We start from the raw sequence: 72,089 nt of genomic DNA, 5'->3' as shown, positions 1-72,089 counted from the left end.
TCTTCAAACGTTCCGGATTAGGGTTTTCGAATAATGGTTTCAATTTTAAGCACTCTTTTACTATTTTATTTACTCCGTTTCTTCGACATTCTATTCTAAATCATCAAGTCTGATAATTCATCATAAAAATTTCAAAAAATGTCGAGCGTTACTCGATTTTTTGTACGTGCTTCAAACGTCCCAGATTAGGGTTTCCGGATTAGGGGTTCGATGATAAGCACTCTTTAACTATTTTATGCATTCCGTTTCTTCGAAATTCTATTTTAAATCATTATGCCTCATCATTCTCCAAAAAAAATTTGAAAAACGTCGATCGTAACAAAGTTTAATTATCACGTGCATCAAACGTCTTGGATTAGGATTTCGATTTTAATCACTCTTTTCACGTTTTATACAATGTTTCTACGACATTCTATTCTAAGACATCAAGCCTGATCATTCCTTCCAAAAATTTTGAAAAACTTTCAGTTTTACTCGTCTTTTTAGCACGTGCTTCAAACGTCCCGGATTAGGGTTCCAAATTAGGTTTTCGATTTTAAGCACTCTTTTACTATTTTATACCCTATGCTTCTTCTACATTCTACTCTAAATGGTCAAGCCTAATCATTCCCCACAAGAATTTTGAAAAACATCTATTGTTACTCGGTTTTTTTTGTACGTGCTTCAAACGTCCTAAGTTCGGGTTTGGATTTTAAGCAATCGTAGGTGATTCTAGATTATATCAGTCGGGTAGGCTGGACTGGGGTTCTGAGAATATTTAACTGATTTATACAATCTGTTTCTTCGAAATTATATTCTAAATCATCAAGTCCAATCATTCCCCACAAAAATTTCTTAAAATGTCGCCTTTTACTCGGTTTTTGTATCATGTACTTCAAACGTTTTGGATTAGGGTTTCCAAATTATGGTTTCAATTTTAAGCACTCCTTTACTACTTTGTACACTCCGTTTCTTCGACACTCTATTCTAATTCATCAAGTTTTATAATTCATCATAAAAATTTCAAAAAACGTCGAGCGTTACTCGATTTTTTCGTACGTGCTTCAAACGTCCCATATTAGGGTTTCCGGATTAGGGGTTCGATGATAAGAACTCTTTTACTATTTTATGCATTCCGTTTCTTCAAAATTCTATTTTAAATCATTATGCCTCATCATTCTCCAAAAAAAATTTGAAAAACGTCGACCGTAACAAAGTTTAATTATCACGTGCATCAAACGTCTTGGATTAGGATTTCGATTTTAATCACTCTTTTCACGTTTTATACAATGTTTCTACGATATTCTATTCTAAGACATCAAGCCTGATCATTCCTTCCAAAAATTTTGAAAAACTTTCAGTTTTACTCGTCTTTTTAGCACGTGCTTCAAACGTCCCGGATTAGGGTTCCAAATTAGGTTTTCGATTTTAAGCACTCTTTTACTATTTTATACCCTATGCTTCTTCTACATTCTACTCTAAATGGTCAAGCCTAATCATTCCCCACAAGAATTTTGAAAAACATCTATTGTTAATCGGTTTTTTTTTTTGCACGTGCTTCAAACGAACCAAGTTCTGGTTTGGATTTTAAGCAATCGTAGTGGATTCTACATTATATTAGTCGGGTAGGCTGGACTAGGGTTCTGAGAATATTTAACTGATTTATACGCTCAGTTTCTTCGAAATTCTATTCTAAATCATCAAGTCCAATCATTCCCCCAAAAATTTCTTAAAATGTCGCCTATTACTCGGTTTTTGTATCACGTACTTCAAACGTTTCGGATTAGGGTTTTCGAATAATGGTTTCAATTTTAAGCACTCCTTTACTACTTTTTGCATTCCGTTTCTTCAACATTCTATTCTAATTCATCAAGTCTGATAATTCATCATAAAAATTTCAAAAAATGTCGAGCGTTACTCGATTTTTTCGTACGTGCTTCAAACGTCCTAGATTAGGGTTTCCTGATTAGGGGTTCGATGATAAGCACTCATTTACTATTTTATGCATTCCGTTTCTTCGAAATTCTATTTTAAATCATTATGCCTGATCATTCTCCAAAAAAAATTTGAAAAACGTCGACCGTCACAAAGTTTAATTATCACGTGCATCAAACGTCTTGGATTAGGATTTCGATTTTAATCACTCTTTTCACGTTTTATACAATGTTTCTACGACATTCTATTCTAAGACATCAAGCCTGATCATTCCTTCCAAAAATTTTGAAAAACTTTTAGTTTTACTCGTGTTTTTAGCACGTGCTTCAAACGTCCCGGATTAGGGTTCCAAATTAGGTTTTCGATTTTAAGCACTCTTTTACTGTTTTATATTCTATGCTTCTTCGACATTCTATTCTAAATGGTCAAGCCTAATCATTCCCCACAAGAATTTTGAAAAACATCTATTGTTACTCGGTTTTTTTTGCACGTGCTTCAAACGTCCCAAGTTCGGGTTTGGATTTTAAGCAATCGTAGTGGATTCTAGATTATATCAGTCGGGTAGGCTGGACTGGGGTTCTGAGAATATTTAACTGATTTATACGCTCAGTTTCTTCGAAATTCTATTCTAAATCATCAAGTCCAATCATTCCCCCAAAAATTTATTAAAATGTCGCCTATTACTCGGTTTTTGTATCACGTTCTTCAAACGTTCCGGATTAGGGTTTTCGAATAATGGTTTCAATTTTAAGCACTCTTTTACTATTTTATTTACTCCGTTTCTTCGACATTCTATTCTAAATCATCAAGTCTGATAATTCATCATAAAAATTTCAAAAAATGTCGAGCGTTACTCGATTTTTTCGTACGTGCTTCAAACGTCCCAGATTAGGGTTTCCGGATTAGGGGTTCGATGATAAGCACTCTTTAACTATTTTATGCATTCCGTTTCTTCGAAATTCTATTTTAAATCATTATGCCTCATCATTCTCCAAAAAAAATTTGAAAAACGTCGATCGTAACAAAGTTTAATTATCACGTGCATCAAACGTCTTGGATTAGGATTTCGATTTTAATCACTCTTTTCACGTTTTATACAATGTTTCTACGACATTCTATTCTAAGACATCAAGCCTGATCATTCCTTCCAAAAATTTTGAAAAACTTTCAGTTTTACTCGTCTTTTTAGCACGTGCTTCAAACGTCCCGGATTAGGGTTCCAAATTAGGTTTTCGATTTTAAGCAATCTTTTACTATTTTATACCCTATGCTTCTTCTACATTCTACTCTAAATGGTCAAGCCTAATCATTCCCCACAAGAATTTTGAAAAACATCTATTGTTACTAGGTTTTTTTTGTACGTGCTTCAAACGTCCTAAGTTCGGGTTTGGATTTTAAGCAATCGTAGGTGATTCTAGATTATATCAGTCGGGTAGGCTGGACTGGGGTTCTGAGAATATTTAACTGATTTATACAATCTGTTTCTTCGAAATTATATTCTAAATCATCAAGTCCAATCATTCCCCACAAAAATTTCTTAAAATGTCGCCTTTTACTCGGTTTTTGTATCATGTACTTCAAACGTTTTGGATTAGGGTTTCCAAATTATGGTTTCAATTTTAAGCACTCCTTTACTACTTTGTACACTCCGTTTCTTCGACACTCTATTCTAATTCATCAAGTTTTATAATTCATCATAAAAATTTCAAAAAACGTCGAGCGTTACTCGATTTTTTCGTACGTGCTTCAAACGTCCCATATTAGGGTTTCCGGATTAGGGGTTCGATGATAAGAACTCTTTTACTATTTTATGCATTCCGTTTCTTCGAAATTCTATTTTAAATCATTATGCCTCATCATTCTCCAAAAAAAATTTGAAAAACGTCGACCGTAACAAAGTTTAATTATCACGTGCATCAAACGTCTTGGATTAGGATTTCGATTTTAATCACTCTTTTCACGTTTTATACAATGTTTCTACGACATTCTATTCTAAGACATCAAGCCTGATCATTCCTTCCAAAAATTTTGAAAAACTTTTAGTTTTACTCGTCTTTTTAGCACGTGCTTCAAACGTCCCGGATTAGGGTTCCAAATTAGGTTTTCGATTTTAAGCACTCTTTTACTATTTTATACCCTATGCTTCTTCTACATTCTACTCTAAATGGTCAAGCCTAATCATTCCCCACAAGAATTTTGAAAAACATCTATTGTTAATCGGTTTTTTTTTTTGCACGTGCTTCAAACGAACCAAGTTCTGGTTTGGATTTTAAGCAATCGTAGTGGATTCTACATTATATTAGTCGGGTAGGCTGGACTAGGGTTCTGAGAATATTTAACTGATTTATACGCTCAGTTTCTTCGAAATTCTATTCTAAATCATCAAGTCCAATCATTCCCCCAAAAATTTCTTAAAATGTCGCCTATTACTCGGTTTTTGTATCACGTACTTCAAACGTTTCGGATTAGGGTTTTCGAATAATGGTTTCAATTTTAAGCACTCCTTTACTACTTTTTGCATTCCGTTTCTTCAACATTCTATTCTAATTCATCAAGTCTGATAATTCATCATAAAAATTTCAAAAAATGTCGAGCGTTACTCGATTTTTTCGTACGTGCTTCAAACGTCCTAGATTAGGGTTTCCTGATTAGGGGTTCGATGATAAGCACTCTTTTACTATTTTATGCATTCCGTTTCTTCGAAATTCTATTTTAAATCATTATGCCTGATCATTCTCCAAAAAAAATTTGAAAAACGTCGACCGTAACAAAGTTTAATTATCACGTGCATCAAACGTCTTGGATTAGGATTTCGATTTTAATCACTCTTTTCACGTTTTATACAATGTTTCTACGACATTCTATTCTAAGACATCAAGCCTGATCATTCCTTCCAAAAATTTTGAAAAACTTTCAGTTTTACTCGTGTTTTTAGCACGTGCTTCAAACGTCCCGGATTAGGGTTCCAAATTAGGTTTTCGATTTTAAGCACTCTTTTACTGTTTTATATTCTATGCTTCTTCGACATTCTATTCTAAATGGTCAAGCATAATCATTCCCCACAAGAATTTTGAAAAACATCTATTGTTACTCGGTTTTTTTTGCACGTGCTTCAAACGTCCCAAGTTCGGGTTTGGATTTTAAGCAATCGTAGTGGATTCTAGATTATATCAGTCGGGTAGGCTGGACTGGGGTTCTGAGAATATTTAACTGATTTATACGCTCAGTTTCTTCGAAATTCTATTCTAAATCATCAAGTCCAATCATTCCCCCAAAAATTTCTTAAAATGTCGCCTATTACTCGGTTTTTGTATCACGTTCTTCAAACGTTCCGGATTAGGGTTTTCGAATAATGGTTTCAATTTTAAGCACTCTTTTACTATTTTATTTACTCCGTTTCTTCGACATTCTATTCTAAATCATCAAGTCTGATAATTCATCATAAAAATTTCAAAAAATGTCGAGCGTTACTCGATTTTTTGTACGTGCTTCAAACGTCCCAGATTAGGGTTTCCGGATTAGGGGTTCGATGATAAGCACTCTTTAACTATTTTATGCATTCCGTTTCTTCGAAATTCTATTTTAAATCATTATGCCTCATCATTCTCCAAAAAAAATTTGAAAAACGTCGATCGTAACAAAGTTTAATTATCACGTGCATCAAACGTCTTGGATTAGGATTTCGATTTTAATCACTCTTTTCACGTTTTATACAATGTTTCTACGACATTCTATTCTAAGACATCAAGCCTGATCATTCCTTCCAAAAATTTTGAAAAACTTTCAGTTTTATTGTCTTTTTAGCACGTGCTTCAAATGTCCCGGATTAGGGTTCCAAATTAGGTTTTCGATTTTAAGCAATCTTTTACTATTTTATACCCTATGCTTCTTCTACATTCTACTCTAAATGGTCAAGCCTAATCATTCCCCACAAGAATTTTGAAAAACATCTATTGTTACTAGGTTTTTTTTGTACGTGCTTCAAACGTCCTAAGTTCGGGTTTGGATTTTAAGCAATCGTAGGTGATTCTAGATTATATCAGTCGGGTAGGCTGGACTGGGGTTCTGAGAATATTTAACTGATTTATACAATCTGTTTCTTCGAAATTATATTCTAAATCATCAAGTCCAATCATTCCCCACAAAAATTTCTTAAAATGTCGCCTTTTACTCGGTTTTTGTATCATGTACTTCAAACGTTTTGGATTAGGGCTTCCAAATTATGGTTTCAATTTTAAGCACTCCTTTACTACTTTGTACACTCCGTTTCTTCGACACTCTATTCTAATTCATCAAGTTTTATAATTCATCATAAAAATTTCAAAAAACGTCGAGCGTTACTCGATTTTTTCGTACGTGCTTCAAACGTCCCATATTAGGGTTTCCGGATTAGGGGTTCGATGATAAGAACTCTTTTACTATTTTATGCATTCCGTTTCTTCGAAATTCTATTTTAAATCATTATGCCTCATCATTCTCCAAAAAAAATTTGAAAAACGTCGACCGTAACAAAGTTTAATTATCACGTGCATCAAACGTCTTGGATTAGGATTTCGATTTTAATCACTCTTTTCACGTTTTATACAATGTTTCTACGACATTCTATTCTAAGACATCAAGCCTGATCATTCCTTCCAAAAATTTTGAAAAACTTTTAGTTTTACTCGTCTTTTTAGCACGTGCTTCAAACGTCCCGGATTAGGGTTCCAAATTAGGTTTTCGATTTTAAGCACTCTTTTACTATTTTATACCCTATGCTTCTTCTACATTCTACTCTAAATGGTCAAGCCTAATCATTCCCCACAAGAATTTTGAAAAACATCTATTGTTAATCGGTTTTTTTTTTTGCACGTGCTTCAAACGAACCAAGTTCTGGTTTGGATTTTAAGCAATCGTAGTGGATTCTACATTATATTAGTCGGGTAGGCTGGACTAGGGTTCTGAGAATATTTAACTGATTTATACGCTCAGTTTCTTCGAAATTCTATTCTAAATCATCAAGTCCAATCATTCCCCCAAAAATTTCTTAAAATGTCGCCTATTACTCGGTTTTTGTATCACGTACTTCAAACGTTTCGGATTAGGGTTTTCGAATAATGGTTTCAATTTTAAGCACTCCTTTACTACTTTTTGCATTCCGTTTCTTCAACATTCTATTCTAATTCATCAAGTCTGATAATTCATCATAAAAATTTCAAAAAATGTCGAGCGTTACTCGATTTTTTCGTACGTGCTTCAAACGTCCTAGATTAGGGTTTCCTGATTAGGGGTTCGATGATAAGCACTCTTTTACTATTTTATGCATTCCGTTTCTTCGAAATTCTATTTTAAATCATTATGCCTGATCATTCTCCAAAAAAAATTTGAAAAACGTCGACCGTAACAAAGTTTAATTATCACGTGCATCAAACGTCTTGGATTAGGATTTCGATTTTAATCACTCTTTTCACGTTTTATACAATGTTTCTACGACATTCTATTCTAAGACATCAAGCCTGATCATTCCTTCCAAAAATTTTGAAAAACTTTCAGTTTTACTCGTGTTTTTAGCACGTGCTTCAAACGTCCCGGATTAGGGTTCCAAATTAGGTTTTCGATTTTAAGCACTCTTTTACTGTTTTATATTCTATGCTTCTTCGACATTCTATTCTAAATGGTCAAGCATAATCATTCCCCACAAGAATTTTGAAAAACATCTATTGTTACTCGGTTTTTTTTGCACGTGCTTCAAACGTCCCAAGTTCGGGTTTGGATTTTAAGCAATCGTAGTGGATTCTAGATTATATCAGTCGGGTAGGCTGGACTGGGGTTCTGAGAATATTTAACTGATTTATACGCTCAGTTTCTTCGAAATTCTATTCTAAATCATCAAGTCCAATCATTCCCCCAAAAATTTCTTAAAATGTCGCCTATTACTCGGTTTTTGTATCACGTTCTTCAAACGTTCCGGATTAGGGTTTTCGAATAATGGTTTCAATTTTAAGCACTCTTTTACTATTTTATTTACTCCGTTTCTTCGACATTCTATTCTAAATCATCAAGTCTGATAATTCATCATAAAAATTTCAAAAAATGTCGAGCGTTACTCGATTTTTTGTACGTGCTTCAAACGTCCCAGATTAGGGTTTCCGGATTAGGGGTTCGATGATAAGCACTCTTTAACTATTTTATGCATTCCGTTTCTTCGAAATTCTATTTTAAATCATTATGCCTCATCATTCTCCAAAAAAAATTTGAAAAACGTCGATCGTAACAAAGTTTAATTATCACGTGCATCAAACGTCTTGGATTAGGATTTCGATTTTAATCACTCTTTTCACGTTTTATACAATGTTTCTACGACATTCTATTCTAAGACATCAAGCCTGATCATTCCTTCCAAAAATTTTGAAAAACTTTCAGTTTTATTGTCTTTTTAGCACGTGCTTCAAACGTCCCGGATTAGGGTTCCAAATTAGGTTTTCGATTTTAAGCAATCTTTTACTATTTTATACCCTATGCTTCTTCTACATTCTACTCTAAATGGTCAAGCCTAATCATTCCCCACAAGAATTTTGAAAAACATCTATTGTTACTAGGTTTTTTTTGTACGTGCTTCAAACGTCCTAAGTTCGGGTTTGGATTTTAAGCAATCGTAGGTGATTCTAGATTATATCAGTCGGGTAGGCTGGACTGGGGTTCTGAGAATATTTAACTGATTTATACAATCTGTTTCTTCGAAATTATATTCTAAATCATCAAGTCCAATCATTCCCCACAAAAATTTCTTAAAATGTCGCCTTTTACTCGGTTTTTGTATCATGTACTTCAAACGTTTTGGATTAGGGCTTCCAAATTATGGTTTCAATTTTAAGCACTCCTTTACTACTTTGTACACTCCGTTTCTTCGACACTCTATTCTAATTCATCAAGTTTTATAATTCATCATAAAAATTTCAAAAAACGTCGAGCGTTACTCGATTTTTTCGTACGTGCTTAAAACGTCCCATATTAGGGTTTCCGGATTAGGGGTTCGATGATAAGAACTCTTTTACTATTTTATGCATTCCGTTTCTTCGAAATTCTATTTTAAATCATTATGCCTCATCATTCTCCAAAAAAAATTTGAAAAACGTCGACCGTAACAAAGTTTAATTATCACGTGCATCAAACGTCTTGGATTAGGATTTCGATTTTAATCACTCTTTTCACGTTTTATACAATGTTTCTACGACATTCTATTCTAAGACATCAAGCCTGATCATTCCTTCCAAAAATTTTGAAAAACTTTCAGTTTTACTCGTCTTTTTAGCACGTGCTTCAAACGTCCCAGATTAGGGTTCCAAATTAGGTTTTCGATTTTAAGCACTCTTTTACTATTTTATACCCTATGCTTCTTCTACATTCTACTCTAAATGGTCAAGCCTAATCATTCCCCACAAGAATTTTGAAAAACATCTATTGTTAATCGGTTTTTTTTTTTTTTTTGCACGTGCTTCAAACGAACCAAGTTCTGGTTTGGATTTTAAGCAATCGTAGTGGATTCTACATTATATTAGTCGGGTAGGCTGGACTAGGGTTCTGAGAATATTTAACTGATTTATACGCTCAGTTTCTTCGAAATTCTATTCTAAATCATCAAGTCCAATCATTCCCCCAAAAATTTCTTAAAATGTCGCCTATTACTCGGTTTTTGTATCACGTACTTCAAACGTTTCGGATTAGGGTTTTCGAATAATGGTTTCAATTTTAAGCACTCCTTTACTACTTTTTGCATTCCGTTTCTTCAACATTCTATTCTAATTCATCAAGTCTGATAATTCATCATAAAAATTTCAAAAAATGTCGAGCGTTACTCGATTTTTTCGTACGTGCTTCAAACGTCCTAGATTAGGGTTTCCTGATTAGGGGTTCGATGATAAGCACTCTTTTACTATTTTATGCATTCCGTTTCTTCGAAATTCTATTTTAAATCATTATGCCTGATCATTCTCCAAAAAAAATTTGAAAAACGTCGACCGTAACAAAGTTTAATTATCACGTGCATCAAACGTCTTGGATTAGGATTTCGATTTTAATCACTCTTTTCACGTTTTATACAATGTTTCTACGACATTCCATTCTAAGACATCAAGCCTGATCATTCCTTCCAAAAATTTTGAAAAACTTTTAGTTTTACTCGTGTTTTTAGCACGTGCTTCAAACGTCCCGGATTAGGGTTCCAAATTAGGTTTTCGATTTTAAGCACTCTTTTACTGTTTTATATTCTATGCTTCTTCGACATTCTATTCTAAATGGTCAAGCCTTATCATTCCCCACAAGAATTTTGAAAAACATCTATTGTTACTCGGTTTTTTTTGCACGTGCTTCAAACGTCCCAAGTTCTGGTTTGGATTTTAAGCAATCGTAGTGGATTCTAGATTATATCAGTCGGGTAGGCTGGACTGGGGTTCTGAGAATATTTAACTGATTTATACGCTCAGTTTCTTCGAAATTCTATTCTAAATCATCAAGTCCAATCATTCCCCCAAAAATTTCTTAAAATGTCGCCTATTACTCGGTTTTTGTATCACGTACTTCAAACGTTCCGGATTAGGGTTTTCGAATAATGGTTTCAATTATAAGCACTCTTTTACTATTTTATTTACTCCGTTTCTTCGACATTCTATTCTAAATCATCAAGTCTGATAATTCATCATAAGAATTTCAAAAAATGTTGAGCGTTACTCGATTTTTTCGTACGTGCTTCAAACGTCCCAGATTAGGGTTTCCAGATTAGGGGTTCGATGATAAGCACTCTTTAACTATTTTATGCATTCCGTTTCTTCGAAATTCTATTTTAAATCATTATGCCTCATCATTCTCCAAAAAAAATTTGAAAAACGTCGACCGTAACAAAGTTTAATTATCACGTGCATCAAACGTCTTGGATTAGGATTTCGATTTTAATCACTCTTTTCACGTTTTATACAATGTTTCTACGACATTCTATTCTAAGACATCAAGCCTCATCATTCCTTCCAAAAATTTTGAAAAACTTTCAGTTTTACTCGTGTTTTTAGCACGTGCTTCAAACGTCCCGGATTAGGGTTCCAAATTAGGTTTTCGATTTTAAGCACTTTTTTACTGTTTTATATTCTATGCTTCTTCGACATTCTATTCTAAATGGTCAAGCCTAATCATTCCCCACAAGAATTTTGAAAAACATCTATTGTTACTCGGTTTTTTTTTTTTTTGCACGTGTTTCAAACGTCCCAAGTTCTGGTTTGGATTTTAAGCAATCGTAGTGGATTCTACATTTTATCAGTCGGGTAGGCTGGACTAGGGTTCTGAGAATATTTAACTGATTTATACGCTCAATTTCTTCGAAATTCTATTCTAAATCATCAAGTCCAATCATTCCCCCAAAAATTTCTTAAAATGTCGCCTATTACTCGGTTTTTGTATCACGTACTTCAAACGTTCCGGATTAGGGTTTTCGAATAATGGTTTCAATTTTAAGCACTCTTTTACTATTTTATTTACTCCGTTTCTTCGACATTCTATTCTAAATCATCAAGTCTGATAATTCATCATAAAAATTTCAAAAAATGTCGAGCGTTACTCGATTTTTTCGTACGTGCTTCAAACGTCCAAGATTAGGGTTTCCGGATTAGGGGTTCGATGATAACCACTCTTTTACTATTTTATGCATTCCATTTCTTCGAAATTCTATTTTAAATCATTATGCCTGATCATACTCCAAAAAAAATTTGAAAAACGTCGATCGTAAAAAAGTTTAATTATCACGTGCATCAAACGTCTTGGATTAGGATTTCGATTTTAATCACTCTTTTCACGTTTTATACAATGTTTCTACTACATTCTATTCTAAGACATCAAGCCTGATCATTCCTTCCAAAAATTTTGAAAAACTTTCAGTTTTACTCGTGTTTTTAGCACGTGCTTCAAACGTCCCGGATTAGGGTTCCAAATTAGGTTTTTGATTTTAAGCACTCTTTTACTGTTTTATATTCTATGCTTCTTCGACATTCTATTCTAAATGGTCAAGCCTAATCATTCCCCACAAGAATTTTGAAAAACATCTATTGTTACTCGGTTTTTTTTGCACGTGCTTCAAACGTCCCAAGTTCGGGTTTGGATTTTAAGCAATCGTAGTGGATTCTAGATTATATCAGTCGGGTAGGCTGGACTGGGGTTCTGAGAATATTTAACTGATTTATACGCTCAGTTTCTTCGAAATTCTATTCTAAATCATCAAGTCCAATCATTCCCCCAAAAATTTCTTAAAATGTCTCCTGTTACTCGGTTTTTGTATCACGTACTTCAAACGTTCCGGATTAGGGTTTTCGAATAATGGTTTCAATTTTAAGCACTCTTTTACTATTTTATTTACTCCGTTTCTTCAACATTCTATTCTAATTCATCAAGTCTGATAATTCATCATAAAAATTTCAAAAAATGTCGAGCGTTACTCGATTTTTTCGTACGTGCTTCAAACGTCCCAGATTAGGGTTTCCAGATTAGGAGTTCGATGATAAGCACTCTTTTACTATTTTATGCATTCCGTTTCTTCGAAATTCTATTTTAAATCATTATGCCTGATCATTCTCAAAAAAAAATTAGAAAAACGTCGATCGTCACAAAGTTTAATTATCACGTGCATCAAACGTCTTGGATTAGGATTTCGATTTTAATCACTCTTTTCACGTTTTATACAATGTTTCTACGACATTCTATTCTAAGACATCAAGCCTGATCATTCCTTCCAAAAATTTTGAAAAACTTTCAGTTTTACTCGTCTTTTTAGCACGTGCTTCAAACGTCCCGGAGTAGGGTTCCAAATTAGGTTTTCGATTTTAAGCACTCTTTTACTGTTTTATATTCTATGCTTCTTCGACATTCTATTCTAAATGGTCAAGCCTAATCATTCCCCACAAGAATTTTGAAAAACATCTATTGTTACTCGGTTTTTTTTTTGCACGTGCTTCAAACGTCCCAAGTTCTGGTTTGGATTTTAAGCAATCGTAGTGGATTCTAGATTATATCAGTCGGGTAGGCTGGACTAGGGTTCTGAGAATATTTAACTGATTTATACACTCAGTTTCTTCGAAATTCTATTCTAAATCATCAAGTCCAATCATTCCCCCAAAAATTTCTTAAAATGTCATCTATTACTCTGTTTTTGTATCACGTACTTCAAACGTTCCGGATTAGGGTTTTCGAATAATGGTTTCAATTTTAAGCACTCTTTTACTATTTTATTTACTCCGTTTCTTCGACATTCTATTCGAAATCATCAAGTCTTATAATTCATCATAAAAATTTCTAAAAATGTCGAGCGTTACTCGATTTTTTCGTACATGCTTCAAACGTCCCAGATTAGGGTTTCCGGATTAGGGGTTCGATGATAAGCACTCTTTAACTATTTTATGCATTCCGTTTCTTCGAAATTCTATTTTAAATCATTATGCCTCATCATTCTCCAAAAAAAATTTGAAAAACGTCGATCGTAACAAAGTTTAATTATCACGTGCATCAAACGTCTTGGATTAGGATTTCGATTTTAATCACTCTTTTCACGTTTTATACAATGTTTCTACGACATTCTATTCTAAGACATCAAGCCTGATCATTCCTTTCAAAAATTTTGAAAAACTTTCAGTTTTACTCGTCTTTTTAGCACGTGCTTCAAACGTCCCGGATTAGGGTTCTAAATTAGGTTTTCGATTTTAAGCACTCTTTTACTATTTTATACCCTATGCTTCTTCGACATTCTATTCTAAATGGTCAAGCCTAATCATTCCCCATAAGAATTTTGAAAAACATCTATTGTTACTCGGTTTTTTTTTTTGCACGTGCTTCAAACGTCCCAAGTTCTGGTTTGGATTTTAAGCAATCGTAGTGGTTTCAACATTATATGAGTCGGGTAGGCTGGACTAGGGTTCTGAGAATATTTAACTGATTTATACGCTCAGTTTCTTCGAAATTCTATTCTAAATCATCAAGTCCAATCATTCCCCCAAAAATTTCTTAAAATGTCGCCTATTACTCGGTTTTTGTATCACGTACTTCAAACGTTCCGGATTAGGGTTTTCGAATAATTGTTTCAATTTTAAGCACTCTTTTACTATTTTATTTACTCCGTTTCTTCAACATTCTATTCTAATTCATCAAGTCTGATAATTCATCATAAAAATTTCAAAAACTGTCGAGCGTTACTCGATTTTTTCGTACGTGCTTCAAACGTCCTAGATTGGGTTTCCAGATTAGGGGTTCGATGATAAGCACTCTTTTACTATTTTATGCATTCCGTTTCTTCGAAATTCTATTTTAAATCATTATGCCTGATCATTCTCCAAAAAAAATTTGAAAAACGTCGACCGTAACAAAGTTTAATTATCACGTGCATCAGACGTCTTGGATTAGGATTTCGATTTTAATCATTCTTTTCACGCTTTATACAATGTTTCTACGACATTCTATTCTAAGACATCAAGCCTGATCATTCCTTCCAAAAATTTTGAAAAACTTTCAGTTTTACTCGTGTTTTTAGCACGTGCTTCAAACGTCCCAGATTAGGGTTCCAAATTAGGTTTTTGATTTTAAGCACTCTTTTACTGTTTTATATTCTATGCTTCTTCGACATTCTATTCTAAATGGTCAAGCCTAATCATTCCCCACAAGAATTTTGAAAAACATCTATTGTTACTCGGTTTTTTTTGCACGTGCTTCAAACGTCCCAAGTTCGGGTTTGGATTTTAAGCAATCGTAGTGGATTCTAGATTATATCAGTCGGGTAGGCTGGACTGGGGTTCTGAGAATATTTAACTGATTTATACGCTCAGTTTCTTCGAAATTCTATTCTAAATCATCAAGTCCCATCATTCCCCCAAAAATTTCTTAAAATGTCTCCTATTACTTGGTTTTTGTATCACGTACTTCAAACGTTCCGGATTAGGGTTTTCGAATAATGGTTTCAATTTTAAGCACTCTTTTACAACTTTATGCATTCCGTTTCTTCAACATTCTATTCTAATTCATCAAGTCTGATAATTCATCATAAAAATTTCAAAAAATGTCGAGCGTTACTCGATTTTTTCGTACGTGCATCAAACGTCCTAGATTAGGGTTTTCAGATTTGGGGTTCGATGATAAGCACTCTTTTACTATTTTATGCATTCCGTTTCTTCGAAATTCTATTTTAAATCATTATGCCTCCTCATTCTCCAAAAAAAATTTGAAAAACGTCGATCGTAAAAAAGTTTAATTATCACGTGCATCAAACGTCTTGGATTAGGATTTCGATTTTAATCACTCTTTTCATGTTTTATACAATGTTTCTACGACATTCTATTCTAAGACATCAAGCCTGATCATTCCTTCCAAAAATTTTGAAAAACTTTCAGTTTTACTCGTGTTTTTAGCACGTGCTTCAAACGTCCTGGATTAGGGTTCCAAATTAGGTTTTCGATTTTAAGCACTCTTTTACTGTTTTATATTCTATGCTTCTTCGACATTCTATTCTAAATGGTCAAGCCTAATCATTCCCCACAAGAATTTTGAAAAACATCTATTGTTACTCGGTTTTTTTTGCACGTGCTTCAAACGTCCCAAGTTCGGGTTTGGATTTTAAGCAATCGTAGTGGATTCTAGATTATATCAGTCGGGTAGGCTGGACTGGGGTTCTGAGAATATTTAACTGATTTATACGCTCAGTTTCTTCGAAATTCTATTCTAAATCATCAAGTCCAATCATTCCCCCAAAAATATATTAAAATGTCTCCTGTTACTCGGTTTTTGTATCACGTACTTCAAACGTTCCGGATTAGGGTTTTCGAATAATGGTTTCAATTTTAAGCACTCTTTTACTATTTTATTTACTCCGTTTCTTCAACATTCTATTCTAATTCATCAAGTCTGATAATTCATCATAAAAATTTCAAAAACTGTCGAGCGTTACTCGATTTTTTCGTACGTGCTTCAAACGTCCTAGATTGGGTTTCCAGATTAGGGGTTCGATGATAAGCACTCTTTTACTATTTTATGCATTCCGTTTCTTCGAAATTCTATTTTAAATCATTATGCCTGATCATTCTCCAAAAAAAATTTGAAAAACGTCGACCGTAACAAAGTTTAATTATCACGTGCATCAAACGTCTTGGATTAGGATTTCGATTTTAATCATTCTTTTCACGTTTTATACAATGTTTCTACGACATTCTATTCTAAGACATCAAGCCTGATCATTCCTTCCAAAAATTTTGAAAAACTTTTAGTTTTACTCGTGTTTTTAGCACGTGCTTCAAACGTCCCGGATTAGGGTTCCAAATTAGGTTTTCGATTTTAAGCACTCTTTTACTGTTTTATATTCTATGCTTCTTCGACATTCTATTCTAAATGGTCAAGCTTAATCATTCCCCACAAGAATTTTGAAAAACATATATTGTTACTCGGTTTTTTTTTTTTTGCACGTGCTTCAAACGTCCCAAGTTCTGGTTTGGATTTTAAGCAATCGTAGTGGATTCTAGATTATATCTGTCGGGTAGGCTGGACTGGGGTTCTGAGAATATTTAACTGATTTATACGCTCAGTTTCTTCGAAATTCTATTCTAAATCATCAAGTCCAATCATTCCCCCAAAAATTTCTTAAAATGTCTCCTATTACTTACTTGGTTTTATATCACGTACTTCAAACGTTCCGGATTAGGGTTTTCGAATAATGGTGTCAATTTTAGGCACTCCTTTACTACTTTATGCATTCCGTTTCTTCAACATTCTATTCTAATTCATCAAGTCTGATAATTCATCATAAAAATTTCAAAAAATGTCGAGCGTTACTCGATTTTTTCGTACGTGCTTCAAACGTCCAAGATTAGGGTTTCCAGATTTGGGGTTCGATGATAAGCACTCTTTTACTATTTTATGCATTCTGTTTCTTCGAAATTCTATTTTAAATCATTATGCCTCATCATTCTCCAATAAAAATTTGAAAAACGTCGATCGTAAAAAAGTTTAATTATCACGTGCATCAAACGTCTTGGATTAGGATTTCGATTTTAATCATTCTTTTCATGTTTTATACAATGTTTCTACGACATTCTATTCTAAGACATCAAGCCTGATCATTCCTTCCAAAAATTTTGAAAAACTTTCAGTTTTACTCGTGTTTTTAGCACGTCCTTCAAACGTCCCGGATTAGGGTTCCAAATTAGGTTTTCGATTTTAAGCACTCTTTTACTGTTTTATATTCTATGCTTCTTCGACATTCTATTCTAAATGGTCAAGCCTAATCATTCCCCACAAGAATTTTGAAAAACATCTATTGTTACTCGGTTTTTTATGCACGTGCTTCAAACGTCCCAAGTTCGGGTTTGGATTTTAAGCAATCGTAGTGGATTCTAGATTATATCAGTCGGGTAGGCTGGACTGGGGTTCTGAGAATATTTAACTGATTTATACGCTCAGTTTCTTCGAAATTCTATTCTAAATCATCAAGTCCAATCATTCCCCCAAAAATTTCTTAAAATGTCGCCTATTACTTGGTTTTTGTATCACGTACTTCAAACGTTCCGGATTAGGGTTTTCGAATAATGGTTTCAATTTTAAGCACTCCTTTACTACTTTATGCATTCCGTTTCTTCAACATTCTATTCTAATTCATCAAGTCTGATAATTCATCATAAAAATTTCAAAAACTGTCGAGCGTTACTCGATTTTTTCGTACGTGCTTCAATCGTCCTAGATTGGGTTTCCAGATTAGGGGTTCGATGATAAGCAGTCTTTTACTATTTTATGCATTCCGTTTCTTCGAAATTCTATTTTAAATCATTATGCCTGATCATTCTCCAAAAAAAATTTGAAAGACGTCGACCATAACAAAGTTTAATTATCACGTGCATCAAACGTCTTGGATTAGGATTTCGATTTTAATCACTCTTTTCACGTTTTATACAATGTTTCTACGACATTCTATTCTAAGACATCAAGCCTGATCATTCCTTCCAAAAATTTTGAAAAACTTTTAGTTTTACTCGTGTTTTTAGCACGTGCTTCAAACGTCCCGGATTAGGGTTCCAAATTAGGTTTTCGATTTTAAGCACTCTTTTACTGTTTTATATTCTATGCTTCTTCGACATTCTATTCTAAATGGTCAAGCCTTATCATTCCCCACAAGAATTTTGAAAAACATCTATTGTTACTCGGTTTTTTTTGCACGTGCTTCAAACGTCCCAAGTTCTGGTTTGGATTTTAAGCAATCGTAGTGGATTCTAGATTATATCAGTCGGGTAGGCTGGACTGGGGTTCTGAGAATATTTAACTGATTTATACGCTCAGTTTCTTCGAAATTCTATTCTAAATCATCAAGTCCAATCATTCCCCCAAAAATTTCTTAAAATGTCGCCTATTACTCGGTTTTTGTATCACGTACTTCAAACGTTCCGGATTAGGGTTTTCGAATAATGGTTTCAATTTTAAGCACTCTTTTACTATTTTATTTACTCCGTTTCTTCAACATTCTATTCTAATTCATCAAGTCTGATAATTCATCATAAAAATTTCAAAAAATGTCGAGCGTTACTCGATTTTTTCGTACGTGCTTCAAACGTCCCAGATTAGGGTTTCCAGATTAGGAGTTCGATGATAAGCACTCTTTTACTATTTTATGCATTCCGTTTCTTCGAAATTCTATTTTAAATCATTATGCCTGATCATTCTCCAAAAAAAATTAGAAAAACGTCGATCGTCACAAAGTTTAATTATCACGTGCATCAAACGTCTTGGATTAGGATTTCGATTTTAATCACTCTTTTCACGTTTTATACAATGTTTCTACTACATTCTATTCTAAGACATCAAGCCTGATCATTCCTTCCAAAAATTTTGAAAAACTTTCAGTTTTACTCGTGTTTTTAGCACGTGCTTCAAACGTCCCGGATTAGGGTTCCAAATTAGGTTTTTGATTTTAAGCACTCTTTTACTGTTTTATATTCTATGCTTCTTCGACATTCTATTCTAAATGGTCAAGCCTAATCATTCCCCACAAGAATTTTGAAAAACATCTATTGTTACTCGGTTTTTTTTGCACGTGCTTCAAACGTCCCAAGTTCGGGTTTGGATTTTAAGCAATCGTAGTGGATTCTAGATTATATCAGTCGGGTAGGCTGGACTGGGGTTCTGAGAATATTTAACTGATTTATACGCTCAGTTTCTTCGAAATTCTATTCTAAATCATCAAGTCCAATCATTCCCCCAAAAATTTCTTAAAAGGTCTCCTGTTACTCGGTTTTTGTATCACGTACTTCAAACGTTCCGGATTAGGGTTTTCGAATAATGGTTTCAATTTTAAGCACTCTTTTACTATTTTATTTACTCCGTTTCTTCAACATTCTATTCTAATTCATCAAGTCTGATAATTCATCATAAAAATTTCAAAAAATGTCGAGCGTTACTCGATTTTTTCGTACGTGCTTCAAACGTCCCAGATTAGGGTTTCCAGATTAGGAGTTCGATGATAAGCACTCTTTTACTATTTTATGCATTCCGTTTCTTCGAAATTCTATTTTAAATCATTGTGCCTGATCATTCTCCAAAAAAATTTTGAAAAACGTCGATCGTAACAAAGTTTAATTATCACGTGCATCAAACGTCTTGGATTAGGATTTCGATTTTAATCACTCTTTTCACGTTTTATACAATGTTTCTACGACATTCTATTCTAAGACATCAAGCCTGATCATTCCTTCCAAAAATTTTAAAAAACTTTCAGTTTTACTCGTGTTTTTAGCACGTGCTTCAAACGTCCCGGATTTGGGTTCCAAATTAGGTTTTCGATTTTAAGCACTCTTTTACTGTTTTATATTCTATGCTTCTTCGACATTCTTTTCTAAATTGTCAAGCCTAATCATTCCCCAAAAGAATTTTGAAAAACATCTATTGTTACTCGGTTTTTTTTGCACGTGCTTCAAACGTCCCAAGTTCAGGTTTGGATTTTAAGCAATCGTAGTGGATTCTAGATTATATCAGTCGGGTAGGCTGGACTGGGGTTCTGAGAATATTTAACTGATTTATACTCTCAGTTTCTTCGAAATTCTATTCTAAATCATCAAGTCCAATCATTCCCCCAAAAATTTCTTAAAATGACGCCTATTACTTGGTTTTTGTATCACGTACTTCAAACGTTCCGAATTAGGGTTTTCGAATAATGGTTTCAATTTTAAGCACTCCTTTACTACTTTATGCATTCCATTTCTTCGACATTCTATAATAATTCATCAAGTCTGATAATTCATCATAAGAATTTCAAAAAATGTCGAGCGTTACTCGATTTTTTCGTACGTGCTTCAAACGTCCTAGATTAGGGTTTCCAGATTAGGGGTTCGATGATAAAAACTCTTTTACTATTTTATGCATTCCGTTTCTTCGAAATTCTATTTTATATCATTATGCCTGATCATTCTCCAAAAAAAAATTGAAAAACGTCGCCCGTAACAAAGTTTAATTATCACGTGCATCAAACGTCTTGGATTAGGATTTCGATTTTAATCACTCTTTTCCCGTTTTATACAATGTTTCTACGACATTCTATTCTAAGACATCAAGCCTGATCATTCCTTCCAAAAATTTTGAAAAACTTTCAGTTTTACTCGTGTTTTTAGCACGTGCTTCAAACGTCCCGGATTAGGGTTCCAAATTAGGTTTTCGATTTTAAGCACTCTTTTACTGTTTTATATTCTATGCTTCTTCGACATTCTATTCTAAATGGTCAAGCCTAATCATTCCCCACAAGAATTTTGAAAAACATCTATTGTTACTCGGTTTTTTTTGCACGTGCTTCAAACGTCCCAAGTTCGGGTTTGGATTTTAAGCAATCGTAGTGGATTCTGGATTATATTAGTCGGGTAGGCTGGACTAGGGTTCTGAGAATATTTAACTGATTTATACGCTCAGTTTCTTCGAAATTCTATTCTAAATCATCAAGTCCAAACATTCCCCCAAAAATTTCTTAAAATGTCGCCTATTACTCGGTTTTTGTATCACGTACTTCAAACGTTCCGGATTAGGGTTTTTGAATAATGGTTTCAATTTTAAGCACACTTTTACTATTTTATTTACTCCGTTCCTTCGACATTCTATTCTAAATCATCAAGTCTGATAATTCATCATAAAAATTTCAAAAAATGTCGAGCGTTACTCGATTTTTTCGTACGTGCTTCAAACGTCCCAGATTAGGGTTTCCGGATTAGGGGTTCGATGATAAGCACTCTTTTACTATTTTATGCATTCCGTTTCTTCGAAATTCTATTTTAAATCATTATGCCTGATCATTCTCCACAAAAAATCTGAAAAACGTCGACCGTTACAAAGTTTAATTAGCACGTGCTTCAAAAGTCTTGGATTGGGCTTTCGATTTTAAGCACTCTTTTCACGTTTTATACAATGTTTCTACGACATTCTATTCTAATACATCAAGCCTGATTATTCCTTCCAAAAATTTTGAAAAACTTTCAGTTTTACTCGGGTTTTTAGCACGTGCTTCAAACGTCCCGGATTAAGGTTTCCAAATTAGGTTCTCAATTTTAAGCACTCTTTTACTGTTTTATACCCTATGCTTCTTCGCCATTCTATTCTAAATGGTCAAGGCTAATCATTCTCCACAAGAATTTTGAAAAACATTTATTGTTACTCGGTTTTTTTTGCACGTGCTTCAAACGTCCCATGTTCGGGTTTGGATTGTAAGCAATTGTAGTGGATTCTAGATTATATCAGTCGGGAAGGCTGGACTGGGGTTCTGAGAATATTTAACCGATTTATACACTAAGTTTCTTCGAAATTCTATTCTAAATCATCTAGTCCTATCATTCCCCACAAAAGTTTCTTAAAATGTCGCCTATTACTTGGTTTTTGTATCACGTACTTCAAACAGTTCGGATTAGGGTTTCCAGGTTTCAATTTTAAGCACTCCTTTACTACTTTATGCATTCCGTTTCTTCAACATTCTATTCTAATTCATCAAGTCTGATAATTCATCATAAATATTTCAAAAAACGTTGAGCGTTACTCGGTTTTTTCGTACGTGCTTCAAACGTCCTAGATTAGGGTTTCCGGATTAGGGGTTCAATGATAAGCACTCTTTTACTATTTTACGCATTCCGTTTCTTCGAAATTCTATTTTAAATCATTATGCCTGATCATTCTCCACAAAAAATTTGAAAAACGTCGACCGTTACAAAGTTTAATTAGCACGTGCTTCAAACGTCTTGGATTGGGCTTTCGATTTTAAGCACTCTTTTCTCGTTTTATACAATGTTTCTACGACATTCTATTCTAAGACATCAACCCTGATCATTCCTTCCAAAAATTTTGAAAAACTTTCAGTTTTACTCGGGTTTTTAGCACGTGGTTCCAACGTCCCAGATTAGGGTTTCCAAATGAGGTTTTCGATTTTAAGCACTCTTTTACTGTTTTATACCCTATGCTTCGTCGACATTCTATTCTAAATGGTCAGGCCTAATCATTCCCCACAAAAATTTTGAAAAACATCTATTGTTACTCGGTTTTTTTTTTTGCACGTGCTTCAAACGTCTCAAGTTCGGGTTTGGATTTTAAGCAATCGTAGTGAATTCTAGATTATATCAGTCGGGTAGGCTGGACTGGGGTTCTGAGAATATTTAACTGATTAATACACTCCGTTTCTTCGAAATTCTATTCTAAATCATCAAGCCCAATCATACCATACAAAAATTTCTTAAAATGTCGCCTATTACTCGGTTTTTGTATCACGTAATTCAAACGTTCCAGATTAGGGTTTCCAAATAATGGTTTCAATTTTAACCACTCTTTTACTACTTTATACACTCCGTTTCTTTGATATTCTATTCTAAATCAACAAGAATGATAACTCATCACAAAAATTTCAAAAAACGTCGAGCGTTACTCGGTTTTTTCGTACGTGCTTCATACGTCCCAGATTAGGGTTTCCGGATTAGGGGTTCAATGATAAACACTCTTTTACTATTTTATGCATTCCGTTTCTTCAAATTCTATTTTAAATCATTATGCCTGATCATTCTCCACAAAAAATTTGAAAAACATCGACCGTTACAAAGTTTAATTAGCACGTGTTTCAAACCTCTTGGATTAGGCTTTCAAATTTAAGCACTCTTTTCACGTTTTATACAATGTTTCCACGACATTCTATTCTAAGACATCAAGCCTGATCATTCCTTCCAAAAATTTTGAAAAACTTTCAGTTTTACTCGGGTTTTTAGCACGTGCTTCAAACGTCCCAGATTAGGGTTTCCAAATTAGTTTTTCGATTTTAAGCACTCTTTTATTGTTTTATACCCTATGCTTCTTCGACATTCTATTCTAAATGGTCAGGCCAAATCATTCCCCACAAAAATTTTGAAAAACATCTATTGTTACTCGGTTTTTTTTGCACGTGCTTCAAACGTCTCAAGTTCGGATTTGGATTTTAAGCAATCGTAGTGGATTCTAGATTATATAAGTCGGGTAGGCTGGACTGGTGTTCTGAGAATATTTAACTGATTTATACACTCAGTTTCTTCGAAATTCTATTCTAAATCATCAAGTCCAATCATTCCCCACAAAAATTTCTTAAAATGTCGCCTATTACTCGGTTTTTGTATCACGTACTTCAAACGTTCCAGATTAGGGTTTCCAAATAATGGTTTCAATTTTAAGCACTCTTTTACTACTTTATACACTTCGTTTCTTCGACATTCTATTCTAAATCAACAAGAATGATAACTCATCACAAAAATTTCAAAAAACGTCGAGCGTTACTCGGTTTTTTCGTACGTGCTTCATACGTCCCAGATTAGGGTTTCCGAATTAGGGGTTCAATGATAAACACTCTTTTACTATTTTATGCATTCCGTTTCTTCGAAATTCTATTTTAAATCATTATGCCTGATCATTCTCCACAAAAAATTTGAAAAACATCGACCGTTACAAAGTTTAATTAGCACGTGTTTCAAACCTCTTGGATTAGGCTTTCGAATTTAAGCACTCTTTTCACGTTTTATACAATGTTTCCACGACATTCTATTCTAAGACATCAAGCCTGATCATTCCTTCCAAAAATTTTGAAAAACTTTCAGTTTTACTTGGGTTTTTAGCACGTGCTTCCAACGTCCCAGATTAGGGTTAACAAATTAGGTTTTCGTTTTTAAGCACTCTTTTACTGTTTTATACCCTATGCTTCATCGACATTGTAACGACCCGAAATTTTCTACTTAATTTAAGGTCGCTACTGTATACATACCATAAACATTGAATGCGGAAGACTTCTTTTAAATTCCATAAAACATAACCTTTAACTTAAAAGCACAGCCATGGACTTACGTGTTTCGAAAACATCTTTAAAACGACACAACAAAAGACCCGAAATAAAATAAATAAGCTTTTAAGTTTAAAACATCATATTCTATCCTAAGTCTAAGAAAATAAATACCACTATCCTATGCATGTGCCATGATCTCGAGTTGCGATGCCGTCGTCAGCCGTACAGGAATGCCTTGCCTTAACCTGAAAAATGTAGTAGCACATAGCCTGAGTATTTAAAGAAATACTTAGTAAGTGACCCCACTATTGGGGTTAAATGCAACAATCACATGCAATGAAATGATGGGACCTATCTTTCGTTTCGTTTCGTTTTCTCTATGGTGTAATCCTAACAGGTAATCGTGGACGTGTACCATATACTCTACACGCAGCCCATACGTGCGAGTATGAGCTCACCAGCTAGTTCGCACACCGCTGGGCCACTGTCCCTAGCCGGTGGGCATGCTCTGGGGGCCCACCGGGACCCGTTAAAACTAAAACCGTCATGGCAGCGCTATGCAGGGCATAACGATCGTTGTCCTGCCATTTGGATGTACGCGTCCGTACCCTCGTGATGGGATAGGGGTATCCCCCCAAATGCATGATCACACAATATGCATGAGGTCCCACTAGTCCTACAGTCATCATTTAATGAACATAACCCTCTGTCACGTTTTCATGCTTACATGTCATTCTCATTCTCATTTCGTTACATATCATACATATTCCTAGCGGGGTTATGTATCATGCAATTTACCATATTTCATGTCATACAATTCATTCAATTACATTTCAATACTCATACAACAAGCCATAATCGTTTAAGGGCCACACATCGTCACATGCATTCATATCGCAGCATAAATAACATACATTCACGTTCACATGATTTTGTACTTAAGCACAATAATCTAGCATACAATGTATCATATCATAACCGAGTCAATAACGTAAACACTTCATAGTCATATCATTCTCTGACTTACCACAGTCTTAACGTTCTTATACCTATCACAGACATATCATTATGTGACGTACCTTAGTCATATCGTCACAAGAATGTACCCTAATGCTATCGTTCTTTCAATCTATCACAAACCTATCCCTTTCTACCCATAAGCTAACCGTATTCCTTCATCAATCTCTCATATCCATAGCACTCCGGTATGTAACCTAACTCTAACGTTTCATGAACGTATCTTACTCCTATCGTTACATTTCGTTTTGTGCATCCTTCTCGTACCCTATCTCAAACCTATCCTTGAGCACATCGTATCATAATCATTATCATACAAACCACATATTATAACATGACATAACATATAGGAAGCATATCAATCCACAGACAATTCACACATATCAATATATATGACACGGGCAGAACCACAGGGCACGTGTCAACATCAAATATAACCACGCCGATAGTAAGGTCACTTACCTGGCTAGCTTAAGTCGTTGTCACAAATATATCTTTAATGAAAGTTCGATTCCGTCCTTTGAAATCCGAGTCAACCTATATGAGTTCATGACATCAGTTTCAAGTTTGAACTCTATAAAATTATTTCTCTAATTTAGATTGGCCATCGTAAAATTCTGATATTTCCGATTAGACAAAATTTAAAGTAGCTCACTGCACTCTGATATTTCCTGTTTTACTGTTAAATCCTGTTCAACAAATCTTTCCTCAATCTTTCCTCTTCTTCTGTAATTATTTTTAAGAAGGTATTATTCAATTTCGTTAATCTATTTTTACTTCCAAATCTTCCCTTTTTATTTTTATTATTATTTTTCTTTTCGGTTAACAGTGTATTTCTATCTGTATCTCATTTTTTTTTTCTTATTTCCTTATATTCTTTTCCTATCATTCATATAAAAGTACAACCTAAATCATTGCAACAATTCAGTAGATCTAAATCATTGCAACAAAGTAGATCTAAAATATAATTGGTTTTGATTTCCTAAACTCATATAGAATTCTTTTCATTTAATCTCTAATATAAAACTAAATAATTGTAACCAAATTAATATTATTTAATAAAATAAAAGAAAGATTTAATATACTGACCTCTTCAAATGACATATCTCCTCCGGCGTAGCTAGTCTGCTTAAACCTTTTGTTTTCTTTTTCTATTTGTTTTTGTAGGAAGGAAGAATTCTGGGTAAATCTGCATTGTTTTTACAGAAAAGAGATTGGTGATTTGTTGCCAGATTTATTTTTATTTGAGGAGTGGTGAGAGATTGAAGGAAGGAGGAGCGATTGGTTACCAAATGTTTTTCTTCTTTTAATTTTTATTTATTTATTTAATATTTTATTATTTTAACTATATATTTTTTATAATTATTTTTATTTGTTTATTTCTTTATTTATTTTTGGGCTATTACATTATATCCCTCTAAAATAAACTTTCGTCCTTGAAAGTGTTTTAATCTTGGTATAACTTTGGTCCTTATTCTAAGAGTTCTTTGTTAAGTCTTCTAGTACAACTAAGTAAAAATTCTTAACAAGTATACCCTAATCCGTATGAGGCATAGCATTTATTTGCATGCATAAAACTTTCATAAGTCTATCACTTTGTGTTCATAAAATCTTTGATTCCTTATAAGGTGTCTTGTCACATAGTTAGATATTTTAAATCTTAATTCATACTCCAAAAGGGTCTTTTGGTCATTTACCCCCAAATCTTGGTTTAATTCTTCAACATATTCCAATGGCCTTGTAACTTTGTGTAATCCCTATACACCATGATATAAGGCTCCTCATCAAATTTCATGTCATTTAGATGTCACTTTGGTCATAAACTAGTGGTACGTAATTATAGGGGCACTTTAGTCATTTTACACCTACACTTGGTTTAGCCCGTTATCATAACCTAATAGTCACCAAATTTCGTACATAACCTTATCATGTCATATTGAGTCTTCTTCTAAAATTTCATGGACAACATAATTTATCTAAGATTTGTGGCTCAGGCAGTTCATTGAAATAAATGTTATGTGTACAATAACGTCGGAAAACTTACCTAGTTCCTCACTTTTTTTTTTTTTTTTTTTTTTTTTTTTTTTTTTTTTTCCATGATTCCATCTACTGGATCAATAGTTTTACTAGTTTGTGATTTACATTGTTCTCTAAATCAGATTTTCTACACTTAGCTAAAGGTTCACTAATTGACCCGTTTGTCCATACATCCTCAAAATCTCATTTTAAAATATGGGATCTCCGCCTACACAAGAAAATTGTTGGTAAAACTCCAAAATGACACTTTCTTTTGATCTAAATTTTTCCTTTCTTTATCATTAAAGAAAGACAACGAAAAATTTCAGGGTAGAAACCTTCTTGAGAATTTCTCTTAAGATTCGAACCCATAGCTGATGATGGAACTAGTATAGATATTTTTATGTTTCCTACTCACACGCACTCATACCTTTGTTTCTCGATCAATCTCTAATTCTAATCTTCCTCCCCAATCAAATATTATGGTGCCGGTATAGATCGAAATTTCGTTATAGTCCAATTCTGACAGGTAATAGATACCGGGGCTTCGCAATATTTGCCTGATCACAACTCTGTATAGTCCATTTACTATAGAAGTTCTCAAGGAATTCATTAGAGGAATGTTTCCAATTAACATTGTTCGTTCTCTGTATTTTTCATAATTAAAAAGAAAAAGAGTTCTTTTTCTTTCCACATTATTGTTTGTATTTGTATTGTTTGTTAGTGTCCACTTGCTTTGGTTCGTCATTAAGGTCTCATCTTTGTAGATGAATTCCATATACAAATTTGCCTATTTTGCCATACAAAATCAAGAAATTTGTAATATTTAGTCTCTTTCGGCTACCTACCCCAATTCTAGTAATTTTTTTTTTAATTATCATTATTATTATTATTTTTTTTTTTTAATTATCATTATTATTATTTTTTATATAGTTTTCAAGCCTTATTAAGGTAGGAAAGTTTTCTACGTCTCAGTACTAACAAAGCTCATCTTCCATTAACGACACTTATGTCATTCACCAATTAATTTAAGTATACATGTTTTACTTTTATGGTCTTTAACTCAATTTTTTTTTTTTTTTTTGTTTACAGGTACTTTAATTTTATCTTTATATACTTCAAAGTTATAAAGTTTTCTTTCAGACACTACCACTTTTAATATCTATCGTATACTATAGGATATTGACAACTATGCCAAGTTTCTTAGGTCATTTTATTTCATCTAAAACTATTTACTCTTCCGTATACATTGGTACAGTTCTCCCCATCTCTATGGTCATAAGACTATGTAGTTTAGTTATGTTCAAGACGTCTAACTAAAACATCTGATCTTGCTTAGCAAAGTCATTTTCATAGCAACCCTAACATTTAGTAGATTACTAAAACTATAGCTACTAATTCACACCAACAATCTCAGTAAATCTAAACATCATCAATACAACAATTTACATTCACATTCCATGCAAGGTAAAACATAACTCATCAATACAACAATTTACATTCACATTCCATGCAATGTAAAACATAACGTATTCTAAATTATAATAAATATAGCATTAAGCTAACATGAATGCAGTAAATAATATTACAATCAATAGAGTAAAGTCCAATTATGAGTTATATTTTATAATGACCAAACAATAACAACATACACAATCAACGACATTTCCTTTTCTTATCTTACGCAAGACATACCTGACGGAGACGGGGCACCGACGGTGGGACCATGGAACATGCCAAGTCTACATCATAGACTAGTCTACAAGATCTATAACCTAGAGCTCTGATACCGTTGGTATCAGAGCCAGACACCGGACAATGTGCCAGCCTTCTCGCTGTTTCCCGAAGGGGGGTAGACACGAGACGGTGTGCCAGTAAGGACGCTGGGCCCCAAAGGGGGGTGGATTTAGGGGCGGTTCCACATCGATTGGAGGAAGAAAAGAGTGCCAGCGAGGACGCTAGGCCCCGAAGGGGGGTGGATTGTGATGTCCCACATTGGTTGGAGAGGAGAACAAACCACCATTTATAAGGGTGTGGAAACCTTCCCCTAGCAGACGCGTTTTAAAGCCTTGAGGGCGAGCCCGAAAGGGAAAGCCCAAAGAGGACAATATCTGCTTGCGGTGGATCTGGGTCTGTGATGTCCCACATTGGTTGGAGAGGAGAACAAACCACCATTTATATGGGTGTGGAAACCTTCCCCTAGCAGACGCGTTTTAAAGCCTTGAGGGCGAGACCGAAAGGGAAAGCCCAAAGAGGACAATATTTGCTTGCGGTGGATCTGGGTCGTTACAGACATTCTATTCTAAATGGTCCGGCCTAATCATTCCCCACAATAATTTTGAAAAACATCTATTGTTACTCGGTTTTTTTTTTTTGCACGTGCTTCAAACGTCCCAAGTTCGGGTTTCGAGTTTAAGCAATCGTAGTGAATTCTAGATTATATCAGTCGGGTAGGCTGGACTGGGGTTCTGAGAATGTTAAACTGATTTATACACTCAGTTTCTTCGAAATTCTATTCTAAATCATCAAGTCCAATCATTCCCCACAAAAATTTCTTAAAATGTCGCGTATTACTCGAACTTTGTATCACGTACTTCAAACGTTCCAATTAGGGTTTCAAAATAATGGTTTCAATTTTAAGCACTCTTTTACTACTTTATACACTCCGTTTCTCCGACATTCTATTCTAAATCATCAAGTTCGATAATTCATCATAAAAATTTCAAAATACGTCGAGCGTTACTCAGTTTTTTCTTACGTGCTTCAAACGTCCCAGATTAGGGTTTCCGGATTATTGGTTCGATGATAAGCACTCTTTTACTATTTTATGCATTCCGTTTCTTCGAAATTCTATTTTAAATCATTATGCCTGATCATTCTCCACAAAAAATTTGAAAAACGTCGACCGTTACAAAGTTTAATTAGCACGTGCTTCAAACGTCTTGGATTAGGCTTTCGATTTTAAGCACTCTTTTCACGTTTTATACAATGTTTCTACGACATTCTATTCTAAGACATCAAGCCTGATCATTCCTTCCAAAAATTTTGAAATACTTTTAGTTTTACTTGGGTTTTTAGCACGTGCTTCAAACGTCCCAGATTAGGGTTTCCAAATTAGTTTTTTGATTTTGAATACTCTTTAATTGTTTTATACCCTATGCTTCTTCGACATTCTATTCTAAATTGTCAGGCAAAATCATTCCCCACAAAAATTTTGAGAAACATCTATTGTTACTCGGTTTTTTTTGCACGTGCTTCAAACGTCCCAAGTTCGGATTTGGATTTTAAGCAATCGTAGTGGATTCTAGATTATATCAGTCGGGTAGGCTGGACTGGGGTTTGAGAATATTTAACTGATTTATACACTCAGTTTCTTCGAAGTTCTATTCTAAATCATCAAGTCCAATAATTCACCACAAAAATATCTTAAAATGTCGCCTATTACTCGGTTTTTGTATCACGTCCTTAAAACGTTTCAGATTAGGGTTTCCAAATAATGGTTTCAATTTTAAGCACTCTTTTACTACTTTATACACTCCGTTTCTTCGACATTCTATTCTAAATCAACAAGAATGATAACTCATCACAAAAATTTCAAAAAACGTCGAGCGTTACTCGGTTATTTCGTACGTGCTTCATACGTCCCAGATTAGGGTTTCGGATTAGGGGTTAAATGATAAGCACTCTTTTACTATTTAATGCATTCCGTTTCTTCGAAATTCTATTTTAAATCATTATGCCTGATCATTCTCCACAAAAAATTTGAAAAACATCGACAGTTACAAAGTTTAATTAGCACGTGCTTCAAACGTCTTACATTAGGCTTTCGATTTTAAGCACTCTTTTCACGTTTTATACAATGTTTCTACGACATTCAATTCTAAGACATCAAGCCTGATCAATTCCAACAATTTTGAAAACTTTTCAGTTTTACTCGGGTTTTTAGCACGTGCTTCAAACGTCACGGATTAGGGTTTCCAAATTAGTTTTTCGATTTTAAGCACTCTTTTATTGTTTTATACCCTATGCTTCTTCGACATTCTATTCTAAAAGGTCAGGCCTAATCATTCCCCAAAAAAATTTTGAAAAACATCTATTGTTACTCGGTTTTTTTTGCACGTGCTTCAAACATTCCAAGTTCGTGTTTGGATTTTAAGCAATCGTAGTGGATTCTAGATTATATCAGTTGGGTAGGCTGGACTAGGGTTTTGAGAATATTTAACTGATTTATACACTCAGTTTCTTCGAAATTCTATTCTAAATCATCAAGCCCAATCATTCCGTACAAAAATTTCTTAAAATGTCGCCTATTACTCGGTTTTTGTATCACGTACTTCAAACGTTCTGGATTAGGGTTTACAAATAATGGTTTCAATTTTAAGCACTCTTTTACTACTTTATACACTCGGTTTCTTCGACATTCTATTGTAAATCAACAAGAATGATAATTCATCAACAAAATTTCAAAAAACGTAGAGCGTTACTTGGTTTTTTTGTACTTGCTTTGTACGTCCCAGATTAGGGTTTGCGGATTAGGGGTTCGATGATAAGCACTCTTTTACTATTTTATGCATTCCGTTTCTTCGAAATTCTATTTTAAATCATTATGCCTGATCATTCTCCACAAAAAATTTGAAAAATGTCGACCGTTACGAAGTTTAATTAGCACGTGCTTCAAACGTCTTGGATTAGGCTTTCGATTTTAAGCACTCTTTTCACGTTTTATACAATGTTTCTACGACATTCTATTCTAAGTCATCAAGCCTGATCATTCCTTCCAAAACTTTTGAAAAACTTTCAGTTTTACTCGGGTTTTTAGCACGTGCTTCCAACGTCCAAGATTAGCGTTTCCAAATTAGGTTTTTGATTTTAAGCACTCTTTTACTGTTTTATACCCTTTGCTTCTTCGTCATTCTATTCTAAATGGTCAGGCCTAATCATTCCCCACAAAAATTTTGAAAAACATCTATTGTTACTTGGTTTTTTTTGCACGTGCTTCAAACGTCCCAAGTTCGGATTTGGATTTTAAGCAATCGTAGTGGATTCTAGATTATATCAGTCGGGTAGGCTGGACTGGGGTTCTGAGAAAATTTAACTGATTTATACACTCCGTTTATTCGAAATTCTATTCTAAATCATCAAGCCCAATCATTCCGTACAAAAATTTCTTAAAATGTCGCCTATTACTCGGTTTTTGTATCACGTACTTCAAACGTTCCGGATTAGGGTTTCCAAATAACGGTTTAAATTTTAAGCACTCTTTTACTACTTTATACACTCTGTTTCTTCAACATTCTATTCCAAATAATCAAGAATGAAAATTCATCACATAAATTTCAAAAAACGTCGAGCGTTACTCTGTTTTTCGTACGTGCTTCAAACGTCCCAGATTAGGGTTTCCGGATTAGGGGTTCAATGATAAGCACTCTTTTACTATTTTATGCATTCCGTTTCTTTGAAATTCTATTTTAAATCATCATGCCTATCATTCTCCTAAAAAAATTTGAAATACGTCGACCGTTACAAAGTTTAATTAGCACGTGCTTCAAACGTCTTGGATTAGGCTTTCGATTTTAAGCACTCTTTTCACGTGTTATACAATGTTTCTACGACATTCTATTCTAAGTCATCAAGCCTGATCATTCCTTCCAAAACTTTTGAAAAACTTTCAGTTTTACTCGGGTTTTTAGCACGTGCTTCCAACGTCCCAGATTAGGGTTTCCAAATTAGGTTTTCGATTTTAAGCACTCTTTTACTGTTTTATACCCTATGATTCTTCAACATTCTATTCTAAATGGTCAAGCCTAATCATTCCCCACAAAAATTTTGAAAAACATTTGTTGTTACTCGGTCTTTTTTGCACGTGCTTCAAACGTCCCAAGTTCGGATTTGGATTTTAAGCAATCGTAGTGGACTCTAGGTTATATCAGTCTGGTAGGCTGGACTGGGGTTCTGAGAATATTTAACTGATTTATACACTACGTTTCTTCGAAATTCTATTCTAAATAATCAAGCCCAATCATTTCGTACAAAAATTTCTTAAAATGTCGCCTATTACTCGGTTTTTGTATCACGTACTTCAAACGTTACGGATTAGAGTTTCCAAATAATGGTTTCAATTTTGAGCACTCTTTTACTACTTTATACACTCCGTTTCTTCGACATTCTATTCTAAATCATCAAGAATGATAATTCATCACAAAAATTTCAAAAAACGTCGAGCGTTACTCTGTTTTTTCGTACGTGCTTAAAACCCCCAGATTAGGGTATCCGAATTAGGGGTTCGATGATAAGCACTCTTTTACTATTTTATGCATTCCGTTTCTTCGAAATTCTATTTTAAATCATTATACCTGATCATTCCCCACGAAAAATTTGAAAAACGTCGACCGTTACAAAGTTTAATTAGCACGTGCTACAAACGTCTTGGATTAGGCTTTCGATTTTAAGCACTCTTTTCACGTTTTATACAATGTTTCTACGACATTCTATTCTAAGTCATCAAGCCTGATCATTCCTTCCAAAACTTTTGAAAAACTTTCAGTTTTACTCGGGTTTTTAGCACGTGCTTCCAACGTCCCAGATTAGGGTTTCCAAATTAGGTTTTCGATTTTAAGCACTCTTTTACTGTTTTATTCCCTATGATTCTTCGACATTCTATTCTAAATGGTCAAGCCTAATCATTTCTCACAAAAATTTTGAAAAACATCTGTTGTTACTCGGTTTTTTGCACGTGCTTCAAACGTCCCAAGTTCAGATTTGGATTTTAAGCAATCGTAGTGGACTCTAGGTTATATCAGTCGGGTAGGCTGGACTGGGGTTCTGAGAATATTTAACTGATTTATACACTACGTTTCTTCGAAATTCTATTCTAAATAATCAAGCCCAATCATTCCGTACAAAAATTTCTTAAAATGTCGCCTATTACTCGGTTTTTGTATCACGTACTTCAAACGTTCCGGATTAGGGTTTCCAAATAATTGTATCAATTTTGAGCACTCTTTTACTACTTTATACACTCCGTTTCTTAGACATTCTATTCTAAATCATCAAGAATGATAATTCATCACAAAAATTTCAAAAAACGTCGAGCGTTACTCTGTATTTTCGTACGTGCTTCAAACCCCCAGATTAGGGTTTCCGGATTAGGGGTTCGATGATAAGCACTCTTTTACTATTTTATGCATTCCGTTTCTTCAAAATTCTATTTTAAATCATTATGCCTGATCATTCCCCACGAAAAATTTGAAAAACGTCGACCGTTACAAAGTTTAATTAGCACGTGCTTCAAACGTCTTGGATTAGGCTTTCGATTTTAAGCACTCTTTTCACGTTTTATACAATGTTTCTACGACATTCTATTCTAAGTCATCAAGCCTTAATTCATCACAAAAATTTAAAAAAACGTCGAGCGTTACTCTGTTTTTTCGTACGTGCTTCAAACCCCTAGATTAGGGTATCCGGATTAGGGGTTCGATGATAAGCACTCTTTTACTATTTTATGCATTCCGTTTCTTCGAAATTCTATTTTAAATCATTATGCCTGATCATTCCCCACGAAAAATTTGAAAAACATCGTCGTTACAAAGTTTAATTAGCACGTGCTTCAAACGTCTTGGATTATGCTTTCGATTTTAAGCACTCTTTTCACGTTTTATACAATGTTTCTACGACATTCTATTCTAAGTCATCAAGCCTGATCATTCCTTCCAAAACTTTTGAAAAACTTTCAGTTTTACTCGGGTTTTAAGCACGTGCTTCCAACGTCCCAGATTAGGGTTTCCAAATTAGGTTTTCGATTTTAAGCACTCTTTTACTGTTTTATACCCCATGCTTCTTCGACATTCTATTCTAAATGGTCAAGCCTAATCATTCCCCACAAAAATTTTGAAAAACATCTGTTGTTACTCGGTGTTTTTTGCACGTGCTTCAAACGTCCCAAGTTCGGATTTGGATTTTAAGCAATCGTAGTTGACTCTAGGTTATATCAGTCGGGTAGGCTGGACTGGGGTTCTGAGAATATTTAACTGATTTATACACTACGTTTCTTCGAAATTCTATTCTAAATAATCAAGCCCAATCATTCCGTACAAAAATTTCTTAAAATGTCGCCTATTACTCGGTTTTTGTATCACGTACTTCAAACGTTCCGGATTAGGGTTTCCAAATAATTGTATCAATTTTGATCACTCTTTTACTACTTTATAAACTCCGTTTCTTCGACATTCTATTCTAAATAATCAAGAATGAAAATTCATCACAAAAATTTCAAAAAACGTCGAGCGTTACTCTGTTTTTTCGTACGTGGTTCAAACGTCCCAGATTAGGGTTTTCAGATTAGGGGTTCGATGATAAGCACTCGTTTACTATTTTATGCATTCCGTTTCTTCAAAATTCTATTTTAAATCATTATGCCTGATCATTCCCACGAAAAATTTGAAAAACGTCGACCGTTACAAAGTTTAATTAGCACGTGCTTCAAACGTCTTGGATTAGGCTTTCGATTTTAAGCACTCTTTTCACGTTTTATACAATGTTTCTACGACATTCTATTCTAAGTCATCAAGCCTTAATTCATCACAAAAATTTAAAAAAACGTCGAGCGTTACTCTGTTTTTTCGTACGTGCTTCAAACCCCTAGATTAGGGTATCCGGATTAGGGGTTCGATGATAAGCACTCTTTTACTATTTTATGCATTCCGTTTCTTCGAAATTCTATTTTAAATCATTATGCCTGATCATTCCCCACGAAAAATTTGAAAAACATCGACCGTTACAAAGTTTAATTAGCACGTGCTTCAAACGTCTTGGATTATGCTTTCGATTTTAAGCACTCTTTTCACGTTTTATACAATGTTTCTACGACATTCTATTCTAAGTCATCAAGCCTGATCATTCCTTCCAAAACTTTTGAAAAACTTTCAGTTTTACTCGGGTTTTTAGCACGTGCTTCCAACGTCCCAGATTAGGTTTTCGATTTTAAGCACTCTTTTACTGTTTTATACCCTATGCTTCTTCGACATTCTATTCTAAATGGTCAAGCCTAATCATTCCCCACAAAAATTTTGAAAAACATTTGTTGTTACTCGGTGTTTTTTGCACGTGCTTCAAACGTCCCAAGTTCGGATTTGGATTTTAAGCAATCGTAGTGGACTCTAGGTTATATCAATCGGGTATGCTGGACTGGGGTTCTGAGAATATTTAACTGATTTATACACTACGTTTCTTCGAAATTCTATTCTAAATAATCAAGCCCAATCATTCCTTACAAAAATTTCTTATAATGTCGCCTATTACTCGGTTTTTGTATCACGTACTTCAAACGTTCCGTATTAGGGTTTCCAAATAATGCTTTTAATTTTGAGCACTCTTTTACTACTTTATACACTCCGTTTCTTCGACATTCTATTCTAAATCATCAAGAATGAAAATTCATCACAAAAATTTCAAAAAACGTCGAGCGTTACTCTGTTTTTTCGTACGTGCTTCAAACCCCCAGATTAGGGTTTCCGGATTAGGGGTTCGATGATAAGCACTGTTTTACTATTTTATGCATTCCGTTTCTTCGAAATTCTATTTTAAATCATTATGCCTGATCATTCCCCACAAAAAATTTGAAAAACGTCGACCGTTACAAAGTTTAATTAGCACGTGCTTCAAACGTCTTGGATTAGGCTTTCGATTTTAAGCACTCTTTTCACGTTTTATACAATGTTTCTACGACATTCTATTCTAAGTCATCAAGCCTGATCATTCCTTCCAAAACTTCTGAAAAACTTTCAGTTTTACTCGGGTTTTTAGCACGTTCTTCCAACGTCCAAGATTAGGGTTTCCAAATTAGGTTTTCGATATTAAGCACTCTTTTACTGTTTTATACCCTTTGCCTCTTCGTCATTCTATTCTAAATGGTCAGGCCTAATCATTCCCCACAAAAATTTTGAAAAAGATCTATTGTTACTCGGTTTTTTTTGCACGTGCTTCAAACGTCCCAAGTTCGGATTTGGATTTTAAGCAATCGTACTGGACTCTAGGTTATATCAGTCGGGTAGGCTGGACTGGGGTTCTGAGAATATTTAACTGATTTATACACTACGTTTCTTCGAAATTCTATTCTAAATAATCAAGCCCAATCATTCCGTACAAAAATTTCTTAAAATGTCGCCTATTACTCGGTTTTTGTATCACGTACTTCAAACGTTCCGGATTAGGGTTTCCAAATAATGCTTTTAATTTTGAGCACTCTTTTACTACTTTATACACTCCGTTTCTTCGACATTCTATTCTAAATCATCAAGAATGATAATTCATCACAAAAATTTCAAAAAACGTCGAGCGTTACTCTGTTTTTCGTACGTGCTTCAAACCCCCAAATTAGGGTATCCGGATTAGGGGTTCGATGATAAGCACTCTTTTACTATTTTATGCATTCCGTTTCTTCGAAATTCTATTTTAAACCATTATACCTGATCATTCCCCACGAAAAATTTGAAGAACGTCGACCGTTACAAAGTTTAATTAGCACGTGCTTCAAACGTCTTGGATTAGGCTTTCGATTTTAAGCACTCTTTTCACGTTTTATACAATGTTTCTTGGACATTCTATTCTAAGTCATCAAGCCTAATCATTCCTTCCAAAACTTTTGAAAAACTTTCAGTTTTACTCGGGTTTTTAGCACGTGCTTCCAACGTCCAAGATTAGGGTTTCCAAATTAGGTTTTCGATTTTAAGCACTCTTTTACTGTTTTATACCCTTTGCCTCTTCGTCATTCTATTCTAAATGGAAAGGCCTAATCATTCCCCACAAAAATTTTGAAAAACATCTATTGTTACTCTGTTTTTCTTGCACGTGCTTCAAACGTCCCAAGTTCGGATTTGGATTTTAAGCAATCGTAGTGGACTCTAGGATATATCACTCGGGTAGGCTGGACTGGGGTTCTGAGAATATTTAACTGATTTATACCCAACGTTTCTTCGAAATTCTATTCTAAATAATCAAGCCCAATCATTCCGTACAGAAATTTCTTAAAATGTCGCCTATTACTCGGTTTTTGTATCACGTACTTCAAACGTTCCAGATTAGGGTTTCCAAATAATGGTTTCAATTTTAAGCACTCTTTTACTACTTTATACACTCCGTTTCTTCGACATTCTATTCTAAATAATCAAGAATGAAAATTCATCACAAAAATTTCAAAAAACGTTCAGCGTTACTCTGTTTTTTCGTACGTGCTTCAAACGTCCCAGATTAGGGTTTCCGGATTAGGGGTTCGATGATAAGCACTCTTTTACTATTTTATGCATTTCGTTTCTTTGAAATTCTATTTTAAATCATCATGCCTATCTATCTCCACAAAAAATTTGAAAAACGTCGACCGTTACAAAGTTTAATTAGCACGTGCTTCAAATGTCTTGGATTAGGCTTTCGATTTTAAGCACTCTTTTCACGTTTTATATAATGTTTCTACGACATTCTATTCTAAGTCATCAAGCCTGATCATTCCTTCCAAAACTTTTGAAAAACTTTCAGTTTTACTCGGGTTTTTAGCACGTGCTTCCAACGTCCCAGATTAGGGTTTCCAAATTAGGTTTTCGATTTTAAGCACTCTTTTACTGTTTAATACCCTATCCTTCTTCGACATTCTATTCTAAATGGTCAAGCCTAATCATTTCCCACAAAAATTTTGAAAAACATCTGTTGTTACTCGGTTTTTTTTGCACGTGCTTCAAACGTCCCAAGTTCAGATTTGGATTTTAAGCAATCGTACTGGACTCTAGGTTATATCAGTCGGGTAGGCTGGACTGGGGTTCTGAGAATATTTAACTGATTTATACACTACGTTTCTTCGAAATACTATTCTAAATAATCAAGCCCAATCATTCCGTACAAAAATTTCTTAAAATGTCGCCTATTACTCGGTTTTTGTATCACGTACTTCAAACGTTCCGGATTAGGGTTTCCAAATAATGGTTTCAATTTTGAGAACTCTTTTACTACTTTATACACTCTTTTTCTTCGAAATTCTATTCTAAATCATCTAGAATGATAATTCATCACAAAAATTTCAAAAAACGTCAAGCGTTACTCTGTATTTTCGTACGTGCTTCAAACCCCCAGATTAGGGTTTCCGGATTAGGGGTTCGATGATAAGCACTCTTTTACTAATTTATGCATTCTGTTTCTTCGAAATTCTATTTTAAATAATTATGCCTGATCATTCCCCACAAAAAATTTGAAAAACGTCGACCGTTACAAAGTTTAATTAGCACGTGCTTCAAACGTCTTGGATTAGGCTTTCGATTTTAAGCACTCTTTTCACGTTTTATACAATGTCTCTACGACATTCTATTCTAAGTCATCAAGCCTGATCATTCCTTCCAAAACTTTTGAAAAACTTTCAGTTTTACTCGGGTTTTTAGCACGTGCTTCCAACGTCCCAGATTAGGGTTTCCAGATTAGGTTTTCGATTTTAAGCACTCTTTTACTGTTTTATACCCTATGCTTCTTCGACATTCTATTCTAAATGGTCAAGCCTAATCATTCCCCAAAAAAATTTTGAAAAACATCTGTTGTTACTCGGTGTTTTTTGCACGTGCTTCAAACGTCCCAAGTTCGGATTTGGATTTTAAGCAATCGTAGTGGACTCTAGGTTATATTAGTCGGGTAGGCTGAACTGGGGTTCTGAGAATATTTAACTGATTTATACACTACGTTTCTTCGAAATTCTATTCTAAATAATCAAGCCCAATCATTCCGTACAAAAATTTCTTAAAATGTCGCCTATTACTCGGTTTTTGTATCACGTATTTCAAACGTTCCGGATTAGGGTTTCCAAATAATGGTTTCAATTTTGAGCACTCTTTTACTACTTTATACACTCCGTTTCTTCGACATTCTATTCTAAATAATCAAGAATGAAAATTCATCACATAAATTTCAAAAAATGTCGAGCGTTACTCTGTTTTTTGTACGTACTTTAAACCCCCAGATTAGGGTTTCCGGATTAGGGGTTCGATGATAAGCACTCTTTTACTATTTTATGCATTCCGTTTCTTCGAAATTCTATTTTAAATCATTATGCCTGATCATTCCCCACGAAAAATTTGAAAAACGTCGACCGTTTCAAAGTTTAATTAGCACGTCCTTCAAACGTCTTGGATTAGGCTTTCGATTTTAAGCACTCTTTTCTCGTTTTATACAATTTTTCTACGACATTCTATTCTAAGTCATCAAGCCTGGTCATTCCTTCCAAAACTTTTGAAAAACTTTTAGTTTTACTCGGGTTTTTAGCACGTGCTTCCAACGTCCCAGATTAGGGTTTCCAAATTAGGTTTTCGATTTTAAGCACTCTTTTACTGTTTTATACCCTATGCTTCTTCGACATTCTATACTAAATGGTCAAGCCTAATCATTCCCCACAAAAATTTTGAAAAAATTTGTTGTTACTCGGTTTTTTTTGCACGTGCTTCAAACGTCCCAAGTTCGGATTTGGATTTTAAGCAATTGTAGTGGACTCTAGGTTATATCACTCGGGTAGGCTAGACTGGGGTTCTGAGAATATTTAACTGATTTATACCCAACGTTTCTTCGAAATTCTATTCTAAATAATCAAGCCCAATCATTCCGTACAAAAATTTCTTAAAATATCGCCTATTACTCGGTTTTTGTATCACGTACTTCAAACGTTCCGGATTAGGGTTTCCAAATAATGGTTTCAATTTTGAGCACTCTTTTACTACTTTATACACTCCGTTTCTTCGACATTCTATTCTAAATCATCAAGAATGATAATTCATCACAAAAATTTCAAAAAACGTCGAGCGTTACTCTGTATTTTCGTACGTGCTTCAAACCCCCAGATTAGGGTTTCCGGATTAGGGGTTCGATGATAAGCACTCTTTTACTATTTTATGCATTCCGTTTCTTCGAAATTCTATTTTAAATCATTATGACTGATCATTCCCCACGAAAAATTTGAAAAACGTCGACCGTTACAAAGTTTAATTAGCACGTGCTTCAAACGTCTTGGATTAGGCTTTTGATTTTAAGCACTCTTTTCACGTTTTATACAATGTTTCTACGACATTCTATTCTAAGTCATCAAGCCTGATCATTCCTTCAAAAACTTTTGAAAAACTTTCAGTTTTACTCGGGTTTTAAGCACGTGCTTCCAACGTCCCAGATTAGGGTTTCCAAATTAGGTTTTCGATTTTAAGCACTCTTTTACTGTTTTATACCCTATGCTTCTTCGACATTCTATTCTAAATGGTCAAGCCTAATCATTCCCCACAAAAATTTTGAAAAACATCTGTTGTTACTCGGTGTTTTTTGCACGTGCTTCAAACGTCCCAAGTTCGGATTTGGATTTTAAGCAATCGTACTGGACTCTAGGTTATATTAGTCGGGTAGGCTGAACTGGGGTTCTGAGAATATTTAACTGATTTATACACTACGTTTCTTCGAAATTCTATTCTAAATAATCAAGCCCAATCATTCCGTACAAAAATTTCTTAAAATATCGCCTATTACTCGGTTTTTGTATCACGTACTTCAAACGTTCCGGATTAGGGTTTCCAAATAATGGTTTCAATTTTGAGCACTCTTTTACTACTTTATACACTCCGTTTCTTCGACATTCTATTCTAAATCATCAAGAATGATAATTCATCACAAAAATTTCAAAAAACGTCGAGCGTTACTCTGTATTTTCGTACGTGCTTCAAACCCCCAGATTAGGGTTTCCGGATTAGGGGTTCGATGATAAGCACTCTTTTACTATTTTATGCATTCCGTTTCTTCGAAATTCTATTTTAAATCATTATGACTGATCATTCCCCACGAAAAATTTGAAAAACGTCGACCGTTACAAAGTTTAATTAGCACGTGCTTCAAACGTCTTGGATTAGGCTTTCGATTTTAAGCACTCTTTTCACGTTTTATACAATGTTTCTACGACATTCTATTCTAAGTCATCAAGCCTGATCATTTCTTCCAAAACTTCTGAAAAACTTTCAGTTTTACTCGGGTTTTAAGCACGTGCTTCCAACGTCCCAGATTAGGGTTTCCAAATTAGGTTTTCGATTTTAAGCACTCTTTTACTGTTTTATACCCCATGCTTCTTCGACATTCTATTCTAAATGGTCAAGCCTAATCATTCCCCACAAAAATTTTGAAAAACATCTGTTGTTACTCGGTGTTTTTTGCACGTGCTTCAAACGTCCCAAGTTCGGATTTGGATTTTAAGCAATCGTAGTGGACTCTAGGTTATATTAGTCGGGTAGGCTGAACTGGGGTTCTGAGAATATTTAACTGATTTATACACTACGTTTCTTCGAAATTCTATTCTAAATAATCAAGCCCAATCATTCCGTACAAAAATTTCTTAAAATGTCGCCTATTACTCGGTTTTTGTATCACGTATTTCAAACGTTCCGGATTAGGGTTTCCAAATAATGGTTTCAATTTTGAGCACTCTTTTACTACTTTATACACTCCGTTTCTTCGACATTCTATTCTAAATAATCAAGAATGAAAATTCATCACATAAATTTCAAAAAATGTCGAGCGTTACTCTGTTTTTTGTACGTACTTCAAACCCCTAGATTAGGGTTTCCGGATTAGGGGTTCGATGATAAGCACTCTTTTACTATTTTATGCATTCCGTTTCTTCGAAATTAATCATTATGCCTGATCATTCCCCACGAAAAATTTGAAAAACGTCGACCGTTTCAAAGTTTAATTAGCACGTCCTTCAAACGTCTTGGATTAGGCTTTCGATTTTAAGCACTCTTTTCTCGTTTTATACAATTTTTCTACGACATTCTATTCTAAGTCATCAAGCCTGGTCATTCCTTCCAAAACTTTTGAAAAACTTTTAGTTTTACTCGGGTTTTTAGCACGTGCTTCCAACGTCCCAGATTAGGGTTTCCAAATTAGGTTTTCGATTTTAAGCACTCTTTTACTGTTTTATACCCTATGCTTCTTCGACATTCTATACTAAATGGTCAAGCCTAATCATTCCCCACAAAAATTTTGAAAAAATCTATTGTTACTCGGTTTTTTTTGCACGTGCTTCAAACGTCCCAAGTTCGGATTTGGATTTTAAGCAATTGTAGTGGACTCTAGGTTATATCACTCGGGTAGGCTAGACTGGGGTTCTGAGAATATTTAACTGATTTATACCCAACGTTTCTTCGAAATTCTATTCTAAATAATCAAGCCCAATCATTCCGTACAAAAATTTCTTAAAATATCGCCTATTACTCGGTTTTTGTATCACGTACTTCAAACGTTCCGGATTAGGGTTTCCAAATAATGGTTTCAATTTTGAGCACTCTTTTACTACTTTATACACTCCGTTTCTTCGACATTCTATTCTAAATCATCAAGAATGATAATTCATCACAAAAATTTCAAAAAACGTCGAGCGTTACTCTGTATTTTCGTACGTGCTTCAAACCCCCAGATTAGGGTTTCCGGATTAGGGGTTCGATGATAAGCACTCTTTTACTATTTTATGCATTCCGTTTCTTCGAAATTCTATTTTAAATCATTACGACTGATCATTCCCCACGAAAAATTTGAAAAACGTCGACCGTTACAAAGTTTAATTAGCACGTGCTTCAAACGTCTTGGATTAGGCTTTCGATTTTAAGCACTCTTTTCACGTTTTATACAATGTTTCTACGACATTCTATTCTAAGTCATCAAGCCTGATCATTCCTTCCAAAACTTTTGAAAAACTTTCAGTTTTACTCGGGTTTTAAGCACGTGCTTCCAACGTCCCAGATTAGGGTTTCCAAATTAGGTTTTCGATTTTAAGCACTCTTTTACTGTTTTATACCCCATGCTTCTTCGACATTCTATTCTAAATGGTCCAGCCTAATCATTCCCCACAAAAATTTTGAAAAACATCTGTTGTTACTCGGTGTTTTTTGCACGTGCTTCAAACGTCCCAAGTTCGGATTTGGATTTTAAGCAATCGTAGTGGACTCTAGGTTATATTAGTCGGGTAGGCTGAACTCGGGTTCTGAGAATATTTAACTGATTTATACACTACGTATCTTCGAAATTCTATTCTAAATAATCAAGCCCAATCATTCCGTACAAAAATTTCTTAAAATGTCGCCTATTACTCGGTTTTTGTATCACGTATTTCAAACGTTCCGGATTAGGGTTTCCAAATAATGGTTTCAATTTTGAGCACTCTTTTACTACTTTATACACTCCGTTTCTTCGACATTCTATTCTAAATAATCAAGAATGAAAATTCATCACAAAAATTTCAAAAAACGTCGAGAGGTACTCTATTTTTTCGTACGTGCTTTAAACCCCCAGATTAGGGTTTCCGGATTAGGGGTTCGATGATAAGCACTCTTTTACTATTTTATGCATTCCGTTTCTTCGAAATTCTATTTTAAATCATTATGACTGATCATTCCCCACAAAAAATTTGAAAAACGTCGACCGTTTCAAAGTTTAATTAGCACGTGCTTCAAACGTCTTGGATTAGGCTTTCGATTTTAAGCACTCTTTTCTCGTTTTATACAATGTTTCTACGACATTCTATTCTAAGTCATCAAGCCTGGTCATTCCTTCCAAAACTTTTGAAAAACTTTTAGTTTTACTCGGGTTTTTAGCACGTGCTTCCAACGTCCCAGATTAGGGTTTCCAAATTAGGTTTTCGATTTTAAGCACTCTTTTACTGTTTTATACCCTATGCTTCTTCGACATTCTATTCTAAATGGTCAAGCCTAATCATTCCCCACAAAAATTTTGAAAAACATTTGTTGTTACTCGGTGTTTTTTGCACGTGCTTCAAACGTCCCAAGTTCGGATTTGGATTTTAAGCAATCGTAGTGGACTCTAGGTTATATTAGTCGGGTAGGCTGAACTGGGGTTCTGAGAATATTTAACTGATTTATACACTACGTTTCTTCGAAATTCTATTCTAAATAATCAAGCCCAATCATTCCGTACAAAAATTTCTTAAAATGTCGCCTATTACTCGGTTTTTGTATCACGTATTTCAAACGTTCCGGATTAGGGTTTCCAAATAATGGTTTCAATTTTGAGCACTCTTTTACTACTTTATACACTCCGTTTCTTCGACATTCTATTCTAAATAATCAAGAATGAAAATTCATCACAAAAATTTCAAAAAACGTCGAGCGGTACTCTGTTTTTTCGTACGTGCTTTAAACCCCCAGATTAGGGTTTCCGGATTAGGGGTTCGATGATAAGCACTCTTTTACTATTTTATGCATTCCGTTTCTTCGAAATTCTATTTTAAATCATTATGCCTGATCATTCCCCACGAAAAATTTGAAAAACATCGACCGTTTAAAAGTTTAATTAGCACGTCCTTCAAACGTCTTGGATTAGGCTTTCGATTTTAAGCACTCTTTTCTCGTTTTATACAATTTTTCTACGACATTCTATTCTAAGTCATCAAGCCTGGTCATTCCTTCCAAAACTTTTGAAAAACTTTTAGTTTTACTCGGGTTTTTAGCACGTGCTTCCAACGTCCCAGATTAGGGTTTCCAAATTAGGTTTTCGATTTTAAGCACTCTTTTACTGTTTTATACCCTATGCTTCTTCGACATTCTATACTAAATGGTCAAGCCTAATCATTCCCCACAAAAATTTTGAAAAAATCTGTTGTTACTCGGTTTTTTTTGCACGTGCTTCAAACGTCCCAAGTTCGGATTTGGATTTTAAGCAATTGTAGTGGACTCTAGGTTATATCACTCGGGTAGGCTAGACTGGGGTTCTGAGAATATTTAACTGATTTATACCCAACGTTTCTTCGAAATTCTATTCTAAATAATCAAGCCCAATCATTCCGTACAAAAATTTCTTAAAATATCGCCTATTACTCGGTTTTTGTATCACGTACTTCAAACGTTCCGGATTAGGGTTTCCAAATAATGGTTTCAATTTTGAACACTCTTTTACTACTTTATACACTCCGTTTCTTCGACATTCTATTCTAAATCATCAAGAATGATAATTCATCACAAAAATTTCAAAAAACGTCGAGCGTTACTCTGTATTTTCGTACGTGCTTCAAACCCCCAGATTAGGGTTTCCGGATTAGGGGTTCGATGATAAGCACTCTTTTACTATTTTATGCATTCCGTTTCTTCGAAATTCTATTTTAAATCATTACGACTGATCATTCCCCACGAAAAATTTGAAAAACGTCGACCGTTACAAAGTTTAATTAGCACGTGCTTCAAACGTCTTGGATTAGGCTTTCGATTTTAAGCACTCTTTTCACGTTTTATACAATGTTTCTACGACATTCTATTCTAAGTCATCAAGCCCAGTCATTCCTTCCAAAACTTTTGAAAAACTTTTAGTTTTACTCAGGTTTTTAGCACGTGCTTCCAACGTCCCAGATTAGGGTTTCCAAATTAGGTTTTCGATTTTAAGCACTCTTTTACTGTTTTATACCCTATGTTTCTTCGACATTCTATTCTAAATGGTCCAGCCTAATCATTCCCCACAAAAATTTTGAAAAACATCTGTTGTTACTCGGTGTTTTTTGCACGTGCTTCAAACGTCCCAAGTTCGGATTTGGATTTTAAGCAATCGTAGTGGACTTTAGGTTATATTAGTCGGGTAGGCTGAACTGGGGTTCTGAGAATATTTAACTGATTTATACACTACGTTTCTTCGAAATTCTATTCTAAATAATCAAGCCCAATCATTCCGTACAAAAATTTCTTAAAATGTCGCCTATTACTCGGTTTTTGTATCACGTATTTCAAACGTTCCGGATTAGTGTTTCCAAATAATGGTTTCAATTTTGAGCACTCTTTTACTACTTTATACACTCCGTTTCTTCGACATTCTATTCTAAATAATCAAGAATGAAAATTCATCACAAAAATTTCAAAAAACGTCGAGCGGTACTCTGTTTTTTCGTACGTGCTTTAAACCCCCAGATTAGGGTTTCCGGATTAGGGGTTCGATGATAAGCACTCTTTTACTATTTTATGCATTCCGTTTCTTCGAAATTCTATTTTAAATCATTATGCCTGATCATTCCCCACGAAAAATTTGAAAAACGTTGACCGTTTCAAAGTTTAATTAGCACGTGCTTCAAACGTCTTGGATTAGGCTTTCGATTTTAAGCACTCTTTTCTCGTTTTATACAATGTTTCTACGACATTCTATTCTAAGTCATCAAGCCCGGTCATTCCTTCCAAAACTTTTGAAAAACTTTTAGTTTTACTCAGGTTTTTAGCACGTGCTTCCAACGTCCCAGATTAGGGTTTCCAAATTAGGTTTTCGATTTTAAGCACTCTTTTACTGTTTTATACCCTATGTTTCTTCGACATTCTATTCTAAATGGTCAAGCCTAATCATTCCCCACAAAAATTTTGAAAAAATCTGTTGTTACTCGGTGTTTTTTGCACGTGCTTCAAACGTCCCAAGTTCGGATTTGGATTTTAAGCACTTGTAGTGGACTCTAGGTTATATCACTCGGGTAGGCTGGACTGGGGTTCTGAGAATATTTAACTGATTTATACCCAACGTTTCTTCGAAATTCTATTCTAAATAATCAAGCCCAATCATTCCGTACAAAAATTTCTTAAAATGTCGCCTATTACTCGGTTTTTGTATCACGTATTTCAAACGTTCCGGATTAGTGTTTCCAAATAATGGTTTCAATTTTGAGCACTCTTTTAGTACTTTATACACTCCGTTTCTTCGACATTCTATTCTAAATCATCAAGAATAATAATTCATCACAAAAATTGCAAAAAACGTCGAGCGTTACTCTGTTTTTTCGTACGTGCTTTAAACCCCCAGATTAGGGTTTCCGGATTAGGGGTTCGATGATAAGCACTCTTTTACTAGCACGTGCTTCAAACGTCTTGGATTAGGCTTTCGATTTTAAGCACTCTTTTCACGTTTTATACAATGTTTCTACGACATTCTATTCTAAGTCATCAAGCCTGATCATTCCTTCCAAAACTTTTGAAAAACTTTCAGTTTTACTCGGGTTTTAAGCACGTGCTTCCAACGTCCCAGATTAGGGTTTCCAAATTAGGTTTTCGATTTTAAGCACTCTTTTACTGTTTTATACCCCATGCTTCTTCGACATTCTATTCTAAATGGCCCAGCCTAATCATTCCCCACAAAAATTTTGAAAAACATCTGTTGTTACTCGGTGTTTTTTGCACGTGCTTCAAACGTCCCAAGTTCGGATTTGGATTTTAAGCAATCGTAGTGGACTCTAGGTTATATTAGTCGGGTAGGCTGAACTGGGGTTCTGAGAATATTTAACTGATTTATACACTACGTTTCTTCGAAATTCTATTCTAAATAATCAAGCCCAATCATTCCGTACAAAAATTTCTTAAAATGTCGCCTATTACTCGGTTTTTGTATCACGTATTTCAAACGTTCCGGATTAGTGTTTCCAAATAATGGTTTCAATTTTGAGCACTCTTTTACTACTTTATACACTCCGTTTCTTCGACATTCTATTCTAAATAATCAAGAATGAAAATTCATCACAAAAATTTCAAAAAACGTCGAGCGGTACTCTGTTTTTTCGTACGTGCTTTAAACCCCCAGATTAGGGTTTCCGGATTAGGGGTTCGATGATAAGCACTCTTTTACTATTTTATGCATTCCGTTTCTTCGAAATTCTATTTTAAATCATTATGCCTGATCATTCCCCACGAAAAATTTGAAAAACGTCGACCGTTTCAAAGTTTAATTAGCACGTGCTTCAAACGTCTTGGATTAGGCTTTCGATTTTAAGCACTCTTTTCTCGTTTTATACAATGTTTCTACGACATTCTATTCTAAGTCATCAAGCCCGGTCATTCCTTCCAAAACTTTTGAAAAACTTTTAGTTTTACTCAGGTTTTTAGCACGTGCTTCCAACGTCCCAGATTAGGGTTTCCAAATTAGGTTTTCGATTTTAAGCACTCTTTTACTGTTTTATACCCTATGTTTCTTCGACATTCTATTCTAAATGGTCAAGCCTAATCATTCCCCACAAAAATTTTGAAAAAATCTGTTGTTACTCGGTTTTTTTTGCACGTGCTTCAAACGTCCCAAGTTCGGATTTGGATTTTAAGCACTTGTAGTGGACTCTAGGTTATATCACTCGGGTAGGCTGGACTGGGGTTCTGAGAATATTTAACTGATTTATACCCAACGTTTCTTCGAAATTCTATTCTAAATAATCAAGCCCAATCATTCCGTACAAAAATTTCTTAAAATATCGCCTATTACTCGGTTTTTGTATCACGTACTTCAAACGTTCCGGATTAGGGCTTCCAAATAATGACTTCAATTTTGAGCACTCTTTTAGTACTTTATACACTCCGTTTCTTCGACATTCTATTCTAAATCATCAAGAATGATAATTCATCACAAAAATTTCAAAAAACGTCGAGCGTTACTCTGTTTTTTCGTACGTGCTTTAAACCCCCAGATTAGGGTTTCCGGATTAGAGGTTCGATGATAAGCACTCTTTTACTATTTTATGCAGTCCGTTTCTTCGAAATTCTATTTTAAATCATTATGACTAATCATTCCCCACGAAAAATTTGAAAAACGTCGACCGTTACAAAGTTTAATTAGCACGTGCTTCAAACGTCTTGGATTAGGCTTTCGATTTTAAGCACTCTTTTCACGTTTTATACAATGTTTCTACGACATTCTATTCTAAGTCATCAAGCCTGATCATTCCTTCCAAAACTTTTGAAAAACTTTCAGTTTTACTCGGGTTTTAAGCACGTGCTTCCAACGTCCCAGATTAGGGTTTCCAAATTAGGTTTTCGATTTTAAGCACTCTTTTACTGTTTTATACCCCATGCTTCTTCGACATTCTATTCTAAATGGTCCAGCCTAATCATTCCCCACAAAAATTTTGAAAAACATCTGTTGTTACTCGGTGTTTTTTGCACGTGCTTCAAACGTCCCAAGTTCGGATTTGGATTTTAAGCAATCGTAGTGGACTCTAGGTTATATTAGTCGGGTAGGCTGAACTGGGGTTCTGAGAATATTTAACTGATTTATACACTATGTTTCTTCGAAATTCTATTCTAAATAATCAAGCCCAATCATTCCGTACAAAAATTTCTTAAAATGTCGCCTATTACTCGATTTTTGTATCACGTATTTCAAACGTTCCGGATTAGTGTTTCCAAATAATGGTTTCAATTTTGAGCACTCTTTTACTACTTTATACACTCCGTTTCTTCGACATTCTATTCTAAATAATCAAGAATGAAAATTCATCACAAAAATTTCAAAAAACGTCGAGCGGTACTCTATTTTTTCGTACGTGCTTTAAACCCCCAGATTAGGGTTTCCGGATTAGGGGTTCGATGATAAGCACTCTTTTACTATTTTATGCATTCCGTTTCTTCGAAATTCTATTTTAAATCATTATGACTGATCATTCCCCACGAAAAATTTGAAAAACGTCGACCGTTACAAAGTTTAATTAGCACGTGCTTCAAACGTCTTGGATTAGGCTTTCGATTTTAAGCACTCTTTTCACGTTTTATACAATGTTTCTACGACATTCTATTCTAAGTCATCAAGCCTGATCATTCCTTCCAAAACTTTTGAAAAACTTTCAGTTTTACTCGGGTTTTAAGCACGTGCTTCCAACGTCCCAGATTAGGGTTTCCAAATTAGGTTTTCGATTTTAAGCACTCTTTTACTGTTTTATACCCCATGCTTCTTCGACATTCTATTCTAAATGGTCCAGCCTAATCATTCCCCACAAAAATTTTGAAAAACATCTGTTGTTACTCGGTGTTTTTTGTACGTGCTTCAAACGTCCCAAGTTCGGATTTGGATTTTAAGCAATCGTAGTGGACTCTAGGTTATATTAGTCGGGTAGGCTGAACTGGGGTTCTGAGAATATTTAACTGATTTATACACTATGTTTCTTCGAAATTCTATTCTAAATAATCAAGCCCAATCATTCCGTACAAAAATTTCTTAAAATGTCGCCTATTACTCGGTTTTTGTATCACGTATTTCAAACGTTCCGGATTAGTGTTTCCAAATAATGGTTTCAATTTTGAGCACTCTTTTACTACTTTATACACTCCGTTTCTTCGACATTCTATTCTAAATAATCAAGAATGAAAATTCATCACAAAAATTTCAAAAAACGTCGAGCGGTACTCTGTTTTTTCGTACGTGCTTTAAACCCCCAGATTAGGGTTTCCGGATTAGGGGTTCGATGATAAGCACTCTTTTACTATTTTATGCATTCCGTTTCTTCGAAATTCTATTTTAAATCATTATGCCCGATCATTCCCCACGAAAAATTTGAAAAACGTCGACCGTTTCAAAGTTTAATTAGCACGTGCTTCAAACGTCTTGGATTAGGCTTTCGATTTTAAGCACTCTTTTCTCGTTTTATACAATGTTTCTACGACATTCTATTCTAAGTCATCAAGCCCGGTCATTCCTTCCAAAACTTTTGAAAAACTTTTAGTTTTACTCAGGTTTTTAGCACGTGCTTCCAACGTCCCAGATTAGGGTTTCCAAATTAGGTTTTCGATTTTAAGCACTCTTTTACTGTTTTATACCCTATGTTTCTTCGACATTCTATTCTAAATGGTCAAGCCTAATCATTCCCCACAAAAATTTTGAAAAAATCTGTTGTTACTCGGTTTTTTTTGCACGTGCTTCAAACGTCCCAAGTTCGGATTTGGATTTTAAGCACTTGTAGTGGACTCTAGGTTATATCACTCGGGTAGGCTGGACTGGGGTTCTGAGAATATTTAACTGATTTATACCCAACGTTTCTTCGAAATTCTATTCTAAATAATCAAGCCCAATCATTCCGTACAAAAATTTCTTAAAATATCGCCTATTACTCGGTTTTTGTATCACGTACTTCAAACGTTCCGGATTAGGGCTTCCAAATAATGGTTTCAATTTTGAGCACTCTTTTAGTACTTTATACACTCCGTTTCTTCGACATTCTATTCTAAATCATCAAGAATGATAATTCATCACAAAAATTTCAAAAAACGTCGAGCGTTACTCTGTTTTTTCGTACGTGCTTTAAACCCCCAGATTAGGGTTTCCGGATTAGAGGTTCGATGATAAGCACTCTTTTACTATTTTATGCATTCCGTTTCTTCGAAATTCTATTTTAAATCATTATGACTGATCATTCCCCACGAAAAATTTGAAAAACGTCGACCGTTACAAAGTTTAATTAGCACGTGCTTCAAACGTCTTGGATTAGGCTTTCGATTTTAAGCACTCTTTTCACGTTTTATACAATGTTTCTACGACATTCTATTCTAAGTCATCAAGCCTGATCATTCCTTCCAAAACTTTTGAAAAACTTTCAGTTTTACTCGGGTTTTAAGCACGTGCTTCCAACGTCCCAGATTAGGGTTTCCAAATTAGGTTTTCGATTTTAAGCACTCTTTTACTGTTTTATACCCCATGCTTCTTCGACATTCTATTCTAAATGGTCCAGCCTAATCATTCCCCACAAAAATTTTGAAAAACATCTGTTGTTACTCGGTGTTTTTTGCACGTGCTTCAAACGTCCCAAGTTCGGATTTGGATTTTAAGCAATCGTAGTGGACTCTAGGTTATATTAGTCGGGTAGGCTGAACTGGGGTTCTGAGAATATTTAACTGATTTATACACTATGTTTCTTCGAAATTCTATTCTAAATAATCAAGCCCAATCATTCCGTACAAAAATTTCTTAAAATGTCGCCTATTACTCGGTTTTTGTATCACGTATTTCAAACGTTCCGGATTAGTGTTTCCAAATAATGGTTTCAATTTTGAGCACTCTTTTACTACTTTATACACTCCGTTTCTTCGACATTCTATTCTAAATAATCAAGAATGAAAATTCATCACAAAAATTTCAAAAAACGTCGAGCGGTACTCTGTTTTTTCGTACGTGCTTTAAACCCCCAGATTAGGGTTTCCGGATTAGGGGTTCGATGATAAGCACTCTTTTACTATTTTATGCATTCCGTTTCTTCGAAATTCTATTTTAAATCATTATGACTGATCATTCCCCACGAAAAATTTGAAAAACGTCGACCGTTACAAAGTTTAATTAGCACGTGCTTCAAACGTCTTGGATTAGGCTTTCGATTTTAAGCACTCTTTTCACGTTTTATACAATGTTTCTACGACATTCTATTCTAAGTCATCAAGCCTGATCATTCCTTCCAAAACTTTTGAAAAACTTTCAGTTTTACTCGGGTTTTAAGCACGTGCTTCCAACGTCCCAGATTAGGGTTTCCAAATTAGGTTTTCGATTTTAAGCACTCTTTTACTGTTTTATACCCCATGCTTCTTCGACATTCTATTCTAAATGGTCCAGCCTAATCATTCCCCACAAAAATTTTGAAAAACATCTGTTGTTACTCGGTGTTTTTTGCACGTGCTTCAAACGTCCCAAGTTCGGATTTGGATTTTAAGCAATCGTAGTGGACTCTAGGTTATATTAGTCGGGTAGGCTGAACTGGGGTTCTGAGAATATTTAACTGATTTATACACTACGTTTCTTCGAAATTCTATTCTAAATAATCAAGCCCAATCATTCCGTACAAAAATTTCTTAAAATGTCGCCTATTACTCGGTTTTTGTATCACGTATTTCAAACGTTCCGGATTAGTGTTTCCAAATAATGGTTTCAATTTTGAGCACTCTTTTACTACTTTATACACTCCGTTTCTTCGACATTCTATTCTAAATAATCAAGAATGAAAATTCATCACAAAAATTTCAAAAAACGTCGAGCGGTACTCTGTTTTTTCGTACGTGCTTTAAACCCCCAGATTAGGGTTTCCGGATTAGGGGTTCGATGATAAGCACTCTTTTACTATTTTATGCATTCCGTTTCTTCGAAATTCTATTTTAAATCATTATGCCTGATCATTCCCCACGAAAAATTTGAAAAACGTCGACCGTTTCAAAGTTTAATTAGCACGTGCTTCAAACGTCTTGGATTAGGCTTTCGATTTTAAGCACTCTTTTCTCGTTTTATACAATGTTTCTACGACATTCTATTCTAAGTCATCAAGCCCGGTCATTCCTTCCAAAACTTTTGAAAAACTTTTAGTTTTACTCAGGTTTTTAGCACGTGCTTCCAACGTCCCAGATTAGGGTTTCCAAATTAGGTGTTCGATTTTAAGCACTCTTTTACTGTTTTATACCCTATGTTTCTTGGACATTCTATTCTAAATGGTCAAGCCTAATCATTCCCCACAAAAATTTTGAAAAAATCTGTTGTTACTCGGTTTTTTTTGCACGTGCTTCAAACGTCCCAAGTTCGGATTTGGATTTTAAGCACTTGTAGTGGACTCTAGGTTATATCACTCGGGTAGGCTGGACTGGGGTTCTGAGAATATTTAACTGATTTATACCCAACGTTTCTTCGAAATTCTATTCTAAATAATCAAGCCCAATCATTCCGTACAAAAATTTCTTAAAATATCGCCTATTACTCGGTTTTTGTATCACGTACTTCAAACGTTCCGGATTAGGGCTTCCAAATAATGGTTTCAATTTTGAGCACTCTTTTAGTACTTTATACACTCCGTTTCTTCGACATTCTATTCTAAATCATCAAGAATGATAATTCATCACAAAAATTTCAAAAAACGTCGAGCGTTACTCTGTTTTTTCGTACGTGCTTTAAACCCCCAGATTAGGGTTTCCGGATTAGGGGTTCGATGATAAGCACTCTTTTACTATTTTATGCATTCCGTTTCTTCGAAATTCTATTTTAAATCATTATGCCTGATCATTCCCCACGAAAAATTTGAAAAACGTCGACCGTTACAAAGTTTAAGTAGCACGTGCTTCAAACGTCTTGGATTAGGCTTTCGATTTTAAGCACTCTTTTCACGTTTTATACAATGTTTCTACGACATTCTATTCTAAGTCATCAAGCCTGATCATTCCTTCCAAAACTTTTGAAAAACTTTTAGTTTTACTCGGGTTTTTAGCACGTGCTTCCAACGTCCCAGATTAGGGTTTTCAAATTAGGTTTTCGATTTTAAGCACTCTTTTACTATTTTATACCCTATGCTTCTTCGACATTCTATTCTAAATGGTCAAGCCTAATCATTCCCCACAAAAATTTTGAAAAACATCTGTTGTTACTTGGTTTTTTTTGCACGTGCTTCAAACGTCCCAAGTTCGGATTTGGATTTTAAGCAATCGTAGTGGACTCTAGGTTATATCAGTCGGGTAGGCTGGACTGGGGTTCTGAGAATATTTAACTGATTTATACACAACTTTCTTCGAAATTCTATTCTAAATAGTCAAGCTCAATCATTCCGTACAAAAATTTCTTAAAATGTCGCCTATTACTCGGTTTTTGTATCACGTACTTCAAACGTTCCGTATTAGGGTTTCCAAATAATGGCTTCAATTTTGAGCACTCGTTTACTACTTTATACACTCCGTTTCTTCGACATTCTATTCTAAATCATCAAGAATGATAATTCATCACAAAAATTTCATAAAACGTCGAGCGTTACTCTGTTTTTTCGTACGTGCTTCAAACCCCCAAATTAGGGTATCCGGATTAGGGGTTCGATGATAAGCACTCTTTTACTATTTTATGCATTCCGTTTCTTCGAAATTCTATTTTAAATCATTATGCCTGATCATTCCCCACGAAAAATTTGAAAAACGTCGACCGTTACAAAGTTTAATTAGCACGTGCTTCAAACGTCTTGGATTAGGCTTTCGATTTTAAGCACTCTTTTCACGTTTTATACAATGTTTCTACGACATTCTATTCTAAGTCATCAAGCCTGATCATTCCTTCCAAAACTTTTGAAAAACTTTTAGTTTTACTCGGGTTTTTAGCACGTGCTTCCAACGTCCCAGATTAGGGTTTCCAAATTAGGTTTTCGATTTTAAGCACTCTTTTACTGTTTTATACCTTATGCTTCTTCGACATTCTATTCTAAATGGTCAAGCCTAATCATTCCCCACAAAAATTTTGAAAAACATCTGTTGTTACTCGGTTTTTTTTGCATGTGTTTCAAACGTCCCAAGTTCGGGTTTTGATTTTAAGCAATCGTAGTGGATTCTAGATTATATCAGTCGGGAAGGCTGGACTGGGGTTCTGAGAATATTTAACTGATTTATTCACTCAGTTTCTTCGAAATTCTATTCTAAATCATCAAGTCTAATCATTCCCCACAAAAATTTCTTAAAATGTCGCCTATTACTCGATTTTTGTATCACGTACTTCAAACGTAACAATAAGGGTTTCCAAATAATGATTTCAATTTTATACACACTTTTACTACTTTATACACTCCGTTTCTTCGACATTCTATTCGAAATCTTCAAGTCTGATAATTCATCATAAAAATTTCAAAAAACGTCGAGCGTTACTCGATTTTTTCGTACGTGCTTCAAACGTCCCAGATTAGGTTTTCCGGATTAGGGGTTCGATGATAAGCACTCTTTTACTATTTTATGCATTCCGTTTCTTCGAAATTCTATTTTAAATCATTATGCTTGATCATTCCCCATAAAAAATTTGAAAAACGTCGACCGTTACAAAGTTTAATTAGCACGTGCTTCAAACGTCTTGGATTAGGCTTTCGATTTTGACCACTCTTTTCACGTTTTATACAATGTTTCTACGACATTCTATTCTAAGTCATCAAGCCTGACCAATCCAAATGATATGGAAATCAATCCAAGGAAAAGTATGGAACGGATTACCTTGATAATCAAGATCAAGAGTAAAGAAAACTCGTTTGTAAACTCGTTATTCGAATCACTCCACAAGAGGTTTGATCAATACCACTTGAATGACTCTAGCATGCAAGTTCTAAACATCAGAATTTGCAAAGAAAATTAGCTCTCAACAAAGCTAAAATAGAAATTTTATTCTTAATTCCAAAATCTGATGTCTAATCAAAGAAATGAAGGCTTTATATAGCCTTTACAACCTTAACCTACGTGATACATAACTCTCAAATTAAATGGACTAGTAAATGAGAAATACCCCTAACCTCCATATTAAAATGGCTGTGGAATATAGTAACCTAGGTGGGGTACAATATAACCTTAACTCCTATATTTAAAACTAGCTTAAATATGACAAACAAATAGTTAAACTATAATTAAATAATTAAATAATGCAATTAATAAAATGTGCTTATTAGTCATCCTTAGACTAGTTTCATAAATTCAGCAGAGTTCATTAAATGCAACTTAAAGTGCATTTAATTCATCTCTTTCTTGAAGCTCAACTTTGCATAACATATAAGGGAGGTCTCCAACGTCTTCTAGAATTTCTTTTGATGAGCTCACCATAGCTTGGGTATAACTGTATAAGGTTTGTTGTAGCTTCTTGGCTCTCGTCCTTGTAATTGGACCTTGAGGTATGGAAATTTCTTGGTCGTGGTTCATATCAATTTTTCTACACTTTCAAGTTTATATCTTATAGATATCTAAACAATAGCTTTCATCATGGTATGGTATCTAATAGAGTTTCAATCCAATAAAATCAATTACTTTATTGAGTATAAAATTGAGTTTGGCTTCTAATATTAGTCATGAACTTGACCACCTGTGTCCAAGGCTTCATATGTTTCAAGAAATGTAGTCTGAACCCACATCTAGGGCTTGACATGTGATACGATCTGAAAACCTATATCCAAAGCTTCTTACGTTCCAAGCAAGGTAACCTGATTCTATATCCAAGGTTTGCCTTGTGATACAGCCTAAATACTTATGCCCAAGGCTTCCTGCATTCGAAGCGGCATAGTCTAAATACCTACACTAAAAGTTTCATACGTTCCAAGCAGCGTAGTCTAAAATCTTTCATCTAGTGTTTAACATGTGATACAACCTGAATACCTATGTCCAAGGCTTCATACATTCCAAGTGACAGTCTGAATACCTACGCTCAAGGCTTCATACGTTCTAAGCAGCGTAGTCTGAGTCATGAATATTTTGTATGGTGGGAAGTCTTAGGAGCTTACTCTTGGGTAGTACCTATCATTCCTTTTACCATGTTAGTTGTAGAGCTTGTGTAGTATTTTCCTTAGTTTTTAATCTTGTGAGTTTCCAAGGTTCTTTATTTCTTGAGGCATAAGTTGTAACTGATGGTGTTAATATAACACATGCGGAAGCAATTTTGATCTTAGGCACTTTTAGAACATCAATTATAGTAAATAACTAGCATGTTCATAAGTATTAAAACTTAATGAGTTTAGATACTAACCTTTTGTAGTTCAAACTCCTTTTTCCTCACGAACCGGTTTCGAACCACCACTAGTGTCTTCTCCACTATCCTCCGGCCTTAGAACGGGATTGTGGAATCCGGTGAGTGACTAAACTTGGGAGGGATTTTGTATATGTGAAGAGAGTGTTTGTGAGAGGTTTTTCTCAAGGTTTTTCACCAAGAAGAAGAACTTCCATGTACCATGATCACTCTATTTAAAGAGTCATGTTTGCATGTTCATGCAAATCTGAGATCACCAAATTTTGACACTCAAAATTCCACTCAAAATTGGGATTATGTGGCAAGCATGCATATTTGAGTTAACCAAATTTTGACACTCAAAATTCCACTCAAACTTGTGGGGTTTATTTGGCAAGCAGGCAAGTTTGGTTAAACCAAATTTTGACACTTCAAAATTCCACTAACATGGATTTTTCCATTAAATGAAGTCACATTTTGACTTTCTTCATTTTAATTCAACAATTAATTTGAATAATGAATTCTGACATATAATTGATTAAGATATTTAAATCTTATTTAAATATCTTAGATTCTCTCTTTTTGTTTAATTCGTAAATAAAACAAAAATAAATGCGGTTAAATATATCGTATATATGTAGCGCATATTCCCTAATTTGAATTCGAACACTTCGAACTCACTCGTCACACTGTTCTATGGTTTAGTCCGATATGAGCTAGCAGAGGGACCTAATGGACCTATAGATCATGGGCTCCAACGATCCAAGATTAACCGGTTAAACTCATTAACCTTGTTAACCAACATTCGTTAACTACTAGGACACTCCACTATAGCCTAGTAGTTGCACTCCCCTCACTATAGATATATTTCTGTCCATTTGATATAACCATGATTACTAAGTCAATCCTTCACAGGTTGTTCGTAACTAGAGCTGGGTCAATTTACCGTTTTACCCCTAAAGTTACTTCTTGTTCCTTATGTCTCACTAATCCTCTAATGAACAATTGGTTTGTGGTCCAACCAGTAAACCGAATCCTCTCATGCTAATGAGAGGGTGGGGCCCCTTGTTCAAGACCTGGAGTCAGTGCTTAAGGGAACTACCTCTCTTCTATCCCTAAAAGTGGGTAGGAGTGAATTTCATCTTGCACCCCACGTCCCCAGCCATTCACCCAGTCTTACCCCTGAAATGGGAGGCCTATTGAGTCGGCGAACTACAGCCACTCTCACCCATGCAAATCTAAGGATAATTCCGAATAAGCAGGAGTTCATGGTTAGCTCAGGATTAAAACCGAGTTACCTAGGTTATCGAATGAAAAGAAAATCAGTCTCAATAATAAACGACATTATAAAGTGAGAGTGGTTTTCTTCATGGTCCGATCTTATGCAATACTCATTGCATAGGACGCCCCCACTCACATGTCTCCACATGTACAATTTAGTGATCACATTGTTTATATCATATACAAAAGTGGGCCGCATCCATAGTGTCCCCAGAATAAGGTACTCAGCCTTATCCTATAGATCATTTTGACTATATACTTGAACTTGATCCACTCTTATGTCTCTACATATAGTTCAAGTAATCATACTATAAGCCAGAGTGTTCTTAGTTTATTGGATTTAGATTAATGATCGTAAAGTTCACTTTATTCAGTAACAATCTTTACTGAATAAACAACAATAATAACTTTATTAAAAATAGAATATGCTTTATTTTACAAACTATGAGTTTTAGAACATAAAACCCAACAGTAATATGCCAGCTTATTAACCCAGTATAGTAACATGCATGAGTTATTATAAAAATTCATAGAGTCATAATATATTCTTTAAAGAGTTCTAGAAGAATCTTAAATATTCGGTAAGAATTCCTTGAGGTACTTTCCTTCCAGTGTTTATAAGGCCCTAACTTGGTTTAGGGTTCAAACTTTCTCTAATCAACATGAAATCTTGAATGTACCTTCATGTCCTTAGGACTAGACCATATAAAAAGTAGTAGGTCATTTGGAGTATGTTTAGACCTTGAATATTATAAGGAGTCTGAGGGGCATTTTGATCATTTTACCATCTAATTCTTGGTTTCGCTACTTAACGTTCTCCAATGACTTTCAAAATTTACAACATCATCAAATATCATAAAATAAGATCTACTACAAAGTTTCATAATATTTTAAGGTCATTTAGAGCGTGAACTGAAGATAAGTTACCTTTAGGGTATTATGATAATTTTACACCGTTTCTTGGTTGAGCTACTTAACCTTATCCAATTTCCGCTAAATTTCATATATAATCTTAAGATGTCATAATATACCCACCATTAAAGTTTCATAGGCAGTAGATTTTATTTAATGAGTTATTTTAACGTACTTAAATTTTAAGCAATTTGATCGGTTCAGAGCCTTAACTCTCGGTTTTTTGTGTTTTTCTTTCATAATCCTTTAAATCATACTTAATTTAGGATTCATACAAAAATTCAAGTACTTCTTAAGAAAAGTCCATGATGGGTACTTACCTCGTCGTCGATGTTCGAGACATCCGTTCTCAAGCTTCCAATATCCGAATTATTTCAAAAAAAATTTGACAGATTCCTTTGGGTGTCTAGTTTCTGGTATCATAAAACATTTAATAAGAAATGGTCTAGAAGAGGGTTTAAATTGAGAAAAATTAATGGAGAGTAATTTTTTTATTTGGATCGTCGTCTAGATAGGAAGAAGACGCACACAACGCATAATGCCGCCACCTGAAAATTCTCCTCCACAGCTCCGATCATGGGATTTCTTCTCGACTTCTTTATGAAACTCGAATAAAGTGTTATAAGGAAGGGCTTGAGAATGGTTTCATATCTTCTTGTGGGTCGTAGCCTATGTTATTAATCTCCAAAATTCTCTGGAAATCGCCAACAACAGGCGAACGGATTCCAACCTTTCCACTAGCGCGAATACCTTTTCAAAGTCCACTCCTTGCTTCGTGACGTAGCCCTTTGCCACCAGACGGGCCTTATACTTCACACTTCTCCCTCTTCGTTACGCTTCAGTTTGAACACATATTGAGCCCTATGGCTCGGTGTCCTAATGGCATGTCCTCCAAACTCCACAACTTATTCTCAGTGATGAACGTCATCTCTTCCTGTATTGCCTTCAGCCAGCACGGGTTCCTTTCTGCTTTGACAAACGTGTTCAATTCATCCATGCTAATGGCATGTAGTTCGGCCGCCTCTTCTTCGAGCACGCACGCCGCCAGTCCCGGTGGTTCACCTCCTCCTAGTAGGTCTTTAATCCTCTGGTACCTGGCCACCAGACCATCATCATGATCGGCATCCAGTATCGAGTCTGCAGTACGTGGTGTTGTGAACTCCATTGGTTCCGGGGGCTTAGCAGGAGTTGTGGTCGGTGTTGGAGTAGGCGTGCCCTGTGCAGCTGTTGGCGGTGGTGATAGTGCACGATGCTACACTCCTTCTCCCGGTTTGGTGACGAGGTACCCCACCATGAATTAATTTGAGTTTTCATTTACCTTGGTCACGTTGTTCCATTGCCAGAAGGTGTTCTCATCGAAGACGACGTCACGCGACACGTGAGCTCGCCCCTCGCAGGATCATAGAGCCTGTACGCTTTGCTCCCAGGTTCATAGCCGATGAAGATGACCTTCAGCCCCCTGAGATCGAGCTTGGCGAGGTGGGGACGCGTGACTTTCATGTATGCGATGCAGCCGAACACTCGGAGATGTGTACCGCTGGCTTGTTGTTGTACCAGGCCTCGTGTGGCGTCTTCCCGTTAATACTTTGTGTTGGCGATCGATTGAGAAGGTAGACGGTCGTCACGATCGCTTTTCTTCAGAACCTCCTGGGCATCCCTGTCGTCATCAGTAGTGATCTTGTCATCCCGACGATGGTCTGATTTTGGCGCTCCACCACCCCGTTCTGCTGGAGGGAGTAGGGCAGCCTTAGGTGTCGCTGCATGTAAAGCTCGTCACAGTACTTATCAAAACCTGTTGAGGAGAATTCTCGGTCCCGGTCCGTGCACAACACTCGTAACTTGAATGTGCTTAATCGCCTCTGTCGCCTTACTTTTCACTTGCAGCAGGACTAGCCACATAAAGTGGCTCTTGTCATCGACCAGCAGGAGGAAGAGAGTCTTGCCACCTAGGTTCGCCGACTTGATGGGCCAACTGATATCGCCGTGACGAGCTCCAACAGCTCACTGGCGCGGTAGGATGCTTTAGACGGAAAGGGGGAGCGCCTTTGCTTGCCAATGAGACACCCTTCGCACATCCTGTTCACCCCTTCGATTGCAAAAAAATCATGCACGATCTCCTCCTTGTGTAGTTTTTGTAGAGTAGGAAAGCTTAGGTCCCCGCACCTTGCATTCCATCTCCAAGCTACTTCTTCGGTCTTGGCCGAGAGGCTGATCGGTTGCTCTATCTCCAACTCCAGGATGTAAAGGTGATTTACCGTGTGTCGAACTTGCGTGAGCAGATGTCGTCAATCATCACAGATTGAGTAGCCCGCTCGACAGAGATGAAGCAGCCGGCCTCATCGAGTTGACCCAGGCTCACAAGGTTAGCTTTAAGCCTTGGGATGAAGTAGACGCCGGTCAGCTTGTGGTGCTCGCCTCCCTTGCCGACGAACAGGATGGTGTCACGCCCTTTAATCTCGACGACGGAGCCATCGCCGAACTTCATTGTCCAGCGAATCCCCAAGTCAAGCTCGAAGAACGCAGACCTGGCCTCGGTCAAATTGTTTGTTGCCCCTGTGTCAAGGACTCATCGTTGGTGCTCTTGCTGTTCGCTTATTTCACCGATTTGAGTGAACACTCGCTCCTCCTTCAGCTGAATTGGCTCTCCAGCCGGTGCCTTTGTCATGGCCAGTTGGAGCTCTTACTCAGGTTCAACGCTCATCAGAGCAGTTACGCTGTCGTCGATTACCTCCGTAGATTTGGAATCCGAATTAAGGACGTCGGATAAGACCGATGCGCTCACCATGAAAAGAGTTGGTTCTTCCTCCTCGGATCAGGCCACATGGGCCTTCTCCATGTTCCTGAGCTTGCTCCAGCAATTCTTGCTCAGGTGGCCCTTCTTCCTGCAATTCAAGCAGTGGATTGGTCCACCATCATTCGACTCCTTTTGATCCCCTTCTTTCCCGCGCATGCGCCCGTGAGATTTCCACTGCTTCTTGCCGCCTTTATCGCTGGTGGACCCATTGCTCTCGTTGGAGTTGTCGCGAAGCTTCAGGCGTGCAAGCAATTTCTCCTCAGTGAGGAGAAGACGACCCTACTTGTTGACAGCTGAAGTGGCATTCTTCTTCCTCTACTCGACGTTGCGCAGTCTTCCGGTCACCTCTTCCACCGTTACTCGATCGAAGAGTTGGTATAACGCTCACTTTATAGAGGTATCAAGTTGGCTTAAGGGCTCATCTGGTTATCTTTTTTTTCTCTGATTAACCTCCTATAATCGATATGAACACTATTATAAAACAAGTTTAGAAACCTCGTTAAATATCTAATTCATGAAAATTACTTAAGCTATGAGAAATTAGTGAGCCCAACAACATCACTCTAACTCACACAACTATGTCGAACTTAGAGAAAACCTTTGAACCTTGCCTTCTTGGATCATATGCTTGAGGGAACCCTTGTTTCTACATGATTGCATGTTTTTTTTTTTTTTTTTTAATAATTATCTGGATCAGCTCTTAATATTCAATATATCGTCGCATAGGCTCATTCTTTCCTCTTAATAACTAGAGCTATTGCATTCTAAAACAAATGTTAAGGAGTGTGAAGTCCTGACTTAGTAGCTCATGTGCCTATGGCTTGGTCTACCTCAACCCTGCTAAGTTGTCCAGGCCATAATCTAAAAAAGTTCAAGTAGATTCAAGGCTCAGATCTCGTACTAATATTAATGTTGGAATAACTTAGATATTGTTCGACCTTAATTGAAACCTTCTAATTTCTTGAAGGTGACTTGGTTTCTTCCTTTTAACTAAATCATGACTTGATTAGTCTTTATATATTACTTTATCTTTTAAGTCACCGACTCCAAATCTTGCTAAAGTATCCAATCACTGACCACTTTACTCATACAACCTGTTATGAATTCAACTACTGACCCTTTGCATGTACCCGAAGGACCGATTACAAGAAGCAAGGTTAAGAAGATTGAAGAGGCCTATACATTGCATCTTCAAAAGCTAGCTAGTGTACAGGTTGAAACAAAGAATTTTGAGCCCAAAAAATCTTTATAGCATTAGCATATCAAATCAAGAAGTTAATGGAGTGGCTGATATTGGAAAGTAATTAGAAGACTTGCCTTTGGTAATTGAATTACCAAATAAGGAAATTTATTAATGCCTTATTTGCTTCAATTTGTATTTAATAGCATTTATTAGTAATTTGTGGTTGGTGGCTGAACTTTATTATGTTAGGGTTATCTTTTAGACCTATTTAAAGGCATGTAATACTCATGTTTGGGGGATTTTTGTTGAATACACAAAAAACCTTTGTGTTTTCTTGATACCCTTTTGATGTTATTCTTTTTCAAATCTTGCTTTAGGTTTGATGTTTAAACCGATTCATTGAATTAGTTTTGATCAAGCTAATTCTGGAGTGAATTGTCTTGGTATCTAAGAGTGACCATCATAGATTCCAAGTTCGATCTAAGAGTCATTCATCTTCTAACCAGCTCTTGGTTGTAATCAATCCGTTAAGTTAGCTTTCTCTGTGAACGTTTTGCAAGGATTCTAGAAGGACCTCTAGCTTTGCAAATTCCAGCATTGTAGGCGCTTATCACAACCTCAAAGCTTCCTCTTAATATTTCCTCCTACAATCGTGGTGCATAAACATCTTGAAGGAGAGTGTTACTTCCTCAAATTTCTTTGTAACACTAAGGTGTGACTTAATAAAACTCTTATCTAAAACTGATGTTGCATAAGTATCATAAATGTTCTTAAGAGGTAATCTAATTCTAGTCATCTATTGGTTGATCCGAATTTTATATAAAGAGATGTTAATATATTTGATTAAAGGGTTCTTGCTTCAACAAAAGCTAGTATCGTTGGGTTGAGGATTAGAGTTGCCTTATCCCCTTTCTTGGATTTCTTCTAAATCTGAAAGCTATAGTCCACAATTTTCTTCCAAAATTGTTTAAAGAAACCATCTAAATAAGATTATCTGCAAGTATGGTAAAAAAATCGAGTACAAAAAAATGCACCTAACGTATGTACCCAATTCAATCCGCCATTGAAGGCTCTCGAGGAAACTTGAATTTCTAATTCATGGCTACACGAGAATCATCACTGCTCATCCATCCCATTGAATTTTTGAACATCCAAGAAACATTTTCATAGAAGAGCTCAAAGACCAATAAGTCCCAGAGTGTCCAATTTAAGAAATTCATTTTCGAGTAAGAATTGGAGTAAGTTTCAATTTTCTTGCTATAACTCTTCTCATCCCAAATTGATGATTCCTTTAACTTTAGGGGACTAAGATAGACAATGTTCATGAAGGTGTCATGGCCTAAGGATGTAAGGATCTTGCTGCTCAAGAAATCTCATTTTTGCGTTATGGGTTAAGTGGTAGACCGAGGGAAGAAATCTAAAATTAAGGCCACACATATAAATTCGTCCCTCCAAAATGAGTTTTTAAGCTCGAGGGCAGTATAAGGACGGACTTTAGTGAAGAACTCGTGGCCTAGAAGTACCTTAATTGTTTCAACAAATTAGAAAATTCAGTGGGTTTACTCCAAGCGCAGAACCCTATTTTTATCCAACTTCGACCCGATATAACTCAAGCTACACTACACTTAATGGTAAGAAGTTAGTCTCTAGATCTACCTTGAAATTATATCTTTAGGTTTCATGAAATTGAGTTGAGAAACACTCAGAACGGTTCACAACAATCTTCTTTCTTTAAAAGGAAGAAGACCACGGCGTGGGCGATTCAACCGAACAGGCCACGCAAGCCTAAAATCCAACAATCCCTTAGTTTTTTTTTTTCTCTAAATTTTAACACTCTTCCTGAATCATTCTTTAATAACAAAATTTATGGTTCTAGAAAATAGACACTCTAAAGAGTTTGTCAAAGAAAATTTGGAGTCATTCAAGTACCCCAAGCTCGAAAATCAAGGTCCTAAACACCAATAATAAGGTATACAGCCATCTAGAACTTTTCTTAAGAAATACTTATAGGGACCGTTTGATTTTTAGTATGAACCTTAAGTTAAGCATGGATTAAGGGAATATGAAAGAAAAATACTAAGAACCATAAGTTAAGGTCCGAGCATGTTTCTTGAGAAATAAGTAACATAAAAAATAATTCACTAAATGAAGAATGTTGCCCATAAAATTTTAAGGCCGAAGATAATATGACATGTTGAGGGCAATTGGATAAAGATAATTGGCCTAAACCAAGAAATGATGCAAATTATCAAAATGCCCCCATGACGGTTGCCTTCAGTTCAAGACTTAAATGACCTCCAAATAACATGAAATTTTGTACACGACCTTGTTTCACTATGGTCAAGTATTATATAAAGTTTCAAAATAGTTGGAACACATTTAGAGGCTAAATCAAGACTTATAGATAAAATGACTAAAGTGCCTCTAGGTTACCTTTAGATATTTCAAAGTCCACCTACCCTCCAAATAAATTAAGACTTTAATAAATTTTATGCACGAGGACATAAAACATCTATATATTGGGGTTTAAGTTACTTGGATCTAAGTTTAGAATTAAAACCAAATTAGGGGCAAAGTTAAGACTTAAAGGAAATAATCCTTGTGACATTGACCAAGATCCAAGACTTTTCTATAATTTTTAAGGAATATGATATGACCTCACCATGCATGTTATTATGATGAGTTCTTAATTTATGAGATTTGAGTAGGCCATAAGAAAGTATTTTATGACTTAAGCCTCAAGAATTAAGAACCTAAGAATCCATGAAACTAATTTAATGTTCTAAGGACAAGAACCAAGGAAAAGACAAACACAAGCGGTATATGAATTAAGAAAAGAAGAATAGGTACCACTCAAGAATAAATGTCCAAGGTCCTCATGTCCTATGATTCAATACATTCATGAAAAAGTATCGGATGTAGGTTTCAAACTACATCTCTCAGAACATATGAAACTTTGGGTGTAGATATTTAGACTATGGTGCTCAGAACATATGAAGCCTCCAACGTAGGTATTCAGACTACACCGCTTAGAATGTATGAAGCCTTTGATGTAGTTCTTCATACTAAGTCACTTGAAACGTAAAAAGTTTTGGATGTAGGTTTTAGACTACACTGCTTTGATTGTAAAAAGCCTTGGGTGTAGGTTTTAGGTTGTATCGCAGGGAATGCATAAAACCAGGGATGCAGGTTCAGACTATGTTGCTTGGAACACAAGAAACCTTGGACGTAAGTACAAACTGTGTCTCTTGGAACGAATGAAGCCTTAGACACAGATTTTCGCTTTCATGACTCATACCATAAATGTTAGAGGAAATGTCTTATGGAACAGAAGAACTAAGGAAAGAACTTAGAACAAGACTAAGCCTAAGACAAGAATAAAAATTAAAATACCGATAAAGACCTAAGTTTTTAGGACTTAGGACCCTGAACCTTAAAACTAAAGTCTTTAGATCATAATTAAGGTTAAGACCTCATATCCCACAACCAAAGTTAAGTATGAATGTTACAACTTTTGGTATGCCTTTAATAGTTTCATTTTGAGGCTATATAAAGCCATGTATGTTGTATTTGTAAGTAGACTTGGACAATATTATTAAAGAAGCATTTGTGCTTTTTTTTAGCCTATGGCTAAGTTTCTTTGCAATTCTATGTAGTTTAGATTGCATGTAGAATCATTCAAGCTCGACATGATCAATCTTGCTTGTGGAGTGATTCGAATCTCAAACAAGTGTTTGAGATATTTGATCAACAAGAGTCATTCAAGCTAGACATGATCAATCTTGCTTGTGGAGTGATTCGAATCTCAAACAATGTTCTTTCCTTGAGATATTCGATCAACAAGGTAATCCGAATCTTATTCCCATTGTATTGATTCCTTATCTTACCATTTGGTATCAGAGCTTCAGGCTCAAGATCGGATATATGTTTCCTTTGCGTTTCTTTTCAATTTGTTTTTTATCTTTTTAGTTTTTAATCGATCCAAAATAATAAAAAAAATCTAATCTGGGCTCTACTAAAACATTTGAGAGGTGAGAATGAGAGCTTCATTTGTGTAAATGAGTGCAAATAGAGTGGCCTAAAATTCCTTGAGCATATACTCTTGAGAGAGTGTCGTGAGGTCCGTCGTATTTCCATAACTTATTTTTTGCAGCAAAGTTACACAAATAGATTCGAGGACGAATCCTCTTGAAGAAGTGGAGAATGATATGAACCAAGAGACATCAATCATACAATATACTTCATTGAAGATGTGAATAAAAGGTTGTCAAAATTATCAAAAGATGTTTCAATTCATGCTACATTGAAGAAGAATGAAGTTTGATTGTTGTAAATTTTGGGTGGGTTACAATTTAGAGTAATTTAGAGTTATTGTATTTTAAGACTTTTTATTTAATTTCGGTTACATTTACATAATGGCTAATTATGGCCATAAAGTATGAATGTTACAACACTTGGGAATACATTTAATAGTTTCATTTTTGAGGTTATATAAAGCCTTATATGTTGTATTTGTAAGCAGACTTGGAAAATATAGAAAGAAGCATTTGTGCTTTTCTTTAGCCAATGACTAAGTTTCTTTGCAATTCTATGTAGTTTAGGTTGCATGTAGAATCATTCAAGCTCGACATGATCAATCTTACTTGTGGAGTGATTCGAATCACAAGCAAGTGCTCTTGCCTTGAGATATTTGATCAACAAGAATCATTCAAGCTAGACATGATCGATCTTGCTTGTGGAGTGATTCGAATCTCAAACAATGTTCTTTCCTTGAGATATTCGATCAACAAGCTAATCCGAATCTTATTCCCCTTGTAGTTGATTCCTTATCTTATCATGGATCATTGAGATCATAAATTGTGTCTTCATCTTCTTCCTCTATAATAGAAGGAGAAGACGTCGAACTGACTCATGCGGCCTCTTGAAGAAGCTTTTGAAAATCAGCTTCTGAAGTTGTCTGGGCTAATGCAGCGAGTAGCTTCGACTTTGAATTAAGAAATTCGGAGGTCCTCTTCTTTGATAAATCTTGAAGGTGGCCATTCTCAGATAGCCAGACCTTTACCGCTTTGATGTCTGCGTGGGTATAAGTATATTTATCCCACCATTTTATTTTGATAGTTTTGAAGACCTGTTTTATTTGGTCTTCGGTTTCTTTAATTTGAAAATTCCAAGTTAAAATCCAAGGAATTTGAAAGTATACGCAAAAGCGCATGGTTAATGGAAATGAGATTTTGAATATATTTTGAACGAAGTAGTGGAACGATTCTTATATTGGAACTGGAAATATATCTTTGGCTGATCCAAAGATTTTCCACCATTTGATGAACCAAAATGGGTAAGGAATTTTATGAGCATTCTGGCAGAATTGAATAAACCATGAGTGCTTGTAATTTTGATACCAAATGACATTGAACCATGCCATCTGATAGTCTCTGTATGAGTAAGAATGAGGAACAAAAGATTTTGAAAAAGTCTTTTCCGTGTATGGATCTTGATTCCAATACGTCGGGTTCATGACTTTAAAAATTTTTAATTTTGACTATGCGATTTTCGAAGGATCATCGCGACTCGGAATATGAGTAATTTCAACGGACTTCGTGTCGACTAGAATGAATTCATAAAACCTTCTGGTTTTATGAAGATCTTCTGGGATATAAAAGAATCCCGATGGATAGGCTTTTTTAACGACTTCGCCGATTTTCGGGTCGTCGTATTCTGGTTCTACCAGAGCTTCTGGTATAGACACAGATTTTTGAAAGTAGGTCCTGATTTTAGGAACTGGAGAAAATTGAACGGGAAGAACCGCGTCCGAGTAGGTTGAGGGGACAGAAGGTCCCTTTGAAGTGGAAGAGATAGTAGGTCTCGATGGAGTAACGGCAGATGGCCGTGTTGAAGAGGCAGAAGGCCTCGCCGGAGTGATAACCTCCGCTTGTTTTTTAGAAAGCTTTGCTTTAGACTTGGTCACCAAGGTGAAACCAGCATTCATTGCATAGCTGTCAGACATCATTGGAGTAGGTGTGCTTGAAGAAGCATTGGGCTTCTTCCCTTTTTCGATCACTTTCTTTCCGGTCATTGCTGGGAGAAGGAGATTGGTTAGGGAGAATTTTTCTTTAGGGGTAAGAACTCTCTTGAGAGATAATCTGCCAAGGGGTTTTCGACCCCTTTTATAGGCAAAATTTGGAAGTCGAAGCAAGATAAAATGGCTTGCCATCTAGCAAAAATTTGTTTTGACACAAGATTCTTGACATCTTTTTCTAAAACAAATTTAGATGCCCTTGAATCTGTTTTGATAACAAAGCTTTTGTTAATTAAATCACTTTGAAATTTTTGTACACAAAGTACTATTGAAAGTATTTCTTTGTTTACTGTTGAGTAATTTTTTTTAGTAGAATTCCATATTCCCGAATGGAAACGGACAATGGATTCTTTCTTGTCAAGGGACTGTTTTAGGATTCCTTCATATCCAATATCGGATGCGTCGGTCTCCACTATTAAACTAGCCCTTGGGTTTATCAGCGATAAACACGGAATTTACTTGACAAGGGATTTGATTTTTTGGACTGTTTTGGTGTGTTCTTCCGTCCAGGGCTTTGGATTCTTTTTGAGCCTTTCAAAAAGTTGCTTGCAAATGGGTCTGATATTTTGAAGGAAATCAGACACATAATTGAGACATCCCAAAAATCATTGTAGTTGGGTTTTATCTGTAATTTGGTCCGGAAAGTTTGAGGCAAACTCAATGGACCTTTGAATGGGTTTAATTAGACCCAAATGAATTTCAAATCTAAGAAAACGGATTTTTGTTTGAAAAAATTTAATTTTGGGTTTAGACACAACTAAACCGTTTCTTTTGACTGTCATAAAAAATGTTTGAAGATGCTTAAAGTGTTGATCGATGTTTTGAGAAAAAATCAGAACATTGTCAATATAAACAATTGAAAAGTCTTGAAAAGGATTGAAAATATCATTCATAATCTTTTGAAATTCGGATGGAGCGTTTTTTAGCCCAAATGGCATAACGTTCTATTCGTATTGTCCAAAAGGGACATTGAAAGCCGTTTTGTACTTGTCTTTTTCTGAAATCTGGATTTGCCAAAATCCTGATTTCATATCAAATTTTGAAAATATTTTTGCATTTGAAATTATTTGCATTAGATCTGATTTATTTGGAATTGGATATCTAATCCATTCCAAAACCTTATTTAAGGGTTTGTAGTTTATTACCAGTCGCGGGACTCCACGTTCCTTTTTTGCCTGGTTGTTGACGTAAAAAGCCGCACATGACCAGGGGCTCTTTGACGGTCTAATAAGACCCTTCTGCAAAAGATCATTGATTTTTGCTTTGCAGAATGTTAGTAATTCTCTATTCATTTGAATAGGTCGGACTTTCGTAGGAATGTTTTTCTCCTCGAAAGTTTTGACATAAGGAAGATCAACTATGTGTTGCTTCCTATTCCAAA

The sequence above is a fragment of the Cucurbita pepo genome, chromosome 17 (assembly GCF_057944985.1).
Source record: "Cucurbita pepo subsp. pepo isolate OVF chromosome 17, ASM5794498v1, whole genome shotgun sequence".
Taxonomy (NCBI): Eukaryota; Viridiplantae; Streptophyta; class Magnoliopsida; order Cucurbitales; family Cucurbitaceae; genus Cucurbita; species Cucurbita pepo.
The sequence above is the reverse complement of the archived record's forward strand: the minus strand, read 5'-3'. Positions refer to the sequence as shown.